Below are 70,218 nucleotides of genomic sequence, written 5' to 3'. Positions count from 1 at the left end.
CTTGGGATTCGACCCGCCAAACTGCCGACCTTCTTTTTTTTTTAATTAAAAAGTTTTACAATACATTTTTAAATACAAAAAACTCCCTCCTCCCCCTCCCCTCTCCCCAACCCCCCCTACCCTCCCCTCCCCCCTCCCCGACTTCCCAGAGCTGAATACAGGGTATAGTGATACAAACATAAGCTAAAATATGCTAACAACAAAAGTAAAACATTAAATTCTATCGCACTTTAACTCTCCATAGTCATAATATTAATGAAATAACAAATAACTAATTATACATCATAAAAATCCACTACTTATTCAAATGCTAAATGAAACTTTTTAGTCCCATATTTATTCTGAATATATTCAATCCATCTTCTCCATTCCACAATGTATCTCTGTTGCGATTGATCTTTCAAATATGCTGAAATCTTTGCCATTTCCGCCAAGTTAGAAACTTTCAAAGTCCATTCTTCTATAGTCGGCAGTTCCTCCTTCTTCCAATATTGCGCTACTAAAAGTCTCGCTGCCATGATTAGATTCAACATCAATTTAGTGTCTATAACAGTAGTATCTGTAATAATACCCAACAAAAACAACTGCGGAGAAAACTTTATCCTTTTCTTAAATATCTTTTGCATATTCCACCAGATTTTAATCCAAAAAGCTTTGACTTTTTTACAAGTCCACCATATATGAAAATATATTGCGTCCTCACAACCACACCTCCAGCATTTGGGCTGACAGTTCGGGTACATACTTGCTAGTTTTTTAGGATCTAAATGCCACCTATAAAACATTTTATAAAAATTCTCTCTTAAATTTTGGGCCTGTGTAAATTTTACATTTCTAACCCAAATCTTTTCCCAAGTATCCATTGTTATAACCTCCTGAAAATTCTGGGCCCACTTTATCATACAATCTTTAACAAGCTCCGTTTCTGAGTCAATTTCTATCAATGCGTTATATATCCTTCTTATATGTGCTTGACCTTGATCTCGAATTTGTTTTACCAAATTTTCATCGGTTATCGAGTAACCAACTTTCTGATCCTCTTTCCATCTTGCCTGTAATTGCCAAACTGCCGACCTTCTGATCGACAAGCTCAGCGTCCTAACCCACTGAGCCAGGTTGAAGTAAAAGGTTCTTTTACTGAAGGAAGCTGGTTGCAGTAAAGTCAGGCTAGCTTTAAGATTTTCCTGCATGAAAAAGATACAGAAAAGGTTCCTGTCTCCGTTCCCCCCCTTGACCAGTCCACGTTTCACCAATCAGAGATCGCCAAAACGTTATGAGAACACTGAGATGCTGTGGGCAATTCACAGTCCTTTCCCAGGGTGCCTGGCCTTGGTGCCTCTGGCACAAACTGGTTCCGGGCTTCTCTGATCTTCATCACCTGTCATTTGCCTCTCCCTATTTCCCATCACATGCACACAAACGTATTGCCCATTTGTCCATCCCCCTCCTCCTCCTCCTCCTCCTCCTCCTCCTCCTCCTCCAGCCTTTGATGGCAAGAACCGTCAGAACCTGACACCGACCCAAATTCAATTTTACATAATACTCTGTCCTCCTCCTATTTTCTCTTCAACAACAACCCTGTGAGGTAGGCTTGATTGAGAGTGTGTGACTGGCCCAAGGTCACCCAACCAGCTTTCATGCCTAAGGCAGGATGAGAACTCATGGTCTCCTGGATCAACACCTTAACCACTACACAAAATTGGGTCTGAATGTATTGTAAGACAGAAGTACCTAACTTCCATCCCTTTACTGATGAAAGAATTCCAAAATGTCTGGATTCTAGCACGGGGCTCTAGAAGGAGGAGAAGGCAAAGCCAGTGACATTACACACATTGTGATGTCCTCCCACATATGATCAAATTCTATAGTTGGTATTAAGTTGACAAATTGCCTGATGATTCCACATGACCTCACTTGCCCCCCCGCCCCCCCTGCAGGCACTCAAGGTGTTGCTGGGACTGCAAAGGAGAGCAAATGGCATCAGCTGCGACACGATATCTTTGCACAAAAAGGGTTTACGTGACCTCATTATGCTTCTATTGGACCCCTGTAGATTCAACAAATTAAAACAACTTGCATTTCATTAATACACTTTACAATTTGATTTAAAACAAAAAGATGGAACCAATCAAATGGCTGATTTGTTCCACCTGATTAGTAGAGATCCTGTTTGCTCAGGTTCAGCCTATGTCAAATGCTGCTGATAGATGAAGTATCCTTTGTTACAGCGCATGTAGCTAGGTTTTATGCAGCAGTAGGGAAGATCCGTTGCACCCTGATGTTTTGCTAGCCAAAGGTAATTGCAATTTATCTTTTTTTTGGGTGGGTGGGGGGGATTGATTTTGTTGTTGCTGCCACAGAAGGTGGCTTAGGGTTTTTTATGAATTGTTATTAAATGATGGATTTTTAAAACTTTTGTGAGCCTCCTGGGGTCATTTATGTGTTGAGTTGGGCAATTATATAAATAGACAGGTGACAGAGACAGACAGAAACACAGACAGATACAATTGGTAGATACAATAGGTAGGTGGTAGATGAGGGAGAGGGAGAGGGAGAGGGAGAGGGAGAGGGAGAGGGAGAGGGAGAGGGAGAGGGAGAGAGAGAGAGAGAGAGAGAGAGAGAGAGAGAGAGAGAGAGAGAGAGAGAGAGAGAGAGAGAGAGAGAGAGAGAGAGAGAGAAGCTTAAAGTCAACTAGGCGTAATGCAGATAGGCCAGGGAGCAGCCAGCAAAACCAAGGGTTACCAAAATAGCCTCTAGGGACAGGTAATAACCTGATTTCTTGATCTGAAGGAGGCTAACCAAATATCTCCAGACCGAAGAGTGAACAACTGCTAAGCCCACAAAAAGGTTGTGGCCAAAAATGTCAAGGTAGTGGCTTTCACAGCTGAAGTTTCACGATGTACAGAAAAAAGAGGGAGAGCGTTTTCATTGCACTATTGCTGCTCCTATCGTCCCTTTCCTGACCCAGCGGACACACCTGTCTATAGAAGAGCAAGCAAACACAAATGTAATAAACATCCACCTGTTCAAGTTTCTCTTTCATGTAGTTCACAACAACTTCCCTTTGAAGAGTAGAATACTCGAGACAAAATTCACCCTTTCATTTTCACTGCAGCAGCATTTCCCAGCCTTGGCTTTAAGATGAGTGGACTTCAACTCCCAGAATCCCGGAACACGTCTGAAAGCTGGCAAGCTTAAGAAACATGACTGTGTAGGCTAAGAAAACTATACATTTAGTCACCAGGGGTTGATGTATAGACTTAGTAAGACCGGATGAGAAGTCTGCTCCCCCAAAGTGGCTCATGAGCTACAGCTCTAGGAAAGGTCTCAGCCTTCCTGTCAGCAGCTCACAACAGATACATCGTCACTGCTGCCAGCTACCTTACACAACTAGAAACATCCAGCCGTTGGAGAGCTTTTTCTGTTGCCCAGTGCCATGCTCTCCCTGCTGCAGTCTCAGATAGTAAATATAAAAAGTAACATTCGCTGAAAGGCTTTGTGCCTACTCATGGAGTTAGGTTTTATGCAGCAGGAGGGAAGATCTATTGTGCCTTGATGAGCCCATTTTTTTGCTAGCCAAATGTAACTGTAATTCATCTAAATCAGGGGTCCTCAAACGTGGCTGAAGAATTCTGGCAGTTGAAGTCCACAAGTCTTAAAGTGGCCACGTTTGAGGATCCCTGATCTAAATTCTAGATGTTATCACTTTTTTGACATTTTAAATATTACATGCAATACAATTTTAGTGTCTACGTTATAATTTAATGTAGGCTGCATCAGAGCCTTGGTGGAGCAGTGGGCTAATGCCTCCTTAAGTAACACCAGCTGCCTGCAATTAGTGCAGGTTCGCGTCCCACCAGGCTGAAGGTTGACTCAGCCTTCCATCCTTCCGAGGTAGGTAAAATGAGGACCCAGATTGTTGGGGGCAATTAAGCTGACTTTGTAATAATGCCGCTTGGGGGGGTGTGAAAGCCCTAATAAGCAGGCATATACATAGAATGAAGGCTATTGCTAAGCTTGTAAGCCGCCCTGAGTCTTCGGAGAAGAGCGGGATATAAATGGAATTAAAATTTAAAAAAAATTACATCATGGATCTCATTCATAGCTGTTAGTTAGGTTGGCTTAGTTTGGTTGGTATTTTAACTTTATCTGAAACTTTATTTTGGTTTTTTATCCATTTATCTAGCTTTGTCCGGAATGCTATAGGGCAGGTGTGTCAAACTCGCGACATCACGCAATGCCGCATGATGTATCGCAACTTTTTTCCCATTGCCGGAGCTGGGGTTGGCGTAGTTTTGGCGTGACGCATCCGGCACGGAGGCCGACAGTTCGACATGCCTGCTATAGGGTATCCTACTTGAGCAGGGAGTTGGATAAGAAGATCTCCAAGGTCCCTTCCAAACCTGTTACTCTATGTTCTTCACCGAGCACTCTGCTTCTGTTGGTCTAGAACTGTCATAAACTGAAATGTATAAACTGTCTAAATAAAGTGGCTAAAATTGCTAGGGAAATGTTCAGGATGGCCACGGATTTCCCATTGCTGAAATATATTGTTCCCTTTCTTCTTTTTCTTAAAATATGGGAATGCAGCCTGACTGCATTCAGTATTGAGAGACAACTGCTGAGTTTCACATTACTGCAAATTATTTACCCACTGAATATTGCCACATTTTAGAAAATACGTTGATAACTAACTAAGGCTTCATTTGTGTCTTTGTCTTTATTTTTCTTTATTCATTTATTTATCTGACTAGCTAGCAGATGCACCTAAAATCCATCATAATAAAATTCAACACTAGCAAAGATCCTAGATGGAACAAAAAAAAATATTTAACACTTTTAAAAGACCTCAGCAATGTTGGGTAATATTTGCTGCCACGTACTCAGAGTTGTTAGGCAAAATTTAGCAATATTATAGTCAACAATGGCCATACAATCTGCCAGAAGAAAAGATGTTAGTGCTGTCAACTAATAATTTACAAGCAGCCAAAGATTCTAATGTAGTGTTTTGCACACACTTTCTCCAACATGGCCAACTACTCCTTTGCTAGGACAATGATGGCAAAAAGCTGGAAGCAAAACTAAAAGAAATGACGTATATCTATCACGGTCACCATAGAATGGCTCAAAAATAGAACTTTATGGCCACAGTATTAGGATCTCTCCTCTGCTTTTGAAAACTTTCAGTTATACTCAGCCACTTGCCCCAACTTGTCAGGAGGGTACCAAGTGAGGAAGCCAGTGCCAAGTTGGACTTAACAGGTTTCAAAGCATTTCCCTTCCAAATGCTTCCCACTTCTAATAATCAGAGGAGACCAGGAGTGTCAATGATGTCACATGTGACATACCATCATCATCATCGCAGTGCAATGTTGTCATAGTGGCTTCAGCTAGAATCAGAGGTCCCCAGCCTTGGCCATTTTATGACTTGTGGACTTCAACTTCCAGAATTCCTCAGCCATCTTGAGCTGACGGTTGGACAAGAGAATGGCTGGCTGAGGAATTCTGGGAGTTGAAGTTGAAGCTACTCGCTGAGAGGTAGTCCTTGAAAGATACTGACCTAATGGGGTTTTTTTTCCTCTGACTACATTCTCCAGAAGCCCACTGCCCAGAAAAACAGCAGAGGTTAACTTGAAGCGATGAATAGCAGATGCTCCTGGTTAGAGATTGAAAAACCAGGATTTTGCTGCCCCATCTTCCATTAGGTTCCATTGAGATTTATTATAATTGCCCCAAATGTAGCTTCCTGTAGTCCTACCAAATAGATGGTAGGACTGTCTGATTATCGGAACCTTTTAGGCCAACTTTTCCTGAGATCTTAAGGGCTACTTACCAGTTCCACCCGAAGCCATTCAAAGGCCATACCAATGGTGGGGAATCCACAGACAGACTTCAAGGGTCCCTGGGCTTGATTCTCTTCTCCCACTGCCTCTTCACCCTGTTTCTCCAGGTGGGTCTTCAGTGCTCCAGCCCGCAGCCCATTTTTCCAGGAGGGGCTTTGCACATGGGCCTTCCATTCTAGGTAAGATGGGCGCCGTGTCTGTAGCTTCAACTTTGTTGTCAAGGCCTTGACGCTGTCTAGGTTCTCTTCTTCTAAGTTCAGTTCATCTTCCCCCAATTCCTTGAACCTCACCAGGGCCATGGCAGAGGTGCCGAGCACAGTGTGCCTTTACAGAGAACCAAATAACAAACTCACTCTCCTTCTCGGTGTGCACGCTGCATATACGTGTGCGTGTATAGACGAAAGCTGTTTATTCTTGAAACAATAAAGTCATTAGAAACATAAAAAAGAGCAGGAACTTTAATTACCCAGAGGTGAATGGCAGAGGTTTTTTTTTAAAAAAGTAAACTATTATTGTCTCCAGCTGGGAGGAGACACCCTATTCTTTGAAAGGAAGTTTCAAGAGGAACATAAAAGTCAGCAAGAGTGTAAAGCAATTTATCCTGTGCAGGCACTGCTTCCTTTTCTTATCATTAGCCAAGAAAAGTTGTGAATCCTCCACCCAGGTCTGAAATGAGTTGGAAAGATGAAAGGTCCAAGGGCAATTTTTTTTTATTGAGCCAAGTTAGGCTTTAGATAACCAGAGGCCAGGAGACCTTGACAGGGGCATCTTCTCTGCCCTCTGGGCCTGCCCAGTTTTCCTATGACCTTGCCTTGTCCTTTAAGTTTCAATCATTTCAGACAAGACCCTTAACTTCATAACCAGCCGGAGCAAGCAGCGGATTAAATTATGGCCTACAAAATTAACCCTGACCGATTTTCAGAATTCACCGGTCAAGGTACAGGGGGAGGCCACCGTTGCGGTGGGGTTTAAGGATCGCGAAGGGCACCTGGACGTTGTAGTGGTAGAGGGCCGCAGAGCCAGTCTGGTCGGGCTAGACTGGTTTGGGGCCCTGGGGATCACAGTCTCTGGGATCCATCGGATCCAGGGGGACTCCATTGAGGCCGTCTGCCGGGAGTTCGCAGACGTTTTCGACGGGTCGTTGGGCAAGTACACAGGGCCCCTCATATCATTCAAGCTTAACTCGAACGTTTCCCCCGTTAGGGTCATGCCGCGGCGAGTCCCTTTCGCGCTCAAACACAAAATCGAGCGCGAACTGGATAAGCTGGTGGCCCAGGGAATCTTAGAGCCCGTATATGGGAGGGAGTGGGAAACCCCTATCGTAACCCCCCTCAAATCCAGCAGAGAAATAAGGATTTAATAATTTAATTTAATTTAATAATTTAATTTGTATACCGCCCTTCTCCCGAAGGACTCAGGGCGGTGAACAGGGCAATACATAATAAAAAAACAGGATACAAAAATTAAAAAGTGATTAAACAACTATGCCCGTAGTAATTGATACATATTAAAAATTAAAACTAATTATAAAAAACCCAACCCCATCCCGTCAGACCAGGCCAGCTTGTTCAAAAAAGAAGGTTTTGAGATCGCACCGGAAGGAGCGAAGGTCAGGGGCCATCCGGATCTGCGCCAACTATGAGTGCTCGGTGAACCACGCCCTGAAACCGCACGCTTACCCGGTCCCCACGGTCAGCCACATTCTCGTTTTCCTCCAAGGCGGCGCCATCTTTGCAAGGCTTGATCTTGCGCAGGCATACCAGCAACTCACGGTTACTAGGGCAATAGCTGACATTCAAACCATAGTAACACACGGGGGGTGGGTGAACAGGCTGCAGTTTGGAGTCAGTGTTGCTCCTGGCATCTTCCAGGAGGTTATGGAAAAGACACCCAAGGGCATCCCAGGAGTCTGCCCTTACTTTGATGACATCCTGATTGCAGGAGCATCAGCAGAGGAACTGGCAGGTAGGCTCAGGGAGGTACTGTCCAGGCTGCGCGCAGCTGGCCTCAAACTCAAGAGGGAGAAATGCAGCATAGGAGTTCCTTCCACAGAATTCTTGGGGTTTAGAGTAGATGCCAGGGGAATCCACCCCACGGAATCCAAGGTGAGGGCCATCAAACTAGCACCCACACCCAAGAACAAGGCAGAGCTACAGGCATTCCTGGGTCTGCTGAATTTCTACCATGCATTCCTTCCACACAAGGCAGCCATTGCAGAGCCACTCCACAGGCTACTAGACAAGCAGGCAGCATGGGTCTGGACTGCCGCCCACGACCAGAGTTTCAGGGCCCTGAAAGCATTACTGTCGGATAAGTCCACAGTAACCCACTTCATCGAGTCCAAACCCATTTGCATCGCATGCGATGTATCCCCTTATGGTATGGGCACAGTACTCAGTCACCTTGAGCCCAACGGGGCGCAAATTCCCATAGCCTATTATTCCAGGATGCTGTCTGGAGCAGAAAGAAACTACGCCCAAATTGACAGAGAAGCCCTGGCAATCGTGGCAGGAATCAAAAAATTCCACGATTACCTTTATGGCAGGGAGTTCACTGTCTACACAGACCACAAACCACTCCTGGGCCTGTTCACCACAGACAGGCAGACCCCCCAAATTCTGTCCCCCAGAATGCTCCGGTGGTCCATCTTCCTTGCAGCCTACAATTGCAAGCTGGTGCACAAGCCAGGGAAGGAGATGGGCCACGCTGACGGTCTAAGTAGGCTACCACTAGACAGTCTAAGTAGGCTACCACTAGACACCCCGGATCCAGACCCGGCTCCAGCAACACAGATCCTAGCCCTGCAGGAATTACCAGAGTGTCCAGTTCATGCCAGGGACATAGCCAGTCACACAGCCACAGACAACATCATGGGCAGGGTACACTCATGGGTTTGCACGGGGTGGCAGGACAAGTCCCCGGGGCCGGAGCTCCAGGCCTATTTCACCAGACGCAATGAGATCTCCACGCACAGGGGCTGTCTTCTCTGGGGTAGCGGGGTCATCATCCCTACCGCAGTACGGGCCAGGGTATTGGACTCCTTACACGAGGGACACCCGGGGGTGGTCAGGATGAAGGCTCTGGCCAGAAGCTACCTCTGGTGGCCAGGGCTGGACAAGGACATTGAGGAACGGGTCAAGGCCTGTTACACGTGCCAAAGATCCAGGCCAGAAATGCCACACACACCAGTGCACTGGTGGGAGGCCACACACACACACCCTGGTCCCACATCCACATTGACTATGCAGGGCCATTCCAGGGCCAACTGTTTTTAGTAGTGGTGGACAGTCACTCCAAGTGGTTAGAGGTAGTCCCTGTTCCCAACATGACCTCAGGAAGGACAATCCAGGTGCTCAGAGCTCTCTTTGCCATACACGGCCTCCCCGACGTAATTGTGTCTGATAACGGGCCTCAGTTTACCGCTAATGATTTCCAGGCGTTCTTGAAGGCGAACTGGATTAGGCATGCCACGTCCGTGCCCTTCCATCCATCGACCAACGGGCAAGCTGAACGGATGGTAAGGACGACCAAAGATGCACTCCGGCGCATCATCAGTGGGGAGTGGCATCACAGACTGGTGAAATTCCTACTCGCCCAACACACTACACCATGCGTGGCTACCGGAAAGAGTCCGGCAGAACTTCGTTGGGGACGGCGCTTCATCACAAAGCTGGACCATTTACACCCAGACCGGGTAGCAGCCGAGACCGTGAGGTCACCATCACCATCATCATCATCACCATCATCGCCAGCACCACCGACACACAGGCTTCTCAACGTGGGAGACGTGGTCTGGGCAAGGAACTACGGGGCAGGACATCCATGGGTTCCGGGGACAGTGGTTGAAAAAACGGGACCCCTTTCTTACATCGTGGGGGTGGAGGGGGACAGACGCATAAGGCGACACATCGACCAGCTCACACACACCCAACAGGAGAGCCACACCCCAGGAGAGGCCAGCCCAGCTGGAAACAGCACAGAGCAGGAACCAGAGGAGGAGGGCCTCCTGATCTCAGCTCCTTGCACCCCTGCACAAAGGCCTCTAGAACCCGTGGTCCAAGCCCAGGGCCAACCCACACCCACACAGTCCACCCGGCCACACAGGACCCCTGCTTACCTGTCAGACTATGTGTGCAAGTGACCTCCACACTGTTATGTTGTTTTTTATTGATGACACAGTGTATATAGTTGTAGCAGTACAAGTTGTTAATTGTTAGGTGGTTCTTCTCTAAGGGAGGAAGGGTGTTATGTATGCAGGCACCTGCATAGCAACAGCCACCAGGGGGAGTTGGTCTGAACGGTTTCGGCGGGAAACCTAGGGCCAACCCCATTGGCTGTCCGCTTACCTGGCCAGGTATTTAAGGAGGCCAGGTAACCCTCACTCCTCAGTTCACTACCCCCCTTCAATAAAGAGCTGAACTCACACACCGGCTGTTGTCTCTTCCTTGCGTCGGACCCACTACACAATAATAGTGTTGGATTCTCCAGTAAATTCCATGGACTGATGGCCATGGAAAGTCACATTAATTGCAGGCAGAGGCAGGATGCATATTAGAAAGTCACCAAGGCAGACGCAGCAGTTTCCAGGATGGTAAGAAATGGGAGTGTCTGGAGATGGTGGTCATAATGGGGCAATCAAACCCTGCTTTGTTTTCATGTTAAATGTAATTTCTATCTTTACTTTTGTTGACCTGGCAGATCCCCAAGGTAAGAAAACAGAATAGTCTTTCTGCCTTTTATCCATCTTTGAGAAAGGAAAACCCACACGCCATCTTTGCCATCCATGCCGTTTACCAACCCTGACCATCCCTGAACCCCACACAATAAAAGAAAGGACCTCTAAAGCCTTTGGGCTTATACTGACACCTGGGCTGAAGCTGTCAAAATGTGTTTTTCACTAGGGCACAGGTCTGCAACCCGCGGCTCCAGAGCTGCATGCGGCTCTTTCAGCTGTCTCCTGCGGCTCCCAGTCCTCTGCCATGTGCAGTCCAAAAAAAAAGTGGGACTAAAAAAGTTCAACCAATCAATTCAAATATGCAGGGTAGGTGCATATCCCACCTTGTCTCCACTCTTCAGTCAAACCCTGTTCTGTGCATGCGCGCATGTACGCGCGTGTACACACATTTTTTGCGGCTCCCAGTTTTTCCTTTTGTGCACACACACAAAATGAAAAATTATATTTCCTTCATGGTAGGAAAACTACATTTTCTCCTCACTAGATTCCTGTGTGCCTCTCAAAGGCAAATAAATGCATCAGCAAGCTTGTTCACCCACACCTTAAACAACAGGTAGACTTTCCTATCAATATTACTGTTTCGATCTTCTAATTTGTGGCCACCTTTAATTGCTGAACTTCCTGTTACACTGCTGAATAGATCAGCTTTAGGCAGTTGTCCTGTGTGCTCATTGGAACCTGGCTTGGAACAAACCAGAACACATCTTGCTCAGTACGGATATTTTTTTTTAATCCCATTTATATCCCGCCCTTCTCCGAAGACTCAGGGCAGCTTACAATCTAAAGCACAAATCAATGTGCTTAGAAATAGCCTTCATTCTATGTATATGCCTGCTTATTAGGGCTTTTACACACACCCCAAGCGGCATTATTACAAAGTCAGCTTAATTGCCCCCAACAATCTGGGTCCTCATTTTACCTACCTCGGAAGGATGGAAGGCTGAGTCAACCTTGAGCCTGGTGGGACTCGAACCTGCACTAATGGCAGGCAGCTGGTGTTACTTAGGGAGGCATTAGCCCACTGCTCCACCAAGGCTCTTTTACCAAAGGTGTGCTATTTTTCTGCTGTTAATGGGGGTCTCTTTTAAGATTAAGTGTTGTTTTTTTCTTTTCAGCTGCTTAGGGTTCCAGGGGTTCTCACCAAAGGGGAGGGGGATTGAATTTTCCCCATCCCACTATTTAATGTTTGCCTTTATTGGGAGGTGGCAAGCTGCATTATAAATCCAGTTTGATTTTAAAATAGGCCAAATCCCATGCAACAGAGTAAAGCAAACACCAAGGAAAGGGCAATACAAAGACTGAAGTCCAAATACAGAACATTGCATAGCACCTTTTGAATGAAAGTGGTTTTCGAGGATTCACAACAATTGTCTAAAACTGCAAACGAGGAACTTTCTTCTCTAAGGCCCTTCCTGACCCAGATGTGCGGTCAAGTCATTTTTGACTCCTAGCAACCGCATAGATAGATGTTCTCCATGACAATTTACCCCAACCTGGTTTTTCAGGTCTTCCAATGCTGCAACCACCCCCACTGCAACTGGACCCATCCACCTGGCTATTTTATTTTCCTTACCCATTCATAAAGGCCGGTTGGCTTACAAATAAAAAAAAAGTACAGTACATGTTTCTTCCTCTGAAGCAAACTTGGTATGATGCCCAGGGTCACCGCTGCTTTCCTACCTGCCTGGGATTTTCAATCCAGATCCAAAGTTGCTGGACAAGAATAGAATACCGGATCACCCAAATCGTTGCTTTATTGAATGAAGGCTGGCTTTTAAAAGAGAGAGAGATGGCGGCACTTTTTTTTCTAGGCACTGCCTTTACTTAAAAAATAGCAGTAGCAATAGCACTTAGACTTACATACTGCTCCATAAAGCTTTACAGTCCTCTCTAAGCGCTTTACAGAGTCAGCAAATTGCCCCCAACAATCTGGGCCCTCATTTTACTGACCTCAGAAAGATGGAAGGCTGAGTTGACCCGAGCCGGTCAAGATGGAAAGACCACCTCTCAGTTGGGCTCCTATTTTTCTTTTGATGATGGTGATGATGACCTCTGTGGTTTGGAGAACCCAAACACCATTCTTATATCTAGAAACCAGCAGGGATCAGAAAACCCAGAAAGAACCAACTGATCAAAGCCCTGTGCCTTTTTTATAAGTTTTTTTTTTAAAAAAAAAGATGGAGCTTTCATCAGAAGGCTGCCATCTTGACCTTTTGTCCCACAAGTATACCCTAGGCCAGGGGTAGGCAACCTCGGCTCTTTTATGACTCGTGGACTTCAACTCCCAGAATTCCTGAGCCAGCATAGCTGGCTCAGGAATTCTGGGAGTTGAAGTCCACGAGTCATAAAAGAGCCAAGGTTGCCTACTCCTGCCCTAGGCACTGCTATTAGAAACTCATGATTTCTGTTTCAGCTTCCTGTAAAACTGGTCAGTTCCCTATCCAGTGAGGATATTGCAGAGCAGTATTTCTCAATCTCAGTTGGGGATTCTGGGAGCTAGAGAATGCTGGGAACTGAAGTCCACATGTCTTAAATTTGCCAAGGTTGAGAAACACAGCTCTAGAGGTGGAGAAGCTTGCTTAAACTCCCCAGAAAGAAAGGACATAGGTGGCATGTAGGAGTCCCTCCCCCAAATCAATTTTATGGGGGTTTCTTCATGCATAATCCTATCATAGGTTTACCATGGAGAACTCTTATTTTCCGCTACCCCTGGGAGCACTTCTCTGCTGCCACAGACTCATTCCTGTACTGCATTTAAGGTGGAACCAAACAACTGGATTGCCTAAATATATTTAATCACTCTGGCCCAACCAGGCACCTTCCAGATGTCTTGGGGCTGGAAGTTCCTAAATACCCAGCCAACCTGTCTATAGGGTATCAGTTTTGCTAAGGCTTCATTAGAGAAATGATATCTGATTCTGGTAGAATGCAGTGGTTCCTCTTCCCTGGCTGGAGGCCAAGATAGCCCTCAGATCTATTTTTTCAAGGATCCATTGCTAAGCAGCTAACAAGGGAAAACGTGTCCTTCAAACAGAACACCCAGAAGAGGCAACCCCATCTGGGCAGGTTTTAGAGGTTTGTTTTGCCACTCCGACACCTGTGGGAGGTTTGGAAAAAGAGGGGCTATCTGCACCCTAACTGCCCACTCTGAGGATAAAACTGCATTAACAAAGTTCTCTCAAGCATTTCAAGCAGACAAATCATTCCATTCCTGGCCTTACCTGATTTCCTTTGAAAGGTGAAAGTCCGAATGCACAGCAATTGTTTAGACTATTGTAAAACCCAAACAACAATGTGCCTCATGGCACCTTCAAGGTGAACCACCTTTTGATAGCAGAGAACTCTAGTCCATGAAAAACTGCTTTCTGTTGATCATGATGGCTGTGGACTATGGGTTTAATTCTGTAACTCATTGGGTCATTTTTGAGAGGAGGGTAGCACAGTCTGTAGTAACCAGAAGAAACATTAAATTCTAAGCTGACAGTATTGTTTTTTACTCCAGTGTTGGATAGTCCTGTGATTATCTACGAAATATACAGTATATCATGAACAGAAAAATAATAGTGTCAAACAGGGGTTGTTCCTCTGTCCTAGTCCTATTAGATCTATTAGATCTCTCAGCGGCTTTTGATACCATCGACCATGGTATCCTACTGTGGCGTCTCAAGGGGCTGGGAGTGGGAGGCACCATTTTACGGTGGTTCTCCTCCTATCTCCTGGGCCACTCGCAGTCAGTATTGACGGGAGGGCAGAGATCCACCCTGAGGCCTCTCGTTTGTGGAGTTCCTCAGGGGTCGATTCTCTCGCCTCTCCTGTTCAACATCTACATGAAGCCGCTGGGTGAGATCATTCGTGGTTTCGGGGTGGGATATCATCAGTACACTGATGATACCCAACTATTTCTCTCCACCCCGAACCATCCCAGCGATGCCCTCGCCGTGATGTCCCGTTGCCTGGAGGCAGTCCAGGTCTGGATGGGGAGAAACAGGCTTCATCTCAATCCTGCCAAGACTGAGTGGCTGTGCATACCGGCATCTCGGGTTAACCAGACCATTCCACCTTTAACGATGGGGGGTGAGGTGTTACCCCCCGTTGATAGGGCTCGCAACTTGGGCGTCCTTCTGGATTCACAGCTCAATTTTGAAGACCATATAGGAGCCGTGACCAGGGGGGCTTTTGCCCAGGTTCGCCTGGTGCACCAGTTGCGACCCTACCTGGACCAAGATGCCCTACGCACAGTCACTCATGTGCTCGTGACCTCCTGTTTAGACTACTGCAACGCTCTCTACATGGGGCTGCCCTTGAGAACCACTCAGAGGCTTCAGCTGGTGCAGAATGCGGCCACGCGAGTTGTGATGGGGGTTTCCCGATACTCCCATGTAACACCTCTACTCCGCGAGCTGCATTGGCTCCCGGTTGCCCTCCATGTGAGATTCAAGGTGCTGGTTATCACCTATAAAGCCCTACATGGCCTGGGTCCGGGGTATTTCAGGGAACACCTGCTGCCAGCATCAAGTTCCCTTCGTCCAGTGCGCTCCCACAGGGAGGGTCTTCTCAAGGTGCCGCCGGTAAAAGATTGCAGGCGGATAACACCCAGGGGGAGGGCCTTCTCAGTGGGTGCGCCTGCCCTCTGGAACCAGCTGCCCGTGGAGCTTAGGACTGCCCCCGACCTCCGTTCATTTCGCCGGGACCTGAAGACCTGGCTCTTCGAGCTCTCTGGCCCAGGCTGAGAATTTTAATTTTAATTTTAATTTTAATTGGGGTTTTTATTTTTTCAGGGATTGATGTAATTTTTTAAAATTGTTTTTAACTTTTGTATTCCTTGTTTTAAATACCCTGTAAACCGCCCTGAGTCCTTCGGGAAAGGGCAGTATATCAATCCAATAAAATAAATACATAAAATAAACAAACTTCAATGATGAATCAACATTTGCTTATTTAAACAGATAAACAGAATGACCATATTCAGACAAAAAAAAACAACAGTGGGATTGGGAGTGACTTCTGACTTCCTGCCAGCTTCCCCATTGACTTTGCTTGTGGGAAGCTAGCAGGGAGCATCTGAAGTAAAATCACCTGTCCCTGGGGATGCTGCAACAGCCACAACTTTCAATAAAACTGGTCTGAACATAGTGGAAATTTCAATTCCACCAGAGTAATAGGTCCTGGATTTTTTTTACATATTTTTAAGTTAGTGGTATAATGCATTGTTTGGGTTAACTTGAGGGTACAAACAGACAAATAAACACAGTAAGAGTATTAATGGTGTATACATTCCTAAATTATGCTGTAAGTTTGGCTTGCATGGGCTCTTTCCAGCACTCTGGTGGTGGGACAAAGTCTTCACAGCTGGTGCTTGCATTATAGCTGTTGCCTTTTCACCTTTGACCCTCAAAAAGTCCCCTCCTTGAAAGGCTGGCCCCCAGATGGGTGAGCAGAAAGCTGGGCATTGAACTGGGGTGAATGAACCCTGGGGGGAAAGGCAGAAAGCATCTTTCACTTGTTTTGAACAGCTCAAAAATAAACTCCCCACTATCTTTTGGAAGCATTTTATCTTGATGAATCCAGTGTTCTGGGTTTGTGTGACATACTGAACTTCACACCACCCACCCAGGTTGGATTCCCACAGCACAGCTGCTTGTCAAACATTCATTTCCCTCAAGGCAAGGAAAAATGTGTTATTTATTAGTTTCAAAGGAAGCCCTGCATTTTAACCCCAACAACCCCCCCCCCCGTTTGAAATTTAGAATCCTGTAGTTTTGATGAGGGGAAATCCATGTGGGGAACAGAGGGAGAGGCTCATTTTGTCACAGCAGATGAGGGGAAGATCTAAGAGAAAATGTAACTGGCTACAAACATTTTTGTCTTCAAAATCTCCTCTGTGTACATCTGGAGTGTGAGGAATAGCACCCATCTTGACAGCACCCACAATGCTTCATCAGGAATGAACCATCTGGAGTCTTCCAAGTATTGTGGACAAGACTCATCAATTGCAACCCTTTGTTGTCAACAGCAAAGGGCTATTAGAACTGTCTTCATCTGGAGAACATTAGTGCCTTATCACTATTTGTTTGTTTTATTAAATTTAAAGCATCTGCAAGGCCACTCTTTATTTCAAAGCCACTCTTTATTTTCATTTAATCTTGATTTAAACATAAGAACTTGTCAATGAAAACACAGCAGATCCTGACATTTCACAGGCTTACTGATGTAAAACCAAAACTGCTTGGGGGACATCAGGTGGTAAAACACAATAGTTCTGTTTTTCCCTAATGTAAATAAGAAATTACCATTCCTCTTACTGGACAACTGATCATTGCGCAGTAAAACATACAACTTTTAAAGCTGAAGATTTTGTAATCTAAATTTAGATTTTTGTAATCTAAAGCAATACATGGAATGAGCACTACCTAAGTTACCAATGGATTCAGAACAGACAGCAGCTTTCAAGGTCATGTTGTGTAATGCCGTTTCTCAAACTTGGCAACTTTCAAATATCTAGAACTCAACTCCACACTAGAATTCTGGGAGATGAACTCCACACATATTAAAGTTGCTAGGGGTGAGAAACATGGGTCTAATGTATAATGGAAGAGGTGAAGGAGTTCCAGAAGAGATTATTTTTGGCTTTATCAATTTTACAAGGGCTTTTGGCTGTGTAAAGCACAATCAAATGTGAATAGGTCTCAAAAGCATGGGTGTGCCAGAGTTACTGAAAAAATCAGAATAAAGAACAAAAAGCCACAATTAGAATGGAATAGGGAACAACAAAATGGGTTCAAAGATGGGAATGAGCAGCTTCATATTATTTATTTATTTTTGGGACTTATATGCCGCCCTATCTCCCGAAGGACAACAATAAAAACAACAATACAAAAGTTAAAAAAAATAAATAAACAGCCCCAAAATAAATTAAACAATTTAAAAATTAAAAACATTTTAAAAACCCCTGTCGTCAGTCCAGGTCAGCGTGATGAAAAAGGAAAGTTTTAAGGCTGCGGCGAAAGGACCGGAGATCCGAGGCCATCCGGAGCTCAAGGGGGAGTTGGTTCCACAGGGCAGGCGCTCCCACAGAGAAGGCCCTCCCCCTGGGGGTTGCCGGCCGACATTGTATAGCCGACGGCACCCTGAGGAGGCCCTCTCTGTGTGAGCACGCTGGGTGATGGGAAGTCGTCCCCGGCAGCAGATGGTCCTGCAAATATCCCGGGCCTAAGCCATGTAGGGCTTTATAGGTAAGTACTAGCACCTTAAATCTCACCCGGAGGACAACCGGTAACCAATGCAGCTCACGCAGGAGGGGTGTAATATGGGAGTATCAGGATGCTCCCATCACTACCCGCGCGGCCGCATTCTGCACCAGCTGGAGCCTCCGGGTCGTCTTCAAGGGCAGCCCCATGTAGAGAGCATTGCAGTAATCTATCCGGGAGGTAACGAGTGCATGAGTGTTACTGTTATCTTAATTTAATAAATATGCAGAATATATAATGAAAAATGCTGGATTAGAAGAAATAGGCAACTAAAATGGTTGAGGAAAGCATCAACAAACTCAGTTCTGCTGATGATACTACCTGGTGATCTGAAAATGACATGGAAAACCTCTTGTTGAAGCTAACCTGTTCCTCAAAATTTTAAAAAAACCCTAATATTATGTCAGCAAGTGATACTAACTCTATGCAAGTAGTGAGAAGTTGAAGTAGAAAAAGACTGTATCTTAGGCTCAATTCACTGGGAATGTGACTGTACTTATGAGATTACAACAGATCTAGACAGACTTTTAAAATGCAGAGACATCCCACCGGCTCCAAAGATACCTATTGTGGAAACAATGCCTTTGAGCTGGGATGTCAGAGAAAGCAATTGGGAATACCTTGGTCCAATGTTTCTCAGCCTTGACGTTAAGATGTGTGGACTTCTGCTCCTAGAATTCTGGAAGTTGGAAGTCCACACATCTTAACATTGCCAAGGCTGGACAATTTGTGGCACTGAAGTCCACAGGTCTTAAAATTGCCAAGGCTGGGAATTCTGGGAGTTGAAGTCCACACATTTTAAAGTTGCCAAAGCTGGGGAAATACTAGGAATTGAAGTCCACACCTCTTAACATTGCCATGGTTGAGGAACACTGCCATGGACAAGAAGAACAAATCATTCAATTGCAGATCAAGCCAGTCAACTGCCCAGAAGTGCTACTAAGAGAAGTAAAACACTGAGGGCACCCTGAGCCAAGGGAAAAGTCACTGGAGAAGACCCTGATGCTTGGAGAAATCAAAAGTTGTGAGAAAAGACAGAAGAAAAAGTACGCGAGCCAAGCAGACACTTCCAAGAACTCAGAGAACTAACTACGGGCAAACCACCCTAGAGAAATCATAGAGTAAGAGAGTTGGGAGGGACCTCAGAGGTCATCAAGTCCATCCTGCTGGGGGACATTAGAATGCCTTTCAGGTTGTCCTTAGTGATAGGAGATGGCAAAAAAGAAAGGGTTGAGCCAGTCTTCCCCAACAGTATGCCCTCCTTTCAGTTCTATGGCAGGGATTTTGGGGGGAACTAGGTGGACAAAGCTGGTCTTGATGCACAAATCAAGTCCTTCGGGAATAGGGTGGTATATAAATTCAACTAATAAATAAATAAATAAATAAATAAATAAATAAATAAATAAATAAATATTAAAAAAATAATATAGGAGGGAAGGAGGGATTTTTTTAAAAAATTCCATTTATATCCCGCCCTTCTCCGAAGACTCAGGGCGTCTTACAAGCTTAGCAGTAGCCTTCATTCTATGTATATGCCTGCTTATTAGGGCTTTCACACACACCCCCAAGCGGCATTATTACAAAGTCAGCTTAATTGCCCCCAACAATCTGGGTCCTCATTTTACCTACCTCGGAAGGATGGAAGGCTGAGTCAACCTTGAGCCTGGTGGGACTCGAACCTGCACTAATTGCAGGCAGCTGGTGTCACTTAAGGAGGCATTAGCCCACTGCTCCACCAGAGGGACAAAGGGACTTTTGTGGATATCTGCTTTTTATATCTGCCTTCTTGGGGATTACAATACTGGCAGATATATTTTTCCCCCTCTTTTTAATTTACTTTTGCACTAGAGCGCAGCCCTGTGCTTCTCCATGGAAATACCTGATAATTAAGTGCCTTTCCCTCTTGCTCATGAAGCACAATTCTGCACCTCCGCCTTGTTATCACGCAATGAATCTCTCCCCCCCCCCCCCAGTTTCAATTCCTCCAATGTTCCAGTAATTTCATGCCTCTCTTTTTCTCATCATCTGCCCTAGCAAACAACAAGGCCACCGAATTGTCTGGCTGTTGTTTATCACAGCGATGTTTTATCTGCTATCTTCACACATCTCTTCTAGTTCTTTAACAGTGGGGGGGAAAAATAAACTGAAAACAAAACAAATTACAGCCGGGCTACCTTAAGCGACACATCCTCTTTCTCTCTTTCTCGCTCTCTCTCTCTTTCTCTCTCCCTCCCCGCTCAGCCTCTCCCTCCCTAAGTGCTGTGCAGTTCCTGTTCTACCCTTTCACAATATAAGACCCAGCTTGAACTCCCAGCAACACAACAAACAGCGGTTGCAAGGTTTCTCCACAACTGCCAATATCGGCTGGCTGGCTGGCTGGGGCATGAAGGGAGGGACCAATCTCTGTTCCCTCAGCCTTTGCCACTAGGTGGGCGATCCTGTTTCCCAGATCCCTTGGCAAGTCCCAGAAGAGATCCAGTTCCCCATTCAACTCTCAGGTAAGGGAAGTGGGTGCTCTCGGCTCTTTGGCTTTCTCCCAACACTAACTCGGTCCAGAGGAATACTTCCGTGCTGGGAAGCGGGATCCTTTTACTGAAAAGTTCCTGCCAACCAGCCAAAGATCTGGGCCTCTCTAAGCTGTGAAACTACAATTCAGCAAAGCTTAGTTGCACCAGATGGTTTGCTGCTAGGTAAAGGGGCAGTTCCTGGTCTGCCTGGACAGAAGTGGGGTTATTAGAAGCAGAACGGAGCTCACTTTTGCAGATCTGGCATGCACTGTGGTCCACCCCAAAGTTAACAGAATGCTTCATTTGGGTTGCCAATTGTTCATCCTGGCCTCATAACAGCAACTTTTCACCACAGTGAGCTGTGCTGCTTATAGTGAGGCCTGTTCCTTCCTTACTATTCAGATCAAAAGTTCTCCTCTCCAAGTGCAATCCAAGTGTTCGTTAAAGGCACAAAAATAAGCTCACTGTCTTTGTCCTGGTCAGTTGGCAACTGCCACTAATGTTGCCTAGAAAGCAGAAAGGGTTAAGAAATCTCTTGCTGTTTCTGCTGCTTGAGTAGGACTGGAGAGGGGATGGAGACAGGCAAGGCCCCCTGGGTTTGGGGGCTTGCAGAATGCCGAATTCTGGGCAGAGAAAGGGTAATGCGATGCAATGTAAGTGTACCGGTTTGGTCTAACAATCAAGGTACTGGCCTAGAAGCCAGAAGACTATAACTTCTGTTCCCATCTTAGGCATGAAAGCCATCTGGGTGACTTTGGGCCAGTCGCTCTCTCTCAACCCAACCCACTTCATAAACCTTAGTCTCACTTTCGAAGGATTACCCTCTATTCCAGACATGTCAAACACAAGGCCCGGGGCCGGATCCAGCCCGCGAAATGGTTTCATGTGGCCTGCAAAGCCATCCTGGAAACAGTGAGGGAACGGCCCCCACTGCCTTGGCCCTGGCCCAGAGACCCTCCTTTTGCCAGAGACCCTCAGATCTGTCCCACTCCTGCCCAGGCCCCCATAGGCACCCTTGATGCCAATGATGTAGAGCTGGCCACGCCCACCCAGTAGGCCATACACACTCTGGCCACGCCCACCCAGTAGGCCATACGCACTTTAGCCATGCCCACCCAGTAGGCCATGCCCACCCTGGCCACACCCACCCGGCACCCTGAGGGCAACCGCAATGCTGATGCGGCCGTCAATGAAATTGAGTTTGACACCCCTGCTCTATTCATTCTTGACCTGGAAAATGTAGGCATCTCTTTACCAAGCAGATCTCTCTATCATCCATTCATTAATAGATTGGTAGTCCTCAACTTCGAACCATTCATATTTTTTTTAACACTTCTGTGATCTGTGTAACAACCGAGGCAGTTTGCTTAATGAACACAGCAAAAAAAGGTTGTAAAATCAGGCATGACTCACTTACCACCTTACTTAGCCACAGAAGTTCCTGTCCCAATTGTGCTCATCAGCCGACATAACCGTCTTGAAGGACCAGAAAGCCTTCCTGACATGTCCTTTCTCAGCTTTCTTCCTAATCTTCCAGCTTTTCCTGAAATAGCTTTCTCCTTTACCGTCACATTTCCAGGACGCTCTGCCAACCCCACCATGGAATTTGCCGAGCTGATCAAGACCACCAAGGTAGACGATGTGGTTCTCTCATGCCCAGGACTCCAGCCCATCCAAGGGACCCTGGCCATCACCAGCCATCATTTACTGTTTTCATCCCAGGCAGAAGGGAGCAGGGAACACAGAACAACTGAGTTGTGGCTTCTGATTCGCAGTGTGGATGCCATTGAAAAAAGGTGAATAGCTTTGCCTGTCATTGCTGGGCTTCTCATCATGGTTCCTCTCCACCACCCCAAGCCCAGTTTGTGGACTTCATCTCCCAGAATTCCCCAGCTACCATGGGGAATTCTGGAGTTTTATTTTATTTTTTTAATTTTAATTCCATTTATATCCCGCCCTTCTCCGAAGACTCAGGGCGGCTTACAAGCTTAGCAGTAGCCTTCATTCTATGTATATGCCTGCTTATTAGGGCTTTCACACACACCCCAAGCAGCATTATTACAAAGTCAGCTTAATTGCCCACAACAATCTGGGTCCTCATTTTACCTACCTCGGAAGGATGGAAGGCTGAGTCAACCTTGAGCCTGGTGGGATGCGAACCTGCACTAATTGCAGGCAGCTGGTGTTACTTAAGGAGGCATTAGTTGACGTCCATACATGTTAAGTTGCTAAGGTTGAGAAATACCGGTCTAGGCAAATGTAGCCTAACAGAGCTTAAACTGCACTATCAAACTTCACTGATTCATCTTGAACAGTTAAAAGGATATGCCACTGCAGTTTTAAACTCTCTCATTTGCAATCTAGACTACTTGGGTAAACTGTTCAGACCCAAATGAAGGAGATTGGCCCACCCAAATATTATCACACACTCTAGAGAGTTCTATCAAGTTCCTTCACACTCATGTGCTTCTGGTGAGATCAGAAGCAAAGATCTTCAGATAGGCAAGGAGGCCAAATATTGGCTGGCTTGGGCTGGGTGTGGGGAGTGAAACAATGCGCTCTTCTTACTCTAATTGCTAATGGGTTACTTTTGTTCTCTGCTGAAGCTCCATCTTGCACCCTTTTGCTCCTGAGCTCTTCAAAAGGCAGCCAAATGTGGGGTTTAGAGGTGACATTTTCCTGCAACACTTGGAAAGAAGCATCGCCCGCTCAGAATGTTCACCGAGGGAGGGCTGCAGAAGAGACCAAAAGAAACAAGGCATCTTACACCTTCTTGGGGCTCCTGGGAGAACATTGCCAAGGCAGAATTGGGGTGGCCCACATCCCCCAGAGTGGCAGAGTGAAAAGTGAGCTGGAAGAGGGAGGGCACTGCAGTTGGCAGCAGATGTTCTCCATCTCAGTGCCAATTAACCTCTGCATTTCGGGCACGATGCTAACCTTTCTCCTTTCCTTCCTGTGACTCTCAGCATTCAGAATTTAAGCTGGTATCAAAGCTCCTGGACTAATGGCTCCCTGCCAGAGAACAGGTTTGCCTTAACCCTTTTCACACCGCAAGGCTTGCAAGCGAGTTAGGTGACAGGTTGGTCGCGTCATCGACTTTCGGCTTCCGCAGCTGCACAGCCAGGGAGGGGGAACCCAACTTTCCAGGCCTTGCTTCAGGAATGAAAGCGTTGCCCAGACAGGTGAAGAATGACCTTTCAGCCATCCTGGTGCCCTTTTCCTACCTGCCGGAAAGCGAGGCCAGGACAGCTTGATGGAGGGGGAAGGGAGAACTGGCAACAGGCACCCTAATCAGAAATCGAGCTTCTTGCCAGATGTTGCCCAGATTTTGCTATTATATGAACTGCGAGCATATTTTTAAGCATGCACAGAGTGCTTGTCTTCTTGGCCTTGCGCCTCCTTTCCATAGGCAGTTGAGATATTGTGCTTTAAATGCATGCTGATTGCCAAATTTCGATCACATGACCATGTGCATGCTGCAACAATCGTATTTTTTCCAGTACTGTTGTAACTTTGAGCAGTCGCTAAATGAACAGTTGTAAATTGAGGGCTATCTGTAGATTTCAAATAGTAGTGAGATTTAGGATGGTTTGAGAAAGGTTTGAGGTGGGGTCAAGGACCCAAGGCCTTCTGTTGCCTCCCACTTCCCTCTGTCCTAAAAGCCTGGAAGTCTAAATACCCCTTCCTTTTTCCAGGGGTATCACCAGAGGGGGAGGCTGCTCCTTGGAAGATCAGAAGGTCACCAAACATTGTCCCGAGATGGATGCCAGAAATTCTGGATAGTTCTCAAAGCCGTTGTTGCCTGGCCTTTGCAAACCTGTACAGTAGTTTGCAAGAACCAAACACGCTGGTTATTCCAGATTTATTTTATCTGGATGGAAAAGGATGTACAGCAATACAGGTAGTCCTTGACTTACAACCATTCATTTACAGACCATGTGAAGTTACAATGACACTGGAAAAAGTGACTTATAGAAGTTCTCGCACTTACAACCATCCCAACTTCCCCTTGGTCACATGATCCAAATTTAGGTGTTTGACAACCGCCATGCATTTACAGGGGTTGCAACATCCCGGGGTTCATGTGATCACCATTTGCAACCTTCCCAGCTGTCCCAAAGGTGCCTTTTCAAGAGACAATTGGACTTTCTTGTTCTTCCTGGAAGATGTTTTGCTTCTCATCCAAGAAGTGAAACGTTTTCCAAGAAAAACAAGGAAATCCAATTGCCTCTTGCAAAGGCGCCTTTGGGACAACCATGACCTGGATGACTGAGACCCTCCATAGAGTTCCCAGCTGGCTTCTGAGAAGCAGTGGTGAGAAGCCAGATTCCCTTAACGATGGGAACGATTTGCTTAACAACCATAGCGAAAAGTTGTAAAATTGGACGTGACTCACTTAACAACCACCTCTGGTGCCAATCGTGGTGGTAAGTCTAGGGCTACCTGTAAGGAGGCGATAAGAGAACAAGCACACTGGCAATGATGTGAGTCATGTAATCAGCATTAGCTGCATCAGTTGTATTTATTATTTTATTTATTTTATTGCATTTATATACCGCCCTTTCCCTGAGGATTCAGGGCGGTTTACAGGGAGTTAAAAATCGTATGATGCACACGATCTTGTGGGAGGCCGTCACAGCTTTGCTTATCCTCTGCTTCTCTCTCTCTCTCTTTCTGGGTTAATGAGTTGCTCACTTCCTGCTCATCTGCAAGACCATCTTTCGGATTGTGGCTGGTGGGCTGGGAAGCTAAGGTCTCCATTGTTGGTGCTGCTCCTCTCTTGCCACAAACATGAGGTTCTTTCTGCTTGCAAACTGCCGGAAGTTGCCTGTGGCCTCCTGCAAGGCAGCTCCCACAGTCTGTTTTCTCCCTGTTCCCACAGGCTGGCCAACGCCTCTGGCACCATCACTCTCAAATGCAAAGACCTGAAAATTCTGCAGTTGGAAATTCCTGGAATGGCAGAGTGCCTGAACATTGCCAGCTCCATTGAGGTAAGATGAGCCTGTCCTGATTTTGGCAAAACCCAGCTGCTGCCAGATCATTGGAAGAGGAACGTGTGCCGAGTGCCTGTCCTGATTAATGGAAGGGTGCAGTTTAGGACCAAGGCCACCTGGTTCCCACCTACACTATCTTCAGCCACAAAATCTCCAATCCGATTTTAGCCTGGTCTTGTAGGTTGTGCAGATTCAGCCAGTGCTTCATCCAGGATGTATCTTGACATACATTTTCTTCTTTTCTTTCTTTTTTCAAACTATACTGTTCCGCAGTTGTGGGAAGCAGTTATAACCAGATATTAAAACTCTTCTGTACCCAGCAGCGTCTTCCCCTGGTTAAACTCATGCCCAAACTCAGCCAAGATGCTTCCAAATGTTGCAGCTTTAAGGATAAAGGAGGAAGAGGAGGAAAGAATGAGGAAGGAGAAGGAGAAGACATTTTCCCAAGGCCTTGTCCCTTGCTGTTCAACCCCCTTCTTTTCAATCATAAGAGGGAAGTCCTCCCCCTCCCCGTGCTCTCCATTTCCTGTTGATTCATTTTGCGTAGGAAAGAAGAGGGAGGGTTGCAAAAGAAGTAAGAAGCTGATGGGTGGCAGAGAAGCCTTGTGGTGCTTGGCAGTTTGGCCAACCCAGCCTCAGCTGTTGCGTTGAGTTCTCAGAAGGGACTTAGCTGGGACTGCTTCCTCTGGTTCCCTATGGGGGATGAAACTGGCTTCAGGCCCACCTGTGCAGGGTGAGCCCCAGAAGCCCCAGTTCCTCACACACAGGTAAAAGGTGCTTGAAGAGATCTGCTTGGTTCAAAGACTTGCAGACCAGTGCTATGTTCACACTGCCAATTAAAACAAATATTAGACCAACCAAAAAGGGCAATTCAATTTAAACACACACACAAACATATATAAACCATCATAAGGTATTGTATAGGTAGATTAGCAGGGGAGTGGTTTCCCACCGGCGGGAAATCCACGAGCCTGGGTTGGGTGATGTTTCTTGTGGCGGGAGATTCCCGGCCGGGGGTTGGCTAGCGTCCAGCGGCCACCGGACATATATTGAGCCACCTGGACGGGGATCCCCAGTTGACTCCATGTGCATCAATAAAACCAGTGTTGCAATACCTCGCTGTGTGTGCGTCGTCGATCCGAACACAACATAAAGTATTTTAACTCACAGCCAAGGTAATCCCCATTGATCAGTGCAATCAGTGCAGCACTGCACCAGCTCCACCACACCCCTGGGTTCTCCTTCCTATTGCCAAGGCCAGGTAGGGTAAGGCTATGGAGCATGTGGAACGTGTCTGGAGGATGCTGTTCCGCAGGGCAGGCAGAGAAAGCTCCCTTCCTGGGTCTCACCAAATGATGTTCCTCGGCTGATGGGACCTGCAAAAATGCCTCTCCTGCTGGACCTCAGGAGATGGGTGGATGGAAGCGGTGGGAAGCGGTCCCTCAAGGAACCTGGTCCCACGCCAGGTTCCCTTCTGTAGGTATGGTCTTCTGCCCACACTCACTCAATCACCTAGAAGCCTCTTACAGCTGGTCGGGAATAATGTTTTCAGCTCTTTAATATCAGTTAAATGTTAGATGGCACAGAAAGACCGATGAAACAGCAGTTTTCCCAGATAGACTTTAATGCGAGTAGTCCTCAACTTACAACCACAATTGGGACCAGAATTTCTGCGGCTAAGGCTAAGTAAAAGGGTGGTTAAGTGAGTTACACCTGATTTTATGCTATTTTTTGCCACAGTTGTTTTTATTTTTATTTTAATTCCATTTATATCCCGCCCTTCTCCAAAGACTCAGGGCGGCTTACAAGCTTAGCAGTTAAGTGAATCCTGTGGTTGTTAAATGATTCCTTCTTCCACCATTGACTTTGCTTGTTAGAAGCCTGCTGGGAAGGTCACAAATGGGCAATTACATGACCCTGGGGCTCTGCAACCGTCGTAAATACATGCTGGTTTCCAAGCATCCAGATTTTGATCATGTGACTATGGGGATTCTGTGACGGTTACAAGTGGGAGGACTGGTTGTAACTCACTTTTCTCGGTGCCGTTGTGACTTTCAGTAGTTGCTAAAGGAATGGCTGTAAGTTGAAGACTTCCTGAGTGTCTGGGCTTTAAGGATCAAGAGCAGCAATGCTGGCTGGGGTATTTGGGGAATTGAAGTCCACACATCTTAAAATGTCTTCAGCTTGGCTAAGAGACACTTCAAAGTGGAGAACGTCACATGTATCTGTTGCTAACCATGCTGGACCAACCATGTTCCCACAGGCCCTTTCTTCTCTGGAATCGGTGATGATGGCGTACCCCTTCTTCTACAGACCCCAAAACACAATGCTGGGCACTGGGTGGCCGACGCACATGACTGAACAGTATTACAAGCAGATTGCAACTGACGTGAGTAGAGGCCGATGATGATCTTCATGAGAAGCAAAGGTCCCCCTCTGAGCATGGGCTACTGGGCTGGCAGAACTGACAGCTGGACCAGGGCATTTTGTGGCCTGGTGTCAAGGACATTGCATGTTATTGATAACAAATATCTATCAAAACTATTTTTTTTTAATTTTAAAGGACTTAACAAGTTGTTCTACTATCTCTGCTGTATCAGAAGTTGAAAATGATGCTGTAATTGTAGATATTGCCATTGAGTTACATCTCACAGATGATATTTGTCTTCTAGCATGGAATACAGGTAGACCTCAACTTACAACTGATCACTTACCCAACTGTTTGAAGTTCCAATGGATTGACCTGGGAGGGGGTTTACTTACAATCTGGATTTGAAGTTCTGACAGTTGCCCCCCCCCTTGTGGGGACATGACCACACTTCAGGCACTGAGCAACTGGGCCACATTTACGGCCATTTGTAACGTCCCGCAGCCACATGACCATGTTTTACAATGGTTTTGCCGAAAACCAGTATTTACTTCCAGTTTTTGGCAAAACCACACCCATAGCAAACCATTGGTTTGTTTAATGACTACAGTATCCTCTTAATGACCACAGATTCACTTAATAAGAAAAGTCATAAAATTGGGTCTGTCATGTGACAGACAGACCCCCTTTATATCTATCTCCGAGTTACATGGGGCAGGCTCCATTATGGTCATAACCTGAGGACTATCTGTTTAACAAAACTTCATCCTCATCATCTGTCAGTCAGTTGGTCGAAAGTCTACGCTGTATCCCTGCTTCCACCCAATTTTTCCAGGTCACCACTTTTTCCCCCAATATCAAAGCTGGGTTTTAAAGTCAATGCAATTATTTCCCTCTGTGTTTGTGTGCGGGTATGTCTGTGTTGTCCATAGATATCAACAACCCAGGAAGTGGAGAGCCATGTTTGTCTATAGTGGCAAAAAAAATCAAAAGAAGTCGGGTAGCACCTTAAAAAGTTGGTGCCTTTTAAGAAAATGTATGAGTCAGAAAAGGCGCCACCTGATTTCTTCCGAACAACTGAAGAAACTTCTCTTGCATTATATTTTAACAGATTAGTTTTGCTGCCTGGAATTAACAAATATTAACCTTTCTGATCTACCCTTTGGGTGAGACTCTCTTTCCGCCTGATGTTCAGTGGCATTGCGTCCGTGGACCCTTCCTTTTAAGAAAGGCCAAGAGGTAGCAGATCAGGGGTTGTGTGGCACATGTGGGTGGGTCTCTCTTCCACAACACAAAGATTCCTCAAACCTCCCATTGCTTCCAGCTTTTTCAGGTTGCTCAGTTATTGCCCAGTAAGGAGGGCTGAGGAAATATCTACAGATGCATCACATCCTGGACATAAACTGTTTCAACTCCTCCCCTTGGGATACAGCTATGTGGCATTGCATGCCAAAACAACTAGACACTGGGAGGTTTTTTCCTTGTGCCATCACTTTGCCGAACACCTAATTTTCACTGTACTGTCTTATTTATATGTGTATTTCCCCATGTTGTATGGTTGTAGTATTATTATCCTCATCTTCTCTACTACTTCCTTTTATTGATAGCATTATGATTATTACTCTGTTGCTTTGCATGTACACTGAGATCTTTTGCACCAGAGACAAATTCCTTGTGTGTCTAACCACACTTGGCCAATAAAGTATTCTCCTCTCCTCTCCATTCTTCCTCTCCCCTCCCCTCCCCTCTCTTCTCCCTCTCCTCTCCCCTCCCTTCATCTCCTCTCTCTTCTTTGCACCAACCTGGCTCCTTCACCCCCCACTCCACAACCAAGCCAACAGCTTCCTCCCCAAATTTGGGACTTTTGAAATGCAGTCAGGTCAACAGATGTCATCTGACAGGATAGATGTTCAGCAAGAAGATTGTATATTGTATATTGGAGGCAGACAGCCTCACCATAACCAGAGCTTGACCTGGCTCTTCAAACACCTTCATTCTTCATCCCTCCCAGACAGGGGCTTGGAGGCTGAGTTCTATCAATGCAGACTTTGGAGTCTGTCCCAGTTATCCACCAGTTGTGATCGTACCGGCGAGACTGGATGATGCAGCCCTTCAGAAGAGCGCCCGATTTCGTCAGGGGAGGCGATTCCCAGTTCTCAGCTACTATCACAAAAGAAACGGGACGGTGGGTCCAGCTCCTCTCTCATACTGCCCCTTTCACTTGCGGCACCCAATTTCTGTTCATAAACCAGCCCTGTGGTTAAATATATGCTTTTTCCTTTCCGTTTCCCTGTTTTTATTCCATCCAACTCCCAACCCTCTCTTTCTTCTCTCTTCCCCACAAATTCTGTTTGCATGCTTAGCTGTTCACCCCCATAGCTGCTCTAGTGCAGAGGTCCCCAAGCCCTGGTCCGGGAATTGGTACTTGGCTGCAGCATGCCAGAAACCAGGCCACACATGCCAGAAACCAGGCCACAGGATGTAGGCAGCATATGAAACCACACACCCTCCGGTCCAAGGAAAAACCTCTCTCCACGGAACTGGTCCCTGGTGCCCTAAAGGGGGCGCTACTCTACTGCAGTGTTTCTTAAACTTGGCATTTTGATGATGTGTGGACTTCAATTCCCAGAATTCCCCAAAGCTTCAAGTTGTCAAGGCTTAGAAACACTAGCAACAGCAATCTTTTCCAACCTGGAGCTCTTGCAATGCTTAGAAACTCCCAGCACTCATATTTATTTATTTATTTATTTATTGATGGGATTTATATCCCGCCCTATCTCCCGAAGGACTCAGGGCGGCTAACAATAAAACATATAATAAGTACATAAATCAAGATAAAATGAAATTGAGAACATCAGTGCAATAAAAAAATTAGAGAATTTAAAAATGAATTAAAAATACTAAATATAAATTAATTAAAATGCCTGTCAGTCTAGGTCAGCTTGGTGGAACAGGTGTGTTTTGAGGCCGCGGCGAAAGGATTGGAGGTTTTGGGCTATCCGAAGCTCAGGGGGGAGCTGATTCCATAGGGTTGGTGCTCCCACAGAGAAGGCCCTCCCCCTGGGGGTCGCCAGCCGACATTGCCTAGCTGACGGTACCCTGAGGAGGCCTTCTCTGTGTGAGCGTACTGGACGGTGGGAATTTGTTCCCGGCAGCAGATGGTCCTGCAAGTATCCCGGACCTAAGCCATGTAGGGCTTTAAAGGTAAGTACCAGCACCTTAAATCTCACCCGGAGGGCAACTGGTAGCCAATGCAGCTCACGCAGGAGGGGTGTAATATGGGAGTATCGGGGAGCTCCCATCACAACCCGTGCAGCTGCATTCTGCACCAGCTGAAGCCTCCGGGTGGTCTTCAAGGGCAGCCCCATGTAGAGAGCATTACAGTAATCAATACGGGAGGTAACGAGTGCGTGGGTGACTGTACGTAGGGCATCTCGGTCCAAAAAGGGGCGCAATTGGTATATAAGACGAACCTGTGCAAATGCCCCCCTAGCCACGGTTCCAATGTGATCTTCGAAACTGAGTCGTGAATCTAGGAGGACGCCCAGATTGCGTGCTTTATCAATGGGAGGTAACATCTCTCCTCCTATAGTCAGAGATGGAACCTCTTGGACCAAACGAGATGACGGTATGTACAGCCACTCAGTCTTGGCCGGGTTGAGTCGAAGCCTGTTTTCTCCCATCCAAATCTGTACCGCTTCCAGACAACGGGACATCACATCAAGGGCATCACTGGGTTGGTTCGGGGTGGAGATGAATAGCTGGGTATCATCAGCATATTGATGATATTTCACCCCGAAGCTACGGATGATCTCTCCCAGCGGCTTCATATAGATGTTGAACAGGAGGGGCGAGAGCACCGAACCCTGAGGCATATCCTCCAAGGAGGGCACGAGATAGGAGAAGACAGAGATGCCCTCCAGTGGCCACCTTCCTCATCTGTACCAGGAGATGCTGGGAACTGAACCAGGCAGCTTTGGCACACCCAATGGATACTCTAAACATGCCGTGTCACTTCACCAATCTGTACAGAATTCTTTTCATGCATAAAAAGGTTGGAAGGAACCTTGGGGGTCTTCTAGTCCAAGCAGGAGACCCTATACTATTCCAGACAAATGGCTGTCCAGTCTCTTCTTGAAAACCTCCAGTGATGGAGCATCCACAGCTTCTACAGGCAAGCCGTTCCACTGATTAATAGTTCTCACTGACAGGAAATTTCTCCTTAGTTCTAGGTTGAATCTCTCTTTGATGATCTCCCACCCAGTTACTTCTTGTCCTGCCTTCTGGTGCTTTGGCGAATAGGTCAACCCTCTCTCCTCTGTGACAGCTCTTCAAGTACTGGAAGACTGCTATCATATCACCCCTAAACCTTCTCTTTGTTAGGCTAGACCAGGGGTAGGCAACCTCGGCTCTTTTATGACTCGTGGACTTCAACTCCCAGAATTCCTGAGCCAGCATAGCTGGCTCAGGAATTCTGGGAGTTGAAGTCCACGAGTCATAAAAGAGCCGAGGTTGCCGACCCCTGGGCTAGACATACCTAGCTCCCTTAACCGTTCAAGGTGTGGTTTAACCTCCAGACCGCTTTTCATCTTCACCAGCCCCATCAAAAGGAATTTGAGCATCACCAAGCAGACAGCAGGCAAAAACAGACCAAGCACTGCTTAGGAACTGAGAATTCAGAAAGAAATGACTGTATCACTGTCATTAATCAGTTCAACAAGAATGTAAAAATGTCTTTCATTTGCCCCAGATGGGGAACTTTCGGAATTTCGCTTTTTCAGACCAATATGCAGAAACTTAGCCATTATTCAAAATTCATAGTTCTCTAACTTTTGCAACACAAGTCAGCAATATTGTCATTTTAGAAAATATATCATCAAGAAAAGTCAGCTTTAAAAAAACCAAAAGCTGTATGAAAAGTTCTACAATAGAAAAAAAAATGGTTTGCAAAAACTGGGCATGAAACAGACTTACAAACAAAAATTCTTACCTTAAGGAAAGCATATCCCAAAATACATTCAATTTCAGGATGAGCTTTTCAAAAAAGATCAAGCTTAAGGAGATGTACTTGACCGAGGGCCACAAGGTGACATTGGGAGAACCCCACATTGATCAGTTTGCACCCCTCCCAGGAGACTCCCTCCTTTTTACTCTCCTCCATCCATCTCCATCCTTTGCTCGTACAGGCGATGCTTCGCAGCAGCCAGCCCCTCGTGGGGCCCAACCGGAAACGCTGCTATGAGGATGAGCTGCTCTTGACCGCCATCCTAGAGGGCGGGGAACGTGGCTTCATCCTGGACACCAGGTCGCTGCAGGCTGCAAAGCAGGCCCGGGTGATGGGAGGCGGCCTGGAGCAGCGAAGCTGCTATCGTGGCTGGAAGAGGCTGCACCGAGCTCTAGAGAGGTAAGTCCCTCTATCTATTCATGCCCATCCATGATGGGAAGGTATCAAAAGAAGCCCCAGGCAAGGCACATCTGAATAATGTGCTGAAAGCACTATGGAAGCACTTTTCCCCTTTTAAAACAGACGTACGTTGTGCTTTCAGCGTATCATGAGCAGGAAAAAGCAAAATTAAAACAACAACCACAACAGGGAACAAAGATGGCCATTAGTCAAAAGATACCCTGGGAAATTCCTTAACTTTGGTGTGACCCACGCTTCTGATGCTAAGCAGGGTGAACCAGCTTAAAAATGATTCCTTCCTCAATTAAGTCAAGGATGATCTGTGAAAAACTGGTACTGTTAAGAATTATTTAATAATATTTTTCCCAGTCAGCACTGAAATCTTCCAGAAACAGAGAATTGTAGACCAACATATCTGCAGGGCAGTAGGTTAACAAAATATTTAGTACTGTCCCTGATTAATTATGGGATTCTTCTCCATTGTTAGAGAAGCTGTGGAAGAAACCAGCCTGATAACCCCCAATCAATGCTCTTTGCTTAAAGTGAAAGGACTATTGCAGAAAACAAATGTTTTTTTTTTTAGTTAAGTGACTGCCCAGGAAAGAGATGAAAATTCTCTAACTCAGGGGTGTCCAATCTTGGGAACTTTAAGACCTGTGGACTTCAGCTGTGGACTTCAATTCCCAGCTGGGGAATTCTGGGAATCAAAGTCCACTGGTCTTAAAGTTCTCACGTTTGGACAACTGTGCTCTAACTCATGCCTGGAACAGCCTGACTATACAGATCGTCCAGGTGAAACTGACCTGTAACAATTCTTCTGCAATTCTCTCTCATCACAGATCCCCCCCCCCCTTTTAGCTAGCAAGAGGGTGAGTAAAATTCTTCAGTCCAGTAAAGATTCTTGTGCAGATTTTCAACGTCACCAAGCCCTTCAGCATGCTGGAGGATTAGTACAGGAGGAAACAACAACAGCAACAACAAACAGTTGGAGAAATGCAAATACCGGTGTTTTGGTGTTTTTTTTTTTCATAATAATAATAATAGAGACAGTACCTACTCAAAAGGGCTCGATCATGTACTGGCAGCCTCCTTCAGCTTGTGCCTTAACTCTGATCGGTAGAAATTTTCTAGCAGCCCATGCAGTGGTGGCATTCAGCCGGTTTGCACCACTTCGGCAGAACCGGTAGCTAATTTTTCGTTGCCCAGGCCCAGAATGGACTTCCGGAAGCGGCATCCACACAGAGAGCCAGTTGCTCACCTATTTGAATCCCACCACTGGCCTCATGTTAACAGAACGTTTGTCCAGCCCAGCAGTCGAAAATAAAACATAAAATAAAATCCTGATCTAGAAAGGGAATAGAAAGCAGGAATAGAAAATCAAATGCTTTCAGCCAGATTTTTGCTTTCTGCAAGAAAGGGCGGTTTCTGAAGTTGAGGTTCTGAAGTATTGGCATTGGGTAAGTGCTTATATCTAAATGGCTCACAAGAATTATTTCGTATATATTTTCCTATGGAGAAAGATGGACAGATGTGTTTAAAGTTTAAACCGGCCTCTCCTATTAACGGCAACTCACTCTCTCCAGCCAGACAAGTCTGGTCCATGGGAGAGGCCCCTGACTACGAGCTGCAGGACTCTCTGACCAAGTCAGTTCTCCTTCTCCTTCTCCCTCCCCACCTCTCAGGGGTCGCTCCCTCCAGGAAAGCTTCATCAAGCTGGTGGAAGCCTGCAATGACACTTCTCCTCACATGGACCGCTGGCTGAGCAGGCTAGAAGCCTCCAGGTGGTTGTCCCACGTCAAGGAAGCCTTGAATGCTGCCTGCCTGGCAGCTCAGTGCCTGGAAAGGTAGTGTTGCATTTGGTCCCTCCCCCGGAAAGGGTCTGGAGAGGAGCCCCCAGGAGAAGCTGTTTGGACACATCCCCTCTGCACCCCAACCTTTCGGGATGGGCTAATGTCAGGGAGGAGGTCGTGTAACCAGAAACCTCATGTCTTGCTCCAGAGAGGAGGCTTACGTCCTGGTGCATGGAGCTGAAGGGAAGGATGCCACCTTGTTGGTCACGGCTCTTGCCCAAGTTATCCTGGATCCAGCCTGCAGGACATTGGCCGGCTTCCAGGGACTGCTGGAGCGGGAATGGATACAGGTACTAGCGGGAGGCAGTTCAAAGGGGATTGGCATGCTGGCTGGGGAATTCTGGGAAACGAGGTCCACACTTCTTAAAATTGCCATAGCTGAAAAACAAGAAAGTATATCTTGTTCTTTTTTTTATCTCAATAGTTCCTAGTAGTAATACAGATAGAATTTCAAAATTGGAAGTGATTATAATTCTAAGCACAGGCATAGGGTTTTTATGCTATACGTTTACTCATCAGATTCTAGTCAGCATACAAAATGGAAGGTAAGGATTCCTTAACCATGGCTTAGTGTGGTGTGATAACACAGCCACTGAATATTATCATCAAGCCAATGCAGAGAGCCTCTGGCTCTCCAGATATGGCTAAAGTGCAACTTCCATCGTCCCAAGCCTTTAACTCCCTGCTGGGAATTGTAATTTAGAAACTTCTGCAGCACCTCGGACTCCGCCTCTCATCAAACACAGACAAACAGGCTGATATGACACAGGTGTACCTTTGATCATAAGGAGGAACAGTTTATTTCTTACTAATATTTATGGGGTCCTTTGATTGACTTCGTTGAGCTTTGTTTCTTGTTGAAAGCATTGTCTCCTGCCCTTCCCTCTCCCTGGATGTTACTGCTAGAAGCATGAAGAAGCAGAAAGCTCCATTTCTGCTTCTAGTTGCCTTTTTGCTTTTCCAGGCTGGGCACCCCTTCCAGCTCCGCTGTGCCCACTCTGCCTACGGGCACGCCCGGCTCAAGCAGGAGGCACCTACCTTTCTCCTCTTCCTCGACTGCGTCTGGCAACTGGGGCGCCAGTTCCCCTTCTCACTGGCCTTCAATGAGCATCTCCTGCTGGCACTCTTTGAGCATTGCTACGCCTCTCCCTATGGCACATTCTTGGGCAACAACGAGAAAGAAAGGTAAAGCAGGAGTAGGCTACGGAGGGGCAGAGCAGGGTTGAGGGTGCCAGCCTAGGAGAGCAGGGCGAACTGAGATTATTCAAAGACTCCGACCAAGGGCTGGGAATGTTCTGCCTCCAGCCTTGAAAGACATAGAGGGATGGCCTTGCACTTAATTTGGCCTCTTCAAATATCTCGGGTGAAGAAATCTGAAATCTTAGAAATCACAAGAGATACTCTTAGTAACCTTTCACTGCTAGAACTCTCCCTGCACTTTCAAGAAACGAGACGCACAGGATTTTAACCTCAGGACATGATGTTCTCCGGGAGAAAATCAACCTGGGGAAGTGGAAAGGTTTCACTTGCAAGGAAACCTCACAGCAGCCATTTTTGCAGGGAAGAGGATACCAAGATTTCAGAGCCTCCTGACTGGTGGTTCTCATCACTTCTCCCACAGAAATGGCTGAACCAACCATGATAAAGCACTCAGGTGTGTGTGTGTGTGGGGGGGGGGGTTTCCACAGAACCAGGGTTCACAGGAGTCTGCAGTGTGGTCAAGACGGCAGTCACATCAGTGAGATCAAAGTTCACATATTTGTGTACATCTTACGTGTACTGCAGTTGGAGCTTCAATCATACCTTTATAGCCACCAGGTTGACTTTTTCCACAAGACCTTGCGGGCATCCCTACCAAAGCTCCTTGCTTGTTGCTCCAGTTCCAGACATAGCATTAAATAAAAACAAATCCAGTTTAGCCAGTCTTCCTTGTAGCTTGGAGCCCTATTCATAAAAAAGCAGTAGGTGAAATTCTGGTTTATCGATCTGAGTCAGTTGAGGCTACTGGGGAGAAAAGTACAGGTAGTCCTCCACTTATGACAAGAATTTGAACCAGAATTTCTGTGGGTAAGCAAGGTGATTGTTAAGTGAGTCACACCCAATTTTTACAATCTTTTCTGCCACAATTGAATCACTGTGGTTATTAAGTGAATCTTGTGGTTGTTAAACGAATCTGGCTTACCCATTTCTGATTTTGCTTGTCAGAAGTGGCTGGGAAAGTCACAAATGGCAATCACATGATCCCAGGAAACTGCAAGTATCATAAATACATGCCAATTGCCAAGTGCCTGAATTTTGATCACATGACCAGGGGGAATATGCAAGGGTCATTAAAGCGTGAGGGCTGGTTCTAACTACTTTTTTGAGTGCTGTTGAAGGGTTGCTAAACAAATGGCTGCAAGTCGAGGAGTACCTATAATTCTTTCATGCTTTTACACAGGGATCTTCAAACTTGGCCCTTTTATGACTTGTGGACTTCAACTCCCAGAATTCCTCAGCTAGACATGCTAGCTGAGGAATTCTGGGAGTTGAAGCCCACAAGTCATAAAAGAGCCAAGTTTGAAGACCCCTGCTTTTACATCTCCAACAACCCGTTTGAATCAAGTTGTACCCTCGAGAGGAGAGGGACACCTCAAAGCTACAAGGAACAGAGTCTAAAAATGTTAGATTGCATTTGCTTCCGTCAACCTTCCCCAAACATCCCATTGCAATTTTTGTGGAGCATCTGTTGTATTCCTTCCCTAACATGGCGGGCTCCTGGTTGGATGTGGTGATTGGAAAGCTGGCTAGGGACTTCTGGGAATTGAAGTGCACACATCTTCAAGTTGCCCAGGCTGAGAAACAGTGCTCCAGGCCTACCCAAGGAGAGACTAAAATGCTACTGACTTCCCTGCAGGAGGTTGTGTGAAGTGAGGGGGAAGACCCACTGCCTCTGGCCCTGGATAAACTGTGTGGAGAAGTACCTGAATCCCCTTTACATGTACAACCCCCTGGTCATCTGGCCCTCCGTGGAACCACAGAGTGTGGTGCTCTGGCAAGGTAAATTCCGCTTACCATGTAAAGTACAAGCTCACACTGTCCACCGTTCCAGAACTTTCGAACAAAGCACTCACATGCCAGCAACTGTAATTTGGTTGAAATTAAGCCTTCCAGATTTCAGAGTGTCACAGGCCAACATTGGTGATAAGTCTGGAAGTTGAGTCATGGCAACTGGACTTATTTTCTTGTTGGTCTGAAATATTTCGCTGTTCATCCAAACAGCTTCCTCGGTCAGAGGAAGTTGGTTAACCAGAGTTGTTGGCACTTAAGCAGCGAAACATCTCAAACCAACAAGAAAATCTTACCTTTAAAGAATCTTCATTATGCTTTGCTCAGGTTGATACAATAATTCCAGAGATTTCAATGATACAGAAATCATTTAGGAGGGATGGATGATATCTGCACATATGCATTGCAGAATTTTGTACAGGGATCCCTGTGTTAATAGGGATCAGAAAATTTGTTATTAAGCAAGATATCACGTGATCACAATTTGTAGCCTTCCCTGCTGGCTTCCCCATTAGCTTTGCTAGTCAGAAGCTGTCTGGGAAGGTCACAGCTGGTGATTACATGATCCCAGAACACTGCAACTATCATAAATATGTGCCAGATGCCAAGCACCCAAATCATGATTATGTGATTGCAAGAATACAAAACCAAATTGTGATTATGTGACTGGAGTGTCACAATATTCCTCAGTGCAAAAACCAGTCGTAACTTTTTTCAACACCTTCCTAACTTCAAATGTCACTAAACGAATGGATGTAAGTCAAGGACTACCTGTAATACAGCCTTACTAAATCCTGTTTCAAAAATTTCCACTGTCTGAATATCAGGAAATTTCCAAATCACATCTGATGAATTGAAACGAAAACCTTGCCCACCTATCCACTTTGCTGCTCATTTCCTTTATGTGCTTTTAAAATACACATGTAAGAAAGAAGCCCAACAATTTTTCTGAATCCTGGATCTTCAGAGGACTCTTATTTAAAGTTCTCTAGATACAGATTTGAGTGAGAATTTCAATCTACTGCTAAATATATTTGCAAACGTGCAGATTTGAAGGATATCTAAATACTCTGAGCACCTTAAATGTAAAAACAGGATCTGCATGTTCCATTAGCAGCCCGTTTTCCTGGGGTTATTATGAAAGATGTAGTTGTCCCCCTAGATCAGGGGTAGGCAACCTCGGCTTTTATGACTCATGGACTTCAACTCCCAGAATTCCTGAGTCAGCTGACTCAGGAATTCTGGGAGTTGAAGTCCATGAGTCATAAAAGAGCCGAGGTTGCCTACCCCTGCCCTAGATGTTGGGGTTGGAAGCTAAGTGAGTCTATTGGTTAATGTTCTTTATAAAGAGTTGCTGCAAAGATATAAAAGATGACTGTCCTCGTGAAAGAGATGGATAACTGGCCATTATTCTCCATGCAGGTTTATTTCTCCGCTGGGTCCGTTCCTCCCACCATCTTGATGAAGCTTGGGCAGAAATTCAGCAAATAGCAACAAATAGCCAAACTTACAACAGTTGCACAGAGCCATGTGAAAGTAGACTGCAACACCCCTTTTTAGATGAAGGAATCAAAGAATTAGCTGGTAAACGTCACCACCCCAAAAGAGAGCTGAAAACAGAGTGCTGACACCCCTGGAGCCACCAAGGAGAAATGAAGCTCTTCATCTGTGGCACAGAGAACACTGTGAACATGTCGATGTATTTCCCAGACCTATTTTTTTAACTATTACAAATAAAATACAGCTCTTTAAATCCACGTTTCAGATCGAAGAAATCCAGAACACAAGCTCAATCTTCCTGGCAATGAGTCATCCGAATGCTCATATGTAGCCACCCCAACTTGGAGCCAATAGCTATGTTTAGACAATAAAGTTGACGTGGCTTTTAAAATGTTAATATTAGTCAAACCTAACCAGTGCTGGATGGGGAATTCTGGGTGTTGAAGTCTACACAATCTAAAGTTGCTAAGGCTGAAAGATGCTGCTCTACTCCAATAAGCTGATCCAATAATCTCACAATATATTGTAAAACGTGGAGTTTGCTATGACCTGGGCTTTACTTAGCAGAACTGTCAATATGGAAACCCCGAATGATGTAACACTGAGTCCTGAAGCCAACAAATCATACACATGATGGAAATAGTAATAGTAATCTACTTGTACCTAGCTAGCACATTCATACATATTTCTTTTCATTTTTGTAAAGGAAGAATTTATTATCCCTGTCTCACATTATAAATATGGCAACGGGAGCTGTTCCAAGAATGTACAAGTAGAGAGATTCTCCCACAGAGAACCAGCAGCTGCAGCAGCAAGTCATCCTTTGCTTCTTGCCCTTAAGCATCGCTCAAGGCAAGCAAGATCTCCGTCCTGAAGGAACTGCAAAGACCAACGAGGCATCGGAGGACAAGGAAGCGGCACTCAAGCTTCAAACTCAAATTCAAAGTACTGGGGGTCAAAGTAATGGATGCGGACGTAGCCATCCTCTCCGCCACTGCTGTAACTAGAAGCAGAAGAAAAGGAGTGAAATTCCTGGTGTTCTTGGTCCTAAGTCTTGATGAAACCAAACAGCCAGAAATATCTATGATGCTTACCTCTTCCCATCAGGGTGGAAAGCAACGCTGTTAATTGGCCCAAAATGGCCTTTGACTCTTCCAAATTCTTCCTCAACGCCCAGGTGGAAAAACCTAGAACAGTAGGTAAGATGCAAAGAGATATCCACCATTAGAAAGGAATAATGGGCAACTCTTCAGTGTAACTTGGTCATGAAGTGATGGCCTTACTCTCTAGAAAACAGTTGGGTTTCATGCGAACACAGTAGAGGAGAGTGAATCATTGCCACATCCCTCATATCCAGAACTAAACAAGCTCACCTGGCCTCAAACTTTCCAATTCTGGTGGAGGTGGTTGTCACATCCATGGCTTCCTGTCCACCGCCCAACACCACCTGCCAGAATAAAAATAAAAGGATGAGACCCATTCCTTTGGTTAGGAGCAGATTTACCAACAGATCCGTTTACTGCCATGGCTTCAGATTTGGTTATCCTACTTGGTTACTCATAAGAAAACTGACCACGTTTTGATATTCCATGCCAACTCGAAGAAAGGAATAAACACTCTAAATTTTAGACTATTTGGGAAAACCCAAACTGTATAGATATAGGACCTCTATGTAAGAAAACATTGCTCGTGTGCCAGGTTTAGAGCTCTGCCACTTGATCTCTCAATATTTTCCCATTTCCTGTACAGCAATCAAGCAGAGCCCAGAAGCTGTCAAGAAGCAAAGCATCCAGAAGCTAACACAGACACTTTCATCTCACAGACAATTTTACCTTTGTAAAGGACCTGCACAATCCACACAACTCTCATCCTAGGCAGATGTCACACAAAAAAATAGTGGGGGGAAAACATACATGATCAAAGATGGGGGAAAGCGCTGCGGAGTTCACCGGCCGTTCTGTTCGGAAAGTCTTTAGGTGGTCAAGATTTGTAGAATCAAAGAGCTGCAAGAGAAATAGATCTATCAGGGCTTTGGGGGGGACTTCCCCAGTATCATCTGGAAATGCCAATTACAACATCAGCCCCAAGCAACACAGCAGTCACTTCCCAGTGTTGTGGACAACTGTTCCAACAAAACTGTGCTTGGAAGCTGAGTAGGGCAACTAGAATAAGCCCTGGAAATCGAAAACAGAAACAAAACCAAACTCTCCCTGAGTTCTGGTGAGAGTTGAAAAAACTTCCTGGGACCGCTAATTTGTGTGCCGATGCTTATATTTACGATTTGTAGGAAGGATGCCAAATAACATAAAAAAATGCCAGTACGGCAACAAATGTTTTAGAGAAAGTTTAAGAAGTTGTCTCCAGCCAAGAGGCCCATCCTCAATTTGCCAGCTGAGCCCAAACAACTCCTCTGAAATTTGAGTCACAAAAGGAAGGCTCTTGGGGGCCAGGTTTTATGGCCCTGCCACCTCTCCAACTCCAGAGTTGCTCAGTTTAGGTGACAGCAAAGGAAGGTTAGATATTAATGAAAATTACCACCAAAAAGGGAAATAATGATCTGATTGAGGATAGAGCAAAAATGTTATTACCTCAAAACTTGCACTGGCATGGGTCTGGATTATCTCAGGGAGCACCTGCTGCCAGCATCAGCCTCCCACCGTCCTGTGCGCTCCCACAGGGAGGCCCTCCTTAGGGTTCCGCCGGTTGGGAATGCCGGCGGGTGATTCCAAGGGGGAGGGCATTCTCTGTGAGTGCGCCCACCCTTTGGAACGAACTGCCGGTAGAACTTTGGACTGCCCCGGACCTTCGCTCGTTTCACCGGGACCTGAAAACTTGGTTATTTGATCTTTCTGGCCTGGACTGAGGGGTTTTTTAATTTAATTTTAAATTTAAATTTGTTTTAATTGTGGGCTAGTTTTAATTTAATTGTATTTTAATTGTATTTATTTGTATTGTTTTAACTCGCCCTGTATACCGCCCTGAGTCCTTCGGGAATAGGGCGGTATATAAAATCAAATAAATAAATAAATAAACAAACAAACAAATAAATAAATAAATGTGATAGGAAGAGCTAACTTGTCTAAGCAGCCTCTCTTCCAGAGGTTAATTGAAAAATGCAGGTGACAGGACACCACCTTTTGCCAGCAATCAGCAGCAGCAGGAGAGACTCACCTTGGCAGTGTTATCCTTGGAGGCCGTGACAAACATTGTCATGTCTCTGGAAGTCTGGATGTCATTGATCTGTTTTGTATGCTCTTTCATGTTCATGAGGACCTCTCCTGACTGGAAGAGAAGGAAGTGAGCACAGGAGAGACATTGCTATTTTACTCCAAGCTTGATTAGTCTAGTCTCTAGTGGTTAAGGCAGTAGGCTAGAAACCAAGAGATTGTGAGTTCTAGTCCCACCTTAGCCACGAAAGCCAGCTGGCTAACTTTGGGCCAGTCACTCTCTCTTCTTCTTGTAACTATCAGTCAGCAAGAACCTCCAAAAGGTTCTGAGGTCACATGAAATCACCACCTTGATGCTAAATTAAGCAGGGCAATAATAAAGCACGATTCCCATTGAGAATTCTTGGTTCAGTCCTTGAATCCCATGCTGGATAAATGTCCTCTAAGATATCCAGACTAAAAAACATAATGGCAGGATTATCATCCTCTTTTTGAAGAATACAAAGACTCAGCTGAGAGAATGCTACCTTGCTTAAGGCAACGAAAGGGAAATCAAGTCATACTTAATAAAATAACAACGTTGTAAGGGACCTTGGAGATCTACTAGTGACTAGTCCAACCTCCCTGCTCAAGCATGAGTCTCCATACCATTCCGGACAAATGGTTACTTTTAGTTACTACTCTCCAAGAGTTATTTGGCTGTTCCCTTCCACTGGAGGTGGAAGGTCGAAACTACAGAGAAATGAAGAAAAACCACCAGCTGCAAATGACACCAAAAATTCAATGACACCCAATGACACTTGTCTTGAATAGCTTATTCTTCACAGGCAATCTTATCAAAGTAGTATCAAAGACCTGCTTGAACTTGAAAATGCCCTTCATCCCTTAAGCTTGTTTAACCAAGATGGATGACCCAGGAGAGGGTCCCTTTCTCAGAATTATGTCCCCCTTCGGTTTCACGTTGGCTGGACTCATCAGTCAAGAGTCTAAGAGTGGGAGACAAGATGCCTGTGTCACCACGAATCACTAAAGGCTCTGCAAGGCTCTCATCTGCAGATCAACAGAGGCTCTGGTTAAAATTGGGCTTTAAAGAATAGATGGGTTAGTTGCTGGGGTGATGCCCTCCCTCCTGATCTGCTGGTTTTCATGACCAGAGACCCCAAGACTTTTGCTTCTTGGGAATTTCAATTTGCTGCCTAGTGATGTCGAGTCCAGGAAGTTCAGGAGATGAACTCCATGGCAACCATTGACCTATTCCAGGTCAGGGAAGGCCTGATATATTCCACTAGCTAAACTCTAAATCTATCTGTTGTCTATGGGGAGTTGCAGTGTGATTTGGCACAGGAAGGCAGTCATCAGTTCACTGCCAGCGAATTACTACCCAACTCGGTCACCCTACCACAACCACCAGGTAGGAAGACAAGGTCCACTTGATCATCCTAGGCAGCTGATAAGTGAAACATGGGGTATTCACTGAAGATCTGGTGGATAGCTCAGCTAGGGGCTCTTCCTGGACTTGCAGCTGACCTTGTCCAAGAGGGCTTTGGCCCAGCTCCATTCCATATACTGGAAGGATTGGGAGGCCCTCCAGTCACCAATGCTCTAGCCACCTCATAATTAGACTATGCAATGTGGTTTATTTAAAAACTACCAGAAGTTACAGCTGCTCCAGAATACGACGGCACAAACAGTAATGGGAATGTTTTGGTACACGCACGTGACTGCACAGGTTGCACTGGTTACCAATAAATTTCAACAGCAGAGTTAAAGAGTCGTCACCTATAATACCTTTTATGGCACAGAGCAAAAGACCACCTATCTGCTACGGTTTCTGTCTCTCTCTCTTAAGATTGGATAGAGTTGGTGAGCTTTAGGTCCCCGTGATCAAAGAATGTCATCTATTGAGACGCACAGAGTATGTTTTCTCTGTTGCGGTGGCTGCTGTCATTTGGCTACAACCCTGTTGATGTTCCAGAAGTTAAAAATGTATCGGCCTCCCAGGCTTTGGCGTAGGGTGACTGTGGTGTCCCATTTTTTTTGTTTTTGTATTTGATGTTAGAGTAAGTAAACTGGAACCTTCTGAACCCACTGACAAAAACATGATATCGAAGACAAACTTGGACTGCCCGGCTGAGGCTGGTTACCTTCTTGATGGGACACAAGTACCCTTTATGAATCCATACCAACCTTTGCACTGAACTGGTTCAGCTCCCCATTCTCATGCCCAACAATGATGAATTCTCCAAGGGGACCCCAAACCGCACTGGTAATTTTGGACTCACTGCAGGGGATCTTCATGTACGGTTCATTGTCCTCTGGAGACAAAAGGAAACAAGGTACAAAGTTGGTAAACACCGACTTTGAAGAAGGACAATTTCCCCACCTTAACTTTGATTCTAATCTACACCTGAAGGTCTCACCGAGCTGGCTGGAGTCTCGAAGGTCGAAGAAGTTCACAAAACATTGGTAGCCCATTTGCTTATCTGTGGAAAACATGATGATATTCCCTCCAAAGTCAAAGCCACAAGTCCTCACAGCTGAGTTGGTCTTGACTAAAGCAAGTTGCTTTCCTAAAGAGGGGATGAAACACAAACAATAAGTTCAACCTGAGAGACCCACTGCTCCCTCAAACTCAGAATTATCTCCTCCAGGGGTCTCCAAAGCTTCGGGTCTACAGAAAGTGTCTACAGACAACTTACATAACCTAGTCAGCTACAGACATAAGAGATGCACACACACAACTTCCAAAATATTAACTTAGGGTTACTTTTCAGTGGCTGAGCATGTTGCGCAACCCCAGCTTGTTTGACTTCATTTATGGTTCATGATTATGATTATGAGAATCCTGGAAATGGGCTTTAATCCTGTAATCAGACTGAAATGTGTCAGGTGTATCCAGCCATCCCTGCTTCTGACGTCTCTTGGAATTAGAAAAGTTTGTTTTCATCACCAGACAGTTCTTCACCCCAGGTACATTTAGATTCATCAATGGACTGCACAAAAAGATGCCTTCAATGGATCTGAGATTCTTAGATATAATCCTATGCCTGAGGATATGGATCTCAATAGCTCATTCTCGCTTTAATTGGAAGAGGAGACAAATGTTCCTAATATTTTCATGATGGGGGAGCAAAAACAAGGTACTTCTTAGCCAATTGCTGGAAAAACCACCAGCAGCAGATAAGAGAAAGTACAATAACAGTACAAATAGTCCTCAATTTATAATCATTTGTTTAGCAACCATTTGGAGTTTGGCACTGAAAAAGGTGATTGATGACCAGTCATAAATTGCACTCACAAGTGTTGCAGCATCCCCATTAACATTTCGGGGCTTGGCAACCAGGACGTTATTTATCACAGTTGCAGCGTCCTGGGTTCATGTGATCACCATTGGCCACTTTCCTAGCTGGTTTCCAACAATCAAGGTCAATGGGGGAAATTAGATTAACAACAACTGCAGTGATTCTCTTAACAACCATGGCAAAAAGGTAAAGTTCTCACTTAACAACTGCCTTGCCGAGCAACAGAAATTCTGGTCCCAACTGTGGTTGTAAGTCAAGCACTACCTGTACTGTAAAAAGGCAAGTACAGCAAGAAAAACCAAGTACTGCAACATTAGCACAAAAGCAAAGAGGTCTACTTTTCACCCAGTGAGATCAGCATGCTCCTTTGCCCCCTCCCCTGGCTGCTCAATAGATGTTGATTCAGGTGAGACCTACACTTCAACTTGTAAAAATGCTTACACTATTCACACATGAATCCTAATTCTGACATGAGTTTCCAGATACAAATTCTGTATCAGTACACACAGGGAAAGCAGTCAAACTCCATTCTCCTCCCCTCCCAACATGACATTTTTCACCCTGCATAATCAGAACATTCTTCCTCATGCATTGAAGTTTACCTGTTTCACAGTCCCAGAGCCGACAAGAGTTGTCTGCTGAGCCGGTCAAGACATGTTTTGTGTCCCCTGAAAGAGCAGTCAAGGAGCCACACAAAATAAATAATGAGCAGCAAGAAACAGAAATGAATTATGGCAGAGTTTCAAAATATAAAGCCTGTGAATTAAATACACACACACACTATTAAAACTGTGCAAACTTTAACTGGGCAAAACAGTGTAGCATACAGCAAAACCTTTTCAACCAAGGAACCTCCAATGGGTTAACTTACAGAATGCATCCAAAAGCTGGAACCCATGATTCCTGTGAAACTGACCTTTGGTAAATTATGTTATGACAAACAGTATCATAAAGCATTTTATGACAGAATGCAAAATAAAATAAAATATTTCTTGTGAATTGTCATTTGACTGTGCTATACAATTCAACATGGGTTACTTCCAAGACAGATAAATATCTGAACATGTCCTTGAATTTTTAAAAACTTCTCCATACATCACAAACTCTACCATTGTTGAAGGCATTAAAGAATCTGGTAGGAAAATATCTCTGAAACAATAACACAATGATTCATGGGTTGCTGAGTTTGTGAGAGAGAAAAAGAGATCTTTCTACTCTTGTTAACTGAAGACAAGAGGATCATTTCCAATATATACATGAGCTATTCTCAGGCAACCTGGAAAAAATGTGATTTTGTACACCACAACCAAAGGATACAATCAGCATCCACACACCAGACTGCGCCAGTGTGGCCAGTGTATGTGCCAAGTCTCTCACCATTGACAGAGTACCAAACATTAACAATCTGATAAAAGAAAAATACAATCATATCAAAATTAGTACATAATAATCATTCTGATTAAATTGGACCATTAGTCAATAACGTCTAGACAAGATACATTGACTTGAAATTGATTATATAACACACTGAGTAAAATTAGAAAGTAGTAAGATATCAATTAATGATGAATGAAGGAGAATCATTAATACAACTAAATCCACTGACAAATAGGTGTCACAAACTCTTGATTATTAACTCTTGGATTATTACAGGTTGTGAAGAATATTGTGAACAAATCATTCTGACTAGATTTTAATAGACTATGATGACCAATATTCACTGAAATAAAACCAAACCACCAAAAGTTTTAACTGTGGCTGACAGTCACCCTACAAACAGCTGTGTTCTTCCACCACATATTGTTTAAATTGTCTTTCAAAGACAGTCATTTGGCCAATGCATCATATGCACCTTTCTTTAGGGTGAGAGAGATTTAAAAATCAGGGTGCCCAAGTTTCATGAAAGGCAAAAGATACAGATCCATTGTTGGCATATAGATGCAATTGATTTTGAAAAAAAGTTGTCTATTTTTCTTCCTTCAAAAAACAAGTAATCTAAGGTAACCGTTCAAAGATAACATACCGGATCTTTTGCTACTGTAAAAAGCAAATCACCTTCCCGATTATACTTGATCTGAGTAATTGACCTCTCATGGCCTTGCAACAAAATAGGTTTCTGTAAAGAGAAATTTTTAAAGATGTTAACACTGCTTACTTGCCAATGACAATGTTAGAAAATATTCCTGTCATTTATAATGCTGCTGCTATTCAGCTGTAGAAAGAGGGATAAAATAATAACATGTTAGGGAACTGTAATATCTTAAATTTATTTATTTCAAGCGTGAAGATCTGGAGATAGATGCTGGGGCAGGTGAGAAAAGATGAGATCATTCAAGTTTAAAAGAAAAGCTAAGTATCCCTTAAGAGGTTTAACAACTGAGAAACCAAACTGACCATACTTGCCATTTACGTGAATTTAATAGGATGTAATTCCTAGTAAATAGGCCAAGAACTACAACTTGGGTATAATGAACTTCTCTTTTCATGCGCATTCTTTCCCCAATAACAGGAATGAGATGCCCAGGGATGTACAAGACACTTCTAGCATACAGATGTACACACACAATAGCTTATGACATTTAGATTCGTTATTTTTGGTCATTATGTCTTTGAGCTACCCTTAAGATATAAAACAAATCCAGGAATAATCTTTCAGGCTACCGTTATACTGCTTTCCTAAACAATGAGACTTATTTCTCTGTTTTCTATTTTTCTGCATTGGTTTTTATTGAGGCAGTTTTAATTAATTTTTATTTTACTGCAAGCTACTCCGAATCGAAGAAACAGATACAACGCTTATAAAAATGTCGATTTAGCGCCAAAGCGAACCGTTTTCTCTTTTTAGGGAACGTTTTCACGTACTGAGGACCCTGATCCGGGGCACGTTTACACTAGCTTCCCGTTGACTCGTGAGATCTTTTCCCAATAACTTTTTGAACCCAGGAAAAGCAGCAGGCCCACCGTTGAGAAGCGACCGACGTCTGAATTTATTATCTGACTTAACTACTTTAAGCGAGATAACTAAATTATTATTCGCCTTAAGGAATCCAAGAGACGCAGAGACTCACCATGGCTGCGCAAACAACGCCGGCAGCACGAGCGGAAGGCGCAAAGAACCATTTCCGGGGTGAGGCCGAAGGCATCACTTCCGGGTCAAGCGGAAAGGAAGAGGCCCTGCAAAGCCTAGAAAGGGAGAAGCGTATTGGATAGACTAGGGGTAGGCAACCTCGGCTCTTTTATGACTCATGGACTTCAACTCCCAGAATTCCTGAGTCAGCATAGCTGACTCAGGAATTCTGGGAGTTGAAGTCCATGAGTCATAAAAGAGCCGAGGTTGCCTACCCCTGGGCTAGACATTCACTTCCGGTGCTGTTCAGAATGCCGCCATTGGCGGGGCAAGTAGAATTTCCTATCAAGAATGTGTACTTTTCAAGGCTAATAAGGACAGATGGTCCTTGCATAACGCTTCGCTGTCCTCCAATAGCTTTTCATTTGAACAAAACAACTTGGAATGGATCGCATCATTGGAGATCTAAAAGGACCATTGCCTTGGAAATCTTCCACCTTCTCTCTCCATAGAAAGGTCAACCTCATTCGCCCTCACCCTGGGCCTCCAACAAAAGACCGGAAGTGTGACAATACATGAGCGGTTGATTCTCTTGGGGCGCGAAGGCCGCTGTTCCACCCCCCACCCCACCCCACCCCAAAAAAGAAGCTTAAGAGAGCAAAATGGAGGACTGAGTCAGAGAGATGCCGAGAGCAACACCCTCCCTACGGCTGACGGCTGTTTTCCATTAAGAAATGCTTTGCGGGACTCTATGGTGCCCCGGTCGCCATGGCGTCGCTGGGTAAGGGAGCCACTTCCGGTGCCTCAGAAATTCGGGTGGGGGGGGGGGCGGAGGAGAGGGATAAGAGGAGAAAAAAGCCCTTAAGAAGGAGAGCGTTATGATTGCTCCTCGCCGGAGGCATTAGGGCAGAGGTCTTCAAACTTGGCCCTTTTATGACTTGTGGACTTCAACTCCCAGAATTCCTCAGCCAGGCATGCTGGCTGAGGAATTCTGGGAGTTGAAGTCCACAAGTCATAAAAGGGCCAAGTTTGAAGACCCCTGCATTAGGGATTCTAATAGTAAAGGTCCTGCTAGCGGGGGATGATGGGAGCTGTAATTCCAGCGCCTGAAGCGGTCGCTAGGCCGAAGCGAGTCAGCTTCGTGCCATTGCCTCACCCCCCCCTCGGAGAAACTATTACGGCTATGTATATTGTCCTCTCTCCCCCCCCCCAAAAGGGAGCTCAGAATTGCTTGAAAACATTGGGAGGAGTGGGGGGAGGGGGGGCTTCTAGAAGTTGGGGAGGGACACTGACCTCCCCCGTCCCTCCGGGTTGGCAAAGAAGACTTGCGTTGTCAAACTCAATTTCATTGAGGGCCGCATCAGCATTGCGGTTGCCCTCAGGGGGCCTGGGTGGGCGTGGCCTACTGGGTGGGCGTGGCTAGAGTGCGTATGGACTACTGGGTGGGCGTGCCTAGAGTGTGTGTGGCCTACTGGGTGGGCGTGGCTAGAGTGTATGGCCTACTGGGTGGGCGTGGCTAGAGTGGTATGGCCTACTGGGTGGGCGTGGCTAGAGTGCGTATGGCCTACTGGGTGGGCGTGGCTAGAGTGCGTATGGCCTACTGGGTGGGTGTGGCTAGAGTGTGTATGGCCTACTGGGTGGGCGTGGCTAGAGTGTATGGCCTACTGGGTGGGCGTGGCTAGAGTGCGTATGGCCTACTGGGTGGGCGTGGCTAGAGTGCGTATGGCCTACTGGGTGGGCGTGGCTAGAGTGCGTATGGCATACTGGGTGGGCGTGGCTAGAGTGCGTATGGCCTACTGGGTGGGCGTGGCTAGAGTGCATATGGCATACTGGGTGGGCGTGGCTAGAGTGCGTATGGCCTATTGGGTGGGCGTGGCTAGAGTGCGTATGGCCTACTGGGTGGGCGTGGCTAGAGTGCGTATGGCCTACTGGGTGGGCGTGGCTAGAGTGCGTATGGCCTACTGGGTGGGCGTGGCTAGAGTGTATGGCCTACTGGGTGGGCATGGCTAGAGTGTGTATGGCCTACTGGGTGGGCGTGGCTAGAGTGTATGGCCTACTGGGTGGGCGTGGCTAGAGTGCGTATGGACTACTGGGTGGGCGTGGCTAGAGTGCATATGGCCTACTGGGTGGGCGTGGCTAAAGTGCATATGGCCTACTGGGTGGGCGTGGCTAGAGTGCGTATGGCCTACTGGGTGGGCGTGGCTAGAGTGCGTATGGCCTACTGGGTGGGCGTGGCTAGAGTGCGTATGGCCTGCTGGGTGGGCGTGGCTAGAGTGTGTATGGCCTACTGGGTGGGCGTGGCCAGCTCTACATCGTTCGCATAAGGGTGCCTATGGGGGCCAGGGCAGGAGTGGGACAGATCTGAGGGTCTCTGGCAGGAGGAGGGTCTCTGGGCCAGGGCCAAGGCAGTGGGGGCCATTCCCTCACTGTTTCCAGGATGGCTTCGCGGGCCACATGAAACCACTTTGCGGGCCGGATACGGCCCCCGGGCCTTGTGTTTGACATGTCTGAGCTAAAGGAAGAGGTGTAAAGGGGGAGTTGGAAGGGTCCTCAGAGGCCGTCTCGGCTTAGGATCTTCTCCAGTAAATCTGGCCCTTTTCTCAGCCAGGCCGGGCATGCAAAGCAAATGTTCCAGAGCTTCAGTTCAGAGATTGGGAGTCCCATCTAATTAGCCCAGAATTATTGACCCGTGCGAACGGGTTAGGATTTAGGGCAATTGAAAGTTAACATTTTAACAGAATAACAAGAGTTGGAAGGGACCTTGGAGGTCTTCTAGTCCAACCCGCTGCTCAGGCAGGAGACTATGATTTCAGACAAATGGTTGTACAATCACTTCTTAAAAACCTCCAGCGTTGCACCACCCGTGATTTCTGATGGGAGGGCATTCCACTGATAACAGGTAGTCCTTGACTTACAACAGTTCATTTAGTGACTTCGAAGTTACAAGGGCACTGAAAAAAAGTGACTTATGACCGTTTTTCACACTTAAGACCACTGCGGCCTTCCTAGTAGCCTTGTGATCAAAATACAGCCACTTGGCCCACTGATTCATATTTATGACGGTTGCAGTGTCCCGCGGCCACATGCTCCCCTTTTGCAACCTTCTGACAAAGTCAATAACAAAGCCATACTCTCTCAACAACTGTTACAAGCTTAACAATTGCAGTGATTCACTTAACAACTCTGACATAAAGGTTGTAAAACTGCAACAATTCAGCAACAAAAATTTGGGGCTCAGTTGTGGTCATAAGTCGAGGACTGCCTGTACCTATTCTAATTATCCGATGAAAGTTTGGACAGGCTTCACATCAGATCCTATGATAGTGTCAATTTACATTTGCACAGCAAGAACTCTGGCTCTGGGATGCTCTCCTGGCAACTAAGGACTGGACACCCAAGGTCAACTTCTGGACATTGATTGGGGGGCAGGGAGCTGGACCAAGGCCTGCCCAACTTACCAAGTCTCAGCAGACCGAGGCAGATCAGCCAGGCTGCTTCGGAAGCGCAGCAGAGCTGGGCTGGGCCATTGCTAGGCACTGGGAAAAAGGCATGGTCTACTGCCCAATGACTCAAAAGGGGAGCGTCTGAGAAACTGCACATTTCCTCTCCATCTCACCCAAAGGAATGATTAAGTGCTGTGAATCATTTTTCATTAATCTTTGTGGGGTGTTTGCCTGTCTGCAAAATTTAAAAGTGTAGCCCATGATCCCTCATTCAAGAATGTCTGTTTTTGTACCACTTGCTCCTTGATTTTATAAGTAAAGCTCACTAATTTACAGATAGCCTGTCAGAATCCATTGATATCACATTCATAAATGTATGGTTAAAATATTGTGCCTACCGGGATTCTGCCTTACTTGTAGAAGGGGGGGGGGAATTGGTTATTCAGTCTCTAGCTGCTTTCAAAGAACCTTTGATCTGAGGGAATTAAGGGGGGGAAGTGATATGTCTGTCTGGGGCTGTAGGAAAAAGGCAATCAACAAAGGAATGCACGAAGTTCCTTTCTTCCCACGGAAGGACCTGACAACCAGAATTGATGGGATCCTAACCAAATGGAGTTTTGAGGGGAGGGGGGGTTGAACCGGGAATGCTTATATAGAATTGAATGTGACTCAAGACCAGATCCTGTCTCATATCTCCACAACCAATCCTATCCTAGTAAACTTTTTCCTTTTGGACAACTTGGCTCCAAGAGTCCTTATTTCCTAAGATGTGGATTGGGGTGGGTCCTGACATAGCCCTTGACAGACAACCTTAATGGAGCCTGCCTGCCCTCTACAGTTGTAAGTCATGATGATTGTAAAATGGGCCAGTCACATGACCAATGTGATTTTACAATCTTTTTAAGCAGTCATTAAGCAAACAAAGCAGTCAAAGTCTCAAGAAAGGTTTGTAACTTTGAACAGTCGCTAAACAACTGGTTGTAAGTTGAGGACTACCTGTAATAGGATTTAATGCTAAGATGCAATTTAATTAATGCAGGTTAAAATCTACAAAACATCAATATATTTGTATTGAAACAGAAGGGAAAGTTAATTCATAGATTAGCTACTGTCTTTCTTACCAAGAAATACCATCGTAATGGATGAATAACACCTGCTGTGAGTACTTCATTAAATAATTTCTCATGGGATGTCATCTTCTTGCAGGTGATGTTGCAGCTTTGGTTTTGGTAGCAATTCTTTGGGGAACAACCAATCCATTTTTGAAAAGAGGAACTGAGGGTCTGGAGCAGGTAAAGAGAGAAAGCAGACCTCAGCAGGTGCTGGCAGAAATAAAGTTCCTTTGCCTGAATTACAAGGTATTTGCCATTTTACACAGCACTCTTCACACTGCTTTTTCTCATCTTAGCTACTTTAAGAGGTGTGGCTTTCAGTTCCCAGAACTCTCCAGCTGATTGACGTCCACACGTCTTAACGTGGCTAAGTTTTTGAAAACCCTGTTCTAGAATGCAAAACATTCCATCAAGGAATTCTAAGCAGTCCTATGCTGAGTGTCCCACTCACGGAGCCCAGTCCTTATTAATCTGGCACCCCTGCCCTTACCCAAATCTCCTTTGCAACAGGAGTCTGAATTACCTGAGCCTGGGGCCCTCAGCACGGCACCTTTACGCCTGCAGATGTTTCTTTTTAAATGCTCATTAGACCATCCCTCCTGCCTTTTTTTCAAAACAGTCTTAATTATAACATGGAATTGGAAGCTGACTTGTCCCCCATCTCTTAAAAAAAGGAAGAAAAACTAGAAACAGGAACTAACTTTCTGGGGCACTGGCAGTGAGTAAAGGGATGATTTATGAACGGCTATGCCCTTCAGTCTAATGACAGAAAGTGAAGAGGAACTAAAGAGCCTCTTGTTGCGAGTGAAGGAGAGTGCAAAACCTGGGTTGAAACTAAACATTAAGAAAACCAAGATCATGGCATCCGGCCCTCTCAATTCCTGGCAAATAGATGGGGTAGAAATGGAGGTAGTGGCAGATTTTATTTTCCTGGGCTCCAAGATCACTGCAGATGGGGACTGTAGCCAAGAAATTAAAAGACGCTTGCTCCTGGGGAGGAAAGCCATGGCAAATCTAGACAGCACACTAAAAAGCAGAGACATCACCCTGACAACAAAAGTGCGTATAGTCAAGGCTATGGTCTTCCCAGTTGCAACGTATGGCAGTGAAAGTTGGACCATAAGAAAGGCTGAGCGCCAAGGAATTGAAGCCTTTGAACTATGGTGCTGGAGAAGACTCCTGCGAGTCCCTTGGACTGCAAGGCGATCAAACCGGTCAGTCCTAGAGGAGATCAACCCTGACTGCTCTTTAGAAGGCCAGATCCTGAAGCTAAAACTCAAATACTTTGGCCACCTAATGAGAAGGAAGGACTCACTGGAGAAGAGCCTAATGGTGGGAAAGATTGAGGGCAATAGAAGAAGGGGACGACAGAGGAGGTGGTGGCTGGATGGAGTCACTGAAGCAGTAGGCGTGAGCTTAAATGGACTCCAGAAGATGGTAGAGGACAGGAAGGCCTGGAGGAACATTGTCCATAGGGTCGCGATGGGTCGGACACGACTTCGAAACTAACAACAACAACAACAACATGCCCTTCATGGTAGACATTATCTCTTCATGCCCATGAAACAGATTCAGTATGTTCCCATTCACCCAAGAAGTGATCCCTGGCCAGGTTTGGGGGAAGGAAATACTATGGAAGATAATCTGGACTGCACCAGCCTGTTCACATGCACAAGGGAAATTATTCTAAAATTGAGTTGATTTTTTCTAAATCTTACGTTACACTGTCATAAGATAGTATTAAATACTAGCAGGGGGTTGGACTAGAAGACCTCCAAGGTCCCTTCCATCATCATCATCATTATTGTTATTATACTTTTACTTGATACTATTCCAATAATAATCAGGTTTTGATTAACTGCTTCTAAATGCCAGATAAATCTTTAGCATTCTGATTCAGGATATAGTAGCTTTCTGAATGGAGAGGTAATTCCTTGTCTCTATTTCTTTTTCTCTTCTCTGTAAATAAGAATCTTTGAGAAAAGTAGTGTCCATTTTCTTCTCAGACAGAACACTGTTCAGAAAGCTATTAGTTAGCAATGATCTTTTAAAGTAGTTTCAACCCAGGAACATATTTAAAAAAAGAAAAAGAATATAAGATGCATTACAATAACTGGAACACTAGAGACTGCATTGGCCCTGGTGATCAGAAATTGGTTTATATTAAGTAATACTGAAGCTCTCACCATCCAACTGTGTTTTTTTTTCCCTTGCAGTACATGTTGCCATTTATAGTGAACCAGTGTGGCTCATTCATCTACTACCTTGCATTAGCATCCACAGGTTGGTCCTCAATTACTGACAGTATCTATAAGATTTGGGGAGGTGATTTAAAGTAGAAACTCTGATCATTGTGGGGAATTACTGAGACACCTACTGCAGAAAGACATAATTTTAAAAATCTAATTTTTGTGACTGTATTACCAAAATGGGAGTGACTCAGTCCTTAATAGATTTCAGAGCAGAATTACGGTATCTTCATTATAAAAAAAAGAACACTGAGAATTCTGGTGCACATTCAAAGGGAGCAGGGTTTTAATCCCATGATCAGATACTATCTAGACTTCTTTGAGCCCCACTATGGACTGCTCTTTAAAAGGCCAGATCCTGAAGCTAAAACTCAAATACTTTGGCCACCTAATGAGAAGGAAGGACTTGCTGGAGAAGAGCCTAATGCTGGGAAAGGCTGAGGGCAAGAGAAGAAGGGGACGACAGAGAATGAGGTGGCTGGATGGAGTCACTGAAGCAGTAGGCGTGAGCTTGAATGGACTCCAGAAGATGGTAGAGGACAGGAAGGCCTGGAGGAACGTTGTCCGTGGGGTTGCAATGGGTCGGACACGACTTCGCAGCTAACAACAACAACAATGGACACTTTTGGTGCCCTCAAGATATGTTGATTGCAGTTCTTGAATTCCAACCCAACGTGGTTGGAAGAGGCCAGTTAAGGAAGAGGTTTTCTCCAAGTGCCCAGATAAATGAAGCTTGCTAGACAGTTGCTGCAGAACAAGCACTTGTCAATATTGTCCTATTTGAAAATCCCTGAATGTGGAGATCTAGCTAATGTGCTTTTAGGGAGAAAGATTTCCTACCAGAATTATTCCCTAGCTATGAACCAGCCAAACATAACCTTCAGGTGGAGTTTCCATTTCACTAGGGTTATTATCTCCTCAGTGGTTATTATTTGTTCGGATCAAATGATTCTACATTAAATACCCCACTTTCTATTTCAGACTTAACCTTGGCTGTGCCTCTTTGCAATTCCTTGGCCCTGGTCTTTACAGTGGCAACAGGGAAAGTTCTTGGAGAAAACATAGGTGGCACAAGTAGGTGTCTAATGCCTTGATCAAATGCAAATTCTGTCCTCCTTATTGCCATATAATACTCCATGTTCCTCTCTCCAAAGAACAAAGTCTGTAGCTTTGGTTGATTTCCTGCTTTTTCTCTTCTGTAGGGGCTGCCCTGGGAATGCTCTTGACAGTCTTGGGCATTGCCATCTGCATCGCTGCGTCTGGGCACAAAAATCCGTGAGAGATCTCCAAAGAAGAGTCGAAATTCTGTGGAAGACCATTCTTACCTGTGCAACTGCTGATGCCACTCTCAAGAGTTGCAGCATGGGGTAAACAAACCCACGGCTCCATGCTAGAGAGAGCATGGTTCTTCATTTCCTGGCAATCGCTCCTTCACGCTCTTGGGTTCCAAAGAGCTCTGGGTTCCTAGATCTTGTCTTGATCTTCCTGTTAGCCAGAAACCTCGGAGACCCTGAGAAGCAGCAGGATCAGGAGCCTTTGAAGTGAATGCAGAAAGATCTCAAAAGCGATAGGAGTTGCCCAGACAGATCTGATTTAAGATCAGGATCAATTGCTACCATTCAAATAGGGTCTGTGTTGTGAAGGACGAAGGAGCACGTTTTGGCACAAAAGTCTACAACTAGCATTAAGTACTGTTTACATGGCTCACGCCAGATTGATACCCAAAAATACAGTTTTGAAAGTCTAAGTTAGGCTTCAGAATCCCTCATGATTCTTTCATTACAGAATTCCTACTCCTCTAGTCTGGTGTTTCTCAATCTTAGCAACTCGATGATATGTGGACTTCAACTCCCCAAATTCCCCAGCTTCCCAGGGCATTCCGGGAGTTAAAACCCACACACCTTCAAGTTACCAAGACTGAAAAACACAGGTTCATTTTATATATGAATAATGTTAATTTGCATGCATGAGTGGTGTGGTGGCCTAGAGGTGGAGCTCTTGCCTCACAATCAGGATCCTGGGTAGGGGCAGATATTTCTCTGGGCACAAAGAGGCGTCAGGAAGGGCATCCAGCCAGTAAACGCTCAGCTCCATTCGCTTGCCCCAACTTCACCCTGATGCAAGTGATCACAGGACTGTTAAAAAAAAACAATGTGGATGGACAGTATTTAATATTTGTTATGTATATGTAGGGGTGTGGGTCTATACATATGTGTATATAGTATGGTTAGATGTGTGTCATATATGTGTTCCACTTTGAGAGCGGGCAACTAAATTTCATTTTTGATGTGTGCTGTTGTGCCCACAATAAAAAAGTGACAATAAAGGTTATCTAATCTAAAAAACGGCAGTTTTACTTGCATAAGAAGCTCTTTATCAATCTAAGATCTAAAATCTGTTAACATGGCCATGGGTTTGCCTCTTTTAAACTTGTAACCTTTGTCAGCCCTTGTTCAGCATGCCCGCCCCCCATCAGCCCTTTCCCAAAATCTTGTCTCAGATAAGTACAGTATTTCAAATCAGAGATGCAGCTGGGGTTTCTACATTGATTGTAAGAACAAATTCTGTAGAGTTATAACAAAATCAATAGAGTTATAACGCTGATATGAATAAAGCGCACTTTCCCATTATATAGCAATCATTTCGATAAGTAAAATGAGGCATCTTTAATATATTTTAAAAAGAAAGGAACTTTTAAAATCTGCAAGCGGAGCAAAGCAAATAGGATCACATATTACGATTTTTTTGCAGCATATTTGGGGTTTTCTCTCCCCAGAAAAAAAGGATCTTGTATTTTTTTTCCCCCTCTTCCTTCACAATTTATGAACAGAAAATGGGGTGATGAGGTGGCTTGGTTTGCCCATCACCGGTACCAAGCAATCAACAAGGAAGAATGTGGTTCCCCCCAAAATAACAGACTCCCATCATTGACTTCACAGGGAAAAGCAAAAACAATGGAACAGACATACAACATTTCTATGGAGATTCTCCATCATCCAGATCATGGTTGACCCAAAGGTGCTTTTTCAAAAGGCAACTGGACTTTCTTGGTTTTTTTTTCTTTTTTTCCCTTGAAAACATTTCACCTCTCATCCAAGAGGTTTCTTCCGTTCTGACTGAATGGTGAGGAATGGGAGGATTTATATTCTTTGCAGCCGTCAGCCTTCCATCCTTCCAAGGTAGGTAAAATGAGGACCCAGATTGTTGGGGGCAATAAGCTGACTTTGTAATAATGCCGCTTGGGGGTGTGTGAAAGCCCTAATAAGCAGGCATATACATAGAATGAAGGCTACTGCTAAGCTTGTAAGCCGCCCTGAGTCTTCGGAGAAGGGCGGGATATAAATGGAATTAAAATTAAAAAAAATATGTACCATCAGAGTACCTGAATCAGAGTGCAAATGGGTATGGAACCTTAGGACTGCCGAAAGGACTGTGTTGTAAACATATATCTATGTTAAAATTGAACAGCCATCTCTCAACAAAAGGGGAGGGATATGATACCACCTGTCTCCTGTCTACAACACAATCCTCACAAGGTTGTTGTGTGGAACACTGCCTTGAGCTCCTGAAGAAAAGGTGAGCTATAAATTAATAAACCATATATATATGGTTTATTAATATCCGGAACTCCGTTCTGAGCGTTCTATGAAAAAAAAAAGCCCTATACACTTTCCTTTCTTTAAACTGGGGTTAGGTTCTCCCAATGCTTTGCATAAGAAACTGCATAAATTACATGGTTTAATTCATTGGATCGAACACAAGCTAATCCTGTGCAAGGGAATGCAGTGGGCAGATTTTGGAGGAGGCCAAGAAACTCGTAGGGCTGGATAGCAGCACTTTGAATTGTGCCCAGAGAGTAACTGGCAACCGATGCAGCTCAGGGGCTGACCTGGGCCTAGGAAGGCATTTCCTTCACTGCTCCTGCTGCTGCATCCTGGGCCAGTTGCAATTTCTTTTTTTATATATATTTTATTAGTTTTCTAATTTTACAATTAAACATTTAAAAAGCAACGTGGTGACTGGGTAATCAATAATTCCATAATATAGATAAATCTTTGGCACAAATCTCAAGTTACACCATCAGATATTTCCTCTCTTTTTCCCTTAATATCTACTATTTCATATTGAACTAATATAGTTCTTATTATTAAATAAGTAAAACCATTTTTGTTACATTTATCAATATTTTTAACTTATACATATCTTAATTGTGTTTGCATACAATCTTATATACATCAATGTCCTGTTACTGCTTTTTTCCCCAGGCTTTAATTTCCCCTCACTATTCAACTTTACATTTGGTATGTTGTAATTTCCAAACTTTAGGTGACCAGAGTTTCCCTTAGCTCAACTTCTATATTTCCCGCTTTTTATAACAAAATCTAATATTTTAAATATACATTTATGTCCTATTTAAGGGACGCGGTGGCTCAGTGGGTTAGGACGCTGAGCTTGTCGATCAGAAGGTCAGCAGTTTGGCGGATCGAATCCCGAGTGCTGCATAACAGAGTGAGCGCCTGTTACTCATCCCAGCTTCTGCCAACCTAGCAGTTCGAAAGCACGTAAAAATGCAAGTAGAAAAATAGGGACCACTACGGTGGGAAGGTAACAGCGTTCCATGCGCCTTTGGCGTCTAGTCATGCTGGCCACATGACCACGAAGACATGCCCATGTTATCGTTGTTTCTTTTACTTGTTCTTCTTCCATCTTTAAATTTAGCAGAAATCAATAAGAGTATCTTAAGTTTACATCTGTTTTTAACAATGTTTGATCAAATTCTCTCCTTTATAGAATCCCGTTGTCTTTAGATCTTTTTCATAACTTGTTTGAATTTGCAAATATGGCCACTATGCTAAATCAATACCTTGTCTTGTAAATCTTGCCTATCTTTCAATTTCCCTTTGTTATCCAAAATATCTTTATAAGTCACGACTTTGTCATAGTTAATTAAATTTGGGTAAGCAAAAGCTTCCATTGTTGAAAGCCATTCTGCTAGCTTAATATAAATTTTCTCCTTTATTCTTTCCTATTCTAAAAGAAGTACATTCCTTATAAAATGGTTTTGAAAGTATCTGTGTGTTTTATTCTTCCCGTACCATAGGAAGGCATGCCAACCAATTTGTTGGTCATGTCCTTCGAGGTACAATAGTATTTTATTTCTCAGCGTTATCCATTCTTTAAGCCATGGTAAAATAGCTGCTTGATAATATAGTCTCCAATCCGGGAGTCCAAATCCACCACTGTCTTTAGCTTCTTGTAGCATTTTCACTTTAATTCGTGTTTTTTTCCCCTTGCCTCAGTACTATTGTGTTTAGCTCAAAAAAGACCTTTCCCAATTTTGCAGGAATTGTTTGAAATAAGAAGAGTATTTTCGGTAGCATATTCATTTTCACTGTAGCTATTCTTCCTAACAATGACAGTTGAAGATTTTTCCACTTTTCCAAGTCCAATTTTATTTGTTTTAGCAGTCTTTCATAATTGTCTTCTTTTAATGTTACACATCCTGCTGTTAAGTAGATTCCTAGGTACTTGACTTTTTTTAGCTATTTGCAAATTTGTCTTTTTTGTAAGTTGACTTTTCTGTTTGTCTGTTAAATTCTTTGTTAATACTTTAGCCTTTTCTCTTTATTTTCAAGCCTGCCACTTCTGCTAAGTTTTTCTATGTTCTCCAGCAATTTGTTAGTTGTTTCAAGTGGCTCCTCCAAGATAAAAACCAAGTCATCCGCAAAGGCTTGTAATTTATATTTTTGATTTTTTATCTTCAATCCTTTAATTTCTATATCTTGTCTAATATTTCTAGTCAATACTTCCAATAACAATGGGGATAATGGACATCCCTGTCTTGTATCTTTTTCAATATCAAAGTTTTCTGTATAGTCTCCATTTAAAATTATTCTAGCCGTTTGTTTATGGTAGATTGTTTGAATTGCATTTATAAAGTTTTTTTTCCCAAAGTCCATTTCCACCAATTGCTGGAACATAAATTGCCAGTTTTGATTTATCAAAAGCTTTTTGTGCATCAAGAAATATTAATGCCATCTGTTTCCCTGGGTGGCTTTCATAGTACTCTAAAACAGTGCTTTTCAACCTTTTTTGGGCAAAGGCACACTTGTTTCATGAAAAAAAATCACGAGGCACTCCACCATTAGAAAATGTTAAAAAATTTAACTCTGTGCCTATATTGACTATATATAAAGTAATTCTCTTGAATAGGAATCAAATAAACACAAAGAAAGTATTTTATAATTACTTTATTATGAAATAGTAAGTAAACAGAAATATGAAAAATTATAAAATACTTTATTCAGTGCGCAACCTGGGCCTGTTTGGCTGAACACAAAGCTGATATTCTGGCTGGAATGGAAGAAAGACACACACGTAGCTCTTCGTCAACAGCTCTCAGTCGCTCTCTGTATTTAGTTTTTATAGCAATCATGCTTGAAAAGCTCATCTCACACAGATATGTAATGGAAAATGGGAGCAATGTCAAAATAGCTTTGTTTGCCAGAAGGGGGAACTCCTTGGCAGTATACAACCCAAAACTGTCCAAAGGTAGATCAGCAAATCTTAGCTTGAAACCACGATTTTGTCTCAGTTCAGTTAGTTCCTCCTGCTCCTGCACCATCAAAAACCACACTTTCGATGTCTGCAGACATGTCATTAATACGTCTGGAAATTGTGTTGTCTGAGAGAGGGACTTTGGCTATTTCCTTAGCTGCTTCAGGTCCGAGCATCTCCTCTACAATAGCTTTGCAGGCGGGAAGTATTAATGTCTCTGCCACAGTGTGCGACTTTTTTGACTTGGCTATAAGTTCAGCAACTTGATAGCTAGCTTTAAGAGCTCTTTCATTTACCTTTGTGGTTTTTCTCATGAAAGTTGCCTGTTTCTCCGTGTTTTCATGCAGGCGAACAAAATAGTCCACATTCTTGTTTTGAAGCGAAGGGTGTTTCGTTTGGAGATGGCGTTTAAGTTTGCTTGGGACTATAGCACTGTTAGCTAGCTTTTCACCACACACCACGCACAGTGGAGTTGGTTTGTTTGCATCTCCGGTGAAAGTAAATCCAAATGAAATATAGCTTTCGCTATATTGCCTTGAGCTAACCATCTTTGCTTTCTTTTGATCCCCACTCATACTTGGGCTCTCATCTGGCTCCAAATTTTGTTCAGAGTCCAGTTCTTTCCTTTTCAAAAACTTGTCCATCACTGCAGTATCTCACTGTCACTCAGTACTTACTGCGCTTGTCTCCTCCAGATAGCCACTGTCCGTCACACTCAGCACTCTTCTGCGCATGTCTCCATCCAAATCCATCAGTTAGCGCTCTTCTGCTCTTCTGCTCATGTTTCCTCCAAATCCAGATCCATTGGCGCTCTTCTGCTCATCGGCGATCTACTGCGATGTCTGGTGACTCGAGTCGCGACGTCTTCTTCTCTCCGCTGTTGCGCACACTGTGCTTGGGCGGGAAGGAAGTCGGAAGATGTCCTACTGTGATAGGTCCAGGCTGGAGTCTGGACCAATCACAGCCCGGACCACAGAAAAGTGGAGGGTGTCCCCCTGAGGAGCGCCAATCGGCGCCCCTGCTGGCCGAGGGCGGAGTCAAAACCCCACCCCCCCCATACCCAGGACACAGCCCGCCTAGTGGGCGAAAATTTGACATTTTTTAAAAAAATCTTTCGAATTTTTCAATTTTTCCCATGGCACACCAGGCAACATCTCGCGGCACACTAGTGTGCCGCGGAACAGTGGTTGAAAAACACTGCTCTAAAACATCCAAAATCATTCTTAAGTTATTTTTTACCTGTCTTTTAGGTAGAAAGCCATTTTGATCTGTGTGTATAAATTCAGTCAAAAATTTCTTAATTCTTTCTGCCATTATTGAAGCAAAAATTTTATAATCCACATTTAATAGCAATATTGGTCTATAGTTTTTTATTTGTGTAAGATCAGTATCTTCTTTAGGTATTAAGGTAATATTAGCTTCCGTCCACGACTTTGGTATTTTACTCTCCAAAAGTATTTCATTACACAGTTCTTTCAAAGTTGGGCTTAATACATCTTGTAATGCTATATAAAATTCTGCAGGAAGTACATCTGGGCCCGCATCCTTATCTTTTTTTTGCAATTTTATCTACAACTACACAAGAAAATACTGGACTTAAATCACTAAAATCTTTGTATAATGGGAGACTTTAATGAAATAGCAGATGCGACTTTGGATTACAAAAGCCATAAGCAAGGGAAAAATGGAGGAAATATACTACCTAAAGCGATTCTCAAAAATCATAGAAGAATTGTGTATCCAAGACATTTGGAGAAAGAGAGAAACCCAGAAAAACTACAATACACATTTTATTCAAATAGACATAAATCATGCTCTAGAATTGATATGATAGGGACATCTTTCGACTTGAAAATGATAATACAAGACGTGGAGATAGAAACTATTGTTTGGGCAGACCACAACCCAATAAAAATGACCTGGAAAGGAACTAAGAAAAAGCTAAGATGATCTCTGAATAAATCTATATTGAAAGAAAAAGAATTCTTGCAACTAGCGATAAAGGAAACAGAATTCTTCTTTAAAATAAACACGACAGAAGAAACATCTCTTCGAAATGTATGGGACACAGCCAAAGCATACTTCAGAGGGTTGGCTATAACTTATGCTTCTAAGAAGAATAAAGAAAAGAAGCGACTACAGTTAAAGCTGAGAGAAGAACTTAAAAAATTGGAACTAGAGCTACAAACAGACCCACAGTAGAAAGTCCTTAAGAAACAAATGGACATAATAAAGCATAAATTAAATTTGGTCCAGATGGAAATAATGGCCTAACAGATTAAACGGATTAAACAGAACTTTTCTGAAAACGCTAATAAGCCAGGGAGATGGTTAGCATATAGATTGAAAAAAGAAAAAGAAAAAAAGAATGATAAATAAGCTAAAAGATTTAAAAGGAGAATTACACTTCCAAAATGATGCAATGAAAAAAATTATCAAAGACTACTATGAGACACTTTACAAGGCAGAGGAAGTTTCTAAAGAAAAAATACAGTTGTATTTAAAAAAATGCAGATTTGCCAAAAATCCCGGAGAATATCTGAAATATATTAAATGGAAAAATATCAGTGATGGAGATAATGGAAGCTATAAAAAGGCACCAGTGTGCATTTTTAAAAATGCATTTACAAGTACGTTTTTAAGAATTGCACATAGCCAGAGACGTTATGGAGAAGTGTTATGGAGAACAGGTAAATTTCAGTAGCATTGAGAAATTGTCAAAACCCATTCCTGTTTTATTTCATTTCATTTCTATTTCATCCCACCTTTCCTGGATTTTGCCATGCTTCCAAGGGGGAGGGGGGATGTGCCTGCAGGGCTATTGTTTTCACTTCCTCCTTTCGCTCCAATGTAATCCTTTATTTTGTTTATTGGGTCTGTATCCTGTTCCCTGCATGATCTCTCTCTCTGAACTCTTATCTTTTAAACTGTCAGATAAAGAACAAAGGAGGAAATAAGGAATGTAACCTCAGTGCCTGGTTTATGTCTACGCTGCCAGAGAAAGGTGTGAAGAAGCCACTGACCCTCGCTGTGTGAGCTGGAGACTGCTCGATGTTATCTCCCCGGTTCCCACAACGGACTTAACACCTGGGGATTGGCTATCCCACATTGGGCGGTCGATCTATGGGGTGAGGTCCTGCTTGGGGACACTATAACCTACTGCGTTGCACGGGAAAATCTCAGATCCTGCCTATTATGCCTGCTATCACCTACTCTTAATAAAAGTTCCTGCTCAGAAGAAATTGTTTCCAAGAGTTCTGCTTTCTTAAGATGTGGGCTTGAAGTGGGTCCTGAAGAAATGGTGGCCTAGAATTTTAAACCTTTCTCCATAAGGGTGATGTTCATTGGCCATGGGTTCTTGTTCTGGTCTCATGTTCCATGCACATGGAAAACATGTCCTCTGTTGTGCTTGGGTCTAATGTGCTTGGATTCCAGGGCAGATCAAAAGGTGGGACACCTGATGGAGCTGCAAATTTTATTAGCATTCTTTATTATCTTCTGCAGAGTGGATTTATCCAGCATAAAGGCCTGTCCTAGAACTGAGGATCCTTCGCCCACTTCAGCGCACATAACATGCCCAAGTTATTCCTAGTGTGGAGGGTTTTGTCTTTTTTTCACCCGTAATAACAAGAGTAGCTATTGAATGTACAAGTAGTCTTGACTTACAACAGGCTGCTTACAATGCATCTACCTGCAGCTACCTGAACCCCAAAGTCACAAATTGTGATGATCAAGCCCTCCCCCAGTCACCTGAGCACACTTCGGGTGCTCAACACCTGAGCCCCGCCTTAGCCGTGGAAGTCGGCTGGGTGACTTTTGGGCCAGTCTCTCCCTCCCAGCCCAACTGACCTTACGGGATTGTCATGGAGATTCATGTGTTGGACACGTTCGCCACCTTGACTTATATGTAAAAGTAAAGGTGGGATATAAACAAATGGCTGTCTGCGGCACCTGTCACATGGCCACATTTTATGCCAGCTAAAAGCTCTTTCTGGTTTTTGTCAAAACCCCACCCAAAGCAAACCACTGACTATCTGTCTGTGAAAGTAACTGGGGAGACAAGATGCACAAACAGAATAGCACAACCCAACGATAAGTAGGTGGGGGTAGAAAAAGAGGTTTTCAGGAAACCGTTGAAGTGGCTTTGAGGAAAACAGCTTCCAGACCTTTGGCACAAACAGCATTTGGTATTGCAAATCTGCAGAAGAGCATTTCCCCACACACACACATTCAGCGAATCTTTGCACAGAAGGCTCAATTAGCTGAGTGGGGAATTTACACAAAACTAGGAAATGGGTACAAAGGAGCCTTCAATGGTTTTACATCAAAATGTGTGCTGAAACAGAAGCTGATAGGGTGGGCATATCCACCTTCGATAGAAGAGAATATTTGTAGCTCAGGGTTGAACTGTGGGGTCCTTGATATTTTGTAACCTTGCTGGTTTTCCTGCTGAGGTTTCATTACCAAATTGGGTAACCTTAGCAGTGCTAGGCTATCTAGTGACTAAATACAGGTGAAACTCGAAAAATTAGAATATCGTGCAAAAGTTCATTTCAGTAATGCAACTTAAAAGGGGAAACTAATATATCAGATAGACTCATTACATGCAAAGCAAGATAGTTCAAGCCGTGATTTGTCATAATTGTGATGATTATGGTGTACAGCTCAGGAAAACCCCAAATCCACAATCTCAGAAAATTAGAATATTACATGCAATCAATAAAACAAGGAGTGTACATAGAACAATATCGGACCTCTGAAAAGTATAAGCATGCATATGTACTCAGTACTTGGTTTGGGCCCCTTTTGCAGCAGTTACTGCCTCAATGCGGCGTGGCATGGAAGCTATCAGCCTGTGGCACTGCTGAGGTGTTATGAAAGACCAGGATGCTTCGATAGCGGCCTTCAGCTCTTCTGCATTGTTCGGTCTCATGTCTCTCGTCTTTCTCTTGGCAATGCCCATAGATACTCTATGGGGTTCAGGTCAGGCGAGTTTGCTGGCCAATCAAGCACAGTAATCCCACGGTCATTGAACCAGGTTTTGGTGCTTTTGGCAGTGTGGGCAGGTGCCAAGTCCTGCTGGACAATGAAGTCAGCATCCCCATAAAGCTCATCTGCAGAAGGAAGCATGAAGTGCTCCAAAATCTCCTGGTAGACGGCTGCGTTGACCCTGGACTTAATGAAGCACAGTGGACCAACACCAGCAGATGACATGGCTCCCCAAATCAACACAGACTGTGGAAACTTCACACTGGACTTCAAGCATCTTGCAGTGTGTGCCTCTCCATTCTTCCTCCAGACTCTGGGTCCTTGGTTTCCAAATGAGATGCAAAAGTTGCTCTCATCAGAAAAGAGGACTTTGGACCACTGAGCAACAGACCAGGTCTGTTTTTCTTTAGCCCAGGTAAGACGCTTCTGACGTTGTTTGTTGTTCAGGAGCGGCTTGACAAGAGGAATACGACACTTGAAGCCCATGTCCAGGATCCGTCTGTGTGTGGTGGCTCTTGATGCACTGACTCCAGCCTCAGTCCACTCCTTGTGAAAGTCCCCAACACTTTTGAATGGCCTTTTCCTGACAATCCTCTCCAGGCTGCGGTCATCCCTGCTGCTTCTGCACCTTTTTCTTCCACACTTTTCCCTTCCACATAACTTTCTATTACTGTGCTTTGATACAGCACTTTGGGAACATCCAACTTCTTTTGCAATTACCTTTTGAGGCTTCCCCTCCTTATGGAGGGTGTCAATGATGGTTTTCTGCACATCTGTCAGGTCAGCAGTCTTCCCCATGATTGTGATTCCTACTGAACCAGACTGAGAGGCCATTTAAAGGCTCAGGAACCCTTTGCAGGTGTTATGGCTTAATTAGCTGATTAGAGTGGGACACTTTGAGCCTAGAATATTGCACCTTTTCACAATATTCCAATTTTCTGAGATTGTGGATTTGGGGTGTTCATGAGCTGTAAGCCATAATCATCACAATTATGACAAATCACAGCTTGAACCATCTTGCTTTGCATGTAATGAGTCTATCTCATATATTAGTTTTCCCTTTTAAGTTGCATTACTGAAATAAATGAACTTTTGCACGATATTCTAATTTTTCGAGTTTCACCTGTAGAACCTCGACACTCACTTGTTTTCCCCAGCACGCGCCGATAGCCACTAGGGGGCGGGATTGCTCCATTTTTCTCGGGCCTGGCTGCAGAAATCCATCGCTGCAGCGCTTCTTCCTGTTGCCGGGGCCGAATATTCTCCGTGATCTTCTTTCCCCCAAAGGGGACGCTCCGGGAAGCGACTACGAGAAGCTCTATACCAGGGGTGGGGAAGCTTGGCTCTTTTAGGACTTGCGGACAGCGTGGCTGGCTCAGGAATTCTGGGAGTTGAAGTCCACAAGTCATAAAAGAGCCAAGGTTTTTTTTTTTAATCCCATTTATATCCCGCCCTTCTCCGAAGACTCAGGGCGGCTTACAAGCTTAGCAGTAGCCTTCATTCTATGTATATGCCTGCTTATTAGGGCTTTCACACACACCAAAAGCGGCATTATTACAAAGTCAGCTTAATTGCCCCCAACAACCTGGGTCCTCATTTTACCTACCTCGGAAGGATCATGGAAGGCTGAGTCAACCTTGAGCCTGGTGGGACGCGAACCTGCACTAATTGCAGGTTTCCCAGCCAGGGATCTCACTAGCGGAGGAACGCGCCCACGCGTGGAAAAGTACCTGCATGGGATTTGGAACGGCCGGGCGAGGGCTGCTAATCCGTCTCCTCAAGCCCCCTTGCCGAGCTCGACAGCCGCGGGATTGTGGCCCTTTTCGCAAAGAAGCAGTGGTTGCTAGCAGGACTGTTAGCGGGGAGCTGTGGTACAGTTTAATTTAGGCGCCGACCCGGCCAATGCAAGCCGAGCGTTCCTTCCGTCCTGCGGCCAATCGATCACACGCACATTCTCGTACCTTTCCTCGTTTTGGAGCAGGTCGGCTCGGAGGAGTGCGCGGCCGAAACAGCTGGTGGTTTTAGCACAGTTGGAATCAGTTGTTTGGAAACGCACAGGTCCCACTAACACAGGTGGCTGTTGCCGTGGGACAGCCAGTCTGTCGCATTCTCAACATGCGAGTAGAGAGTAATAACTTTTTTTAAAATCCCATTTATATCCTACCCTTCTCTGAAGACAGGGCGGCTTACAGTCTAAAGCACAAATCAATGTGCTTAGCAAATAGCCTTCATTCTATGTATATGCCTGCTTATTAGGGCTTTCAAGCGGCATTTTTACAAAGTCAGCTTATTGCCCCCAACAATCTGGGTCCTCATTTTACCTACCTCGGAAGGATGGAAGGCTGAGTCAACCTTGAGCCTGGTGGGACTCGAACCTGCACTAATTGCAGGCAGCTGGTTTTACTTAAGGAGGCATTAGCCCACTGCTCCACCACTTTAAACATACATTAATCAGCATACGTTAAAATGAGACCTCGTTGCATGCAGCTCTCAAAGGGTAACCACCTCCAATACACACTGCGTAAACATGACCAGGGGTAGGCAACCTTGGCTCTTTTATGACTCGTGGTCTTCCAACTCCCAGAATTCCTGAGCCAGTCATGCTGGCTCAGGAATTCTGGGAGTTGGAGTCCACGAGTCGTAAAGGAGCCAAGGTTGCTTACCCCTGAACATGACCAAAATAATAACGACAATAACCTATGGCGAGAGAAACAACTGAAGTGAAACGCAATTCGGCTGTTTCACGCTTGGGTGCGACCCTTTTCCTTGGCCAACCGGCCATTCCAGCTTGCGTAGTTCGGAAGGAACCCCTTCGATTCAGTGGGATCTGCCCTT

The 70,218-nt window shown here is 44.8% G+C and overlaps 5 protein-coding genes and 1 long non-coding RNA gene across 12 annotated transcripts in view; 2 read left to right on the top strand and 4 right to left on the bottom strand.

Annotated features, from left to right (window-relative positions):
- Positions 1-6,190, bottom strand: part of FAM167B (family with sequence similarity 167 member B) — a 99,551-nt gene extending 93,361 nt beyond the window's left edge. For both annotated transcript variants that reach the window (XR_014493354.1, XM_083369941.1), the window contains exon 1: positions 5,834-6,190. Coding sequence is in view for 1 of the 2 variants with exons in the window: in XM_083369941.1 (XP_083226067.1) it covers positions 5,834-6,142 (309 nt within the window). In the remaining variant the exon portion in view is untranslated. The remainder of the gene's footprint in view (positions 1-5,833) is intronic.
- A 13,952-nt stretch (positions 6,191-20,142) lies between these two features.
- LOC310644535 (myotubularin-related protein 9-like) lies at positions 20,143-40,035 on the top strand. 3 transcript variants are annotated; one of them, XM_083369634.1, is made up of 12 exons: positions 20,143-20,323; positions 21,912-22,128; positions 23,299-23,358; positions 25,215-25,323; positions 27,590-27,715; positions 29,706-29,879; positions 32,881-33,098; positions 34,781-34,879; positions 35,097-35,238; positions 35,913-36,133; positions 37,845-37,987; positions 39,419-40,035. In XM_083369634.1, the coding sequence occupies exons 2-12, from the start codon at positions 21,932-21,934 to the stop codon at positions 39,622-39,624; spliced, it is 1,695 nt and encodes a 564-aa protein (XP_083225760.1). In that variant the 5' UTR covers positions 20,143-20,323; positions 21,912-21,931; the 3' UTR covers positions 39,625-40,035. The 3 variants fall into 3 exon arrangements, with proteins under 3 accessions (XP_083225760.1, XP_083225758.1, XP_083225759.1); XM_083369632.1 differs by having other exon boundaries at positions 34,781-34,942; XM_083369633.1 differs by lacking the exon at positions 23,299-23,358 and having other exon boundaries at positions 34,781-34,942.
- LOC310644537 lies at positions 29,505-35,203 on the bottom strand. 2 transcript variants are annotated; one of them, XR_014493307.1, is made up of 4 exons: positions 35,110-35,203; positions 34,152-34,443; positions 33,902-34,037; positions 29,505-29,857 (listed from the first exon to the last, which is right to left on the bottom strand). It is a non-coding gene; the product is annotated as an uncharacterized lncRNA (long non-coding RNA). The 2 variants fall into 2 exon arrangements; XR_014493308.1 differs by having other exon boundaries at positions 29,505-29,854.
- Positions 40,036-40,181: 146 nt separating the features above from the next.
- Positions 40,182-49,108, bottom strand: EIF3I (eukaryotic translation initiation factor 3 subunit I; the record flags this gene model as incomplete). Its single annotated transcript, XM_083369635.1, has 11 exons — positions 40,182-40,499; positions 40,591-40,683; positions 40,870-40,943; positions 41,410-41,499; positions 42,668-42,778; positions 44,851-44,978; positions 45,084-45,233; positions 46,568-46,633; positions 47,283-47,370; positions 47,989-48,081; positions 49,034-49,108. 11 exons carry the CDS (start codon positions 49,106-49,108, stop codon positions 40,418-40,420), a joined length of 1,050 nt encoding a protein of 349 aa, XP_083225761.1. The 3' UTR covers positions 40,182-40,417.
- Positions 49,109-49,329: 221 nt separating this feature from the next.
- TMEM234 (transmembrane protein 234) lies at positions 49,330-58,175 on the top strand. Of its 3 annotated transcripts, none has more exons than XM_083369944.1 (5): positions 49,330-49,813; positions 53,682-53,833; positions 55,804-55,870; positions 56,818-56,910; positions 57,039-58,175. In XM_083369944.1, exons 1-5 carry the CDS (start codon positions 49,801-49,803, stop codon positions 57,113-57,115), a joined length of 402 nt encoding a protein of 133 aa, XP_083226070.1. In that variant the 5' UTR covers positions 49,330-49,800; the 3' UTR covers positions 57,116-58,175. The 3 variants fall into 3 exon arrangements, with proteins under 3 accessions (XP_083226070.1, XP_083226071.1, XP_083226069.1); XM_083369945.1 differs by lacking the exon at positions 49,330-49,813 and adding an exon at positions 52,572-52,669; XM_083369943.1 differs by lacking the exon at positions 49,330-49,813 and having other exon boundaries at positions 53,327-53,833.
- Positions 58,176-67,477: 9,302 nt separating this feature from the next.
- AIRIM (AFG2 interacting ribosome maturation factor) overlaps positions 67,478-70,218 on the bottom strand; it is a 207,973-nt gene continuing 205,232 nt past the window's right edge. Inside the window, exon 9 of the transcript XR_014493344.1 lies at positions 67,478-67,569. The gene's annotated coding sequence lies outside the window, so the exon portion shown is untranslated. The remainder of the gene's footprint in view (positions 67,570-70,218) is intronic.

Source organism: Vipera ursinii (genome assembly GCF_947247035.1).
Source record: "Vipera ursinii genome assembly, chromosome: 9".
In the NCBI taxonomy this organism is placed as follows: Eukaryota; Metazoa; Chordata; class Lepidosauria; order Squamata; family Viperidae; genus Vipera; species Vipera ursinii.
The sequence above is the reverse complement of the archived record's forward strand: the minus strand, read 5'-3'. Positions and strand labels throughout refer to the sequence as shown.

What these genes read in the sequence shown, in the direction of transcription:
- LOC310644535 (XM_083369632.1), top strand. Translation starts at nt 21,932, where the DNA reads ATGGAATTTGCCGAGCTGATCAAGACCACCAAGGTAGACGATGTGGTT. An exon ending in GGCTCCCTGCCAGAGAACAG is followed by an intron (nt 23,359 to 25,214) that starts GTTTGCCTTAAC and finishes CTGTTCCCACAG; the next exon opens with GCTGGCCAACGCCTCTGGCA. An exon ending in ATCACAAAAGAAACGGGACG is followed by an intron (nt 29,880 to 32,880) that starts GTGGGTCCAGCT and finishes TTGCTCGTACAG; the next exon opens with GCGATGCTTCGCAGCAGCCA.
- TMEM234 (XM_083369943.1), top strand. Translation starts at nt 53,660, where the DNA reads ATGGGATGTCATCTTCTTGCAGGTGATGTTGCAGCTTTGGTTTTGGTA. An exon ending in TCCTTTGCCTGAATTACAAG is followed by an intron (nt 53,834 to 55,803) that starts GTATTTGCCATT and finishes TTTCCCTTGCAG; the next exon opens with TACATGTTGCCATTTATAGT. An exon ending in CCTTGCATTAGCATCCACAG is followed by an intron (nt 55,871 to 56,817) that starts GTTGGTCCTCAA and finishes TTTCTATTTCAG; the next exon opens with ACTTAACCTTGGCTGTGCCT.